This window comes from Stegodyphus dumicola, chromosome 6 (assembly GCF_044657685.1).
Source record: "Stegodyphus dumicola isolate Sdum_Otavi_A_Nest chromosome 6, ASM4465768v1".
Classification (NCBI taxonomy): domain Eukaryota; kingdom Metazoa; phylum Arthropoda; class Arachnida; order Araneae; family Eresidae; genus Stegodyphus; species Stegodyphus dumicola.
Genome location: NC_140773.1, coordinates 63,461,049 through 63,533,137, shown reverse-complemented (window position 1 = coordinate 63,533,137; position 72,089 = coordinate 63,461,049). Strand labels below are relative to the sequence as shown.

The 72,089-nt window shown below is 32.7% G+C and overlaps 2 protein-coding genes across 2 annotated transcripts; both read right to left on the bottom strand.

The window, feature by feature from the left end:
• Nucleotides 1–1,952: 1,952 nt before the first annotated feature.
• On the bottom strand, nucleotides 1,953–16,777 carry LOC146996764 (uncharacterized). The gene has a single exon (XM_085818415.1). The coding sequence runs from the start codon at nucleotides 14,418–14,420 to the stop codon at nucleotides 13,452–13,454; it is 969 nt and encodes a 322-aa protein (XP_085674541.1). The 5' UTR covers nucleotides 14,421–16,777; the 3' UTR covers nucleotides 1,953–13,451.
• A 24,811-nt stretch (nucleotides 16,778–41,588) lies between these two features.
• Nucleotides 41,589–65,213, bottom strand: LOC118181911 (testis-specific serine/threonine-protein kinase 3-like). The gene is made up of 5 exons (XM_035351145.2): nucleotides 65,080–65,213; nucleotides 62,932–63,151; nucleotides 59,968–60,142; nucleotides 52,633–52,883; nucleotides 41,589–42,306 (listed from the first exon to the last, which is right to left on the bottom strand). Exons 1-5 carry the CDS (start codon nucleotides 65,211–65,213, stop codon nucleotides 42,040–42,042), a joined length of 1,047 nt encoding a protein of 348 aa, XP_035207036.1. The 3' UTR covers nucleotides 41,589–42,039.
• Nucleotides 65,214–72,089: the final 6,876 nt, after the last annotated feature.

Sequence of the window (72,089 nt, the reverse complement as noted above, 5' to 3'; positions counted from 1 at the left end):
TGTGTATTTGTATTATGTAATTGCAGCACATTTTTGGATTTATATTTTATATTTGCATAAGTATGCATGTATTATGCACGATGAGTAAGAGCTTCCTAAAAACAGTGCAACTAATATCTTCAAGGGCCTTAAACTGCTGAGTTGGTAACTAATTCTGTATGGATTATGTAATATTCTGGGACCGAAGCCAACTCAGCGGATTTCAATAAACAAAAAATAAAATAGGATGTATTTTTTTAATTCACAACAGCTACTTTGAAAAAAAAAACACTGTTTTAAAAGATAAGAATTCCACATTTAATTTAATGGAGACCGTGGAGCGGCAACGCTGGAGCATATACAGTGTCTCAAAAAAGTGATGGGACACTTGTGCTTTACAAAAGGAAACTGCAATAAAATAAATTTTTAAAAAAATGTAAAATTTTTTGTGGGTGTGTTTCATACTTAAATTTAGTAACAATTATTACATAACATACATTTTCTCAAAATATTAAAATATTAATTTAATAAAAATACAATTGTTTAGAACGGAGCAGAAAATGGCTCACTTAAGTAATGGGACACTACGTGCTATGCAACAAAAATCGTCTGAAGTAAGCAATAAAAATATCTTTTGGGGTATTTATTTTTACTCAAAAGCAATTGCCAATAATTTATAAAATCGTCTGCAGTATTTCTCTCCAGTTTGTTTTGGAATTTTTTTGTTTTTTAGCTCTGTGCAGCCATGAATGTTAAACGAAAAGAAACTTTGCCTGGAATTCGAATATTAGTTATTAATTTGCATATTGAACGTAGAAAATCTATTAGACAAACTACTGAAACAGTTAACTTCAGTCATTAAACAGTTTTCAATATCATTAAACGATATAAAAAGAATCATATGATTCAGGATAAAAGAAGACCTGGCCGACCATCAAAGCTATCCAATGGAATAAAGCGAATTATCGTTCGAAATATTTAAAAAAAATCCAAGAATGAGTGCTCCTAAAGTTGCTGCTGATTTACAAGCATTATATGGAGTAATTGGTTATTCTGAGACTATTAGAAGAGTAATTCGATCTACTGGATATCACGGTAGAGCAGCCAGGAAAAAATTCTTCGTAAGTGAAAAGAATAGAAAACTCAGACTGGCTTTCGCAAAATCCAACATAAATAAGAATTCTGATTACTGAAATGAAGTTACATTTGCTGATGAGAGTAAATTTAATATATTTGGTCTGACGGTAGAATCTTGGTGTGGAGAAAACCCAGGGAAGAATTTCGCAAACAGAACTTGGTGCCAACAGTAAAACATGGTGGAGGAGGAGTTATGGTATAGGGGTGTATGTCGTCCGCTGGAGTCGGTAATCTTGTTTTTATTGACAGTATAATGGATCAGTACAAGTATATTGACATTTTAAATCAAAATTTGAAATCTTCAGCACGAAAATTGAACCTTCATAACGATTTTAAATTCTACCAGGATGACCCCAAGCACAGTGCTTTGAACGTTAGACTCTGGCTGCTGTATAACTGTCCTGAAATAATAAAAACACCCCCACAATCTCCACAATTAAATCCCATAGAGAATATTTGGCAAGAATTGGAATCAAGAATTCGCAAACACACCATTTCTTCAAAACAACAATTAAAATCGGTGCTTCAAGAAGAATGCGGTAAAATCACTCCAGAAATCCCCAAAAAATTAGTCGAATCCATCCCAAGAAGATTAAATCATGTTTTAAAAGTAAAAGGAAATCCAACAAAATATTAAAACCTTTTAAAAAGTAAAATTTTTGGATAAATATTTGATGGAAAAGTAAGTGTCCCATCACTTAAGTGAGCCATTTTCTGCTCCGTTCTAAACAATTGTATTTTTATTAAATTAATATTTTAATATTTTGAGAAAATGTATGTTATGTAATAATTGTTACTAAATTTAAGTATGAAACACACCCACAAAAAATTTTACATGTTTTTTAAATTTATTTTATTGCAGTTTCCTTTTGTAAAGCACAAGTGTCCCATCACTTTTTTGAGACACTGTATCTTTCTGTAGAAAACTGTTTAGAGCGTATTGTCCTACAGCGGTAAAGATCCATTACAAATTACCTTATGTGACGATATGACTTCTCTGCTGGGATATTACGTAATCTCATCACCTAACGGCTATACACAGAAATTATATGAACAATTGGAGAGTTAGCCTTAACAATAGCCTAAATCTCAAACCTGCAAACATATGGAGTTTGAATACATATAACCAATTTCTTAAACAGTTTCCCAAATGCAATTAACACCTTTCTGTACCTTCCACACAGTTACTGCAGGCAACTTTCCTAGGGATTTAACTGAATTTGAAATTAACGGCTAATAAAACTTAACGGATAGTTGTTGCAAATTAAGTACATCATCGCCTCGCCCTTTAGTGGCCGAGATGATAAAATCATTGAATAATGGCAGTTCGATCATGGGATCCTTGGCGATTATTTATTTATTTATCTTTCTGATGTGTAACGTAAAAAGTTTAAAAGTTTTTTAAAAGGCACCCCTTGTTTGGCATATAGTCTCAAGTTTCTGTCTTTAAGACATTAAGTTTCAGTCCTCAAACATGTTCGATAAAGATAAAAAAACAACGTTTCAGAGGAAATTCATTTTTTTAGCAGTACAGATACAAATCTTGGACCGTCTTTTAAATGAAGAAAAGGCATCTCACATTGGAAAAAGTTTCAATTGAAATGAAGAAACAGTCTGGACTATTAAGAAGAATGAAAAAGAAATAAGAAGTCCAGTTGCTGCAGGATCTTCGATATCCTCAAAACGTGCAGTTCGCCCCTGACGGCGCCAATAATTGAGAAGATCGAAAAGGCACTCAGCATTTGGATTGATGATAGCTGTCAAAAAAGAATTTCGTTGGATGGTAATATCATTAAAAAAAGCACTCAAAATTTTCAAGCATCTCAAAGAATATGGAGAACCTTCTGTCGAACCAGATTTTCTGGTAAGTAAATGTTGGTTCGAAAATTTCAAAAAGCGTTTTGTAATTCATAGCATAAGAATTCAATGAGACTCTGCATCGGCTGGTTATGAAGCTGCTAGGATAAAAAATTTCACAATTTTATAGAAGAACATGGATATACACTAGTTCAGGTTTTCGATGCCTACAAAACTGGGCTTTGGTAGAAAAAAATGCCCAGTAGGAACGTTTATATCGAAAAAAGAAAAAACTGCATCATGATTTAAGTTGCCTAAAAATTGTCAAACGCTACTTTTGTGCAGTATGAGTTTTGACTTTATGACAAAACTTTTGTTAGTTTATAGATTTTTAAATCCTCGTGCACTTAAACGCGTAAAAAAAAACACCTTACCAGTATGCTGGAAAGCAAATCCAAGAGCTTGGGTACCTGGGAATATATTTAAAGATTGGTTTTTAAATTGTTTCCTGGGAGACGCTGAACATTAAGGCAGAAAATTCGAGCTTCAAGGCGCTAATTACTATTAGATAATACTGCATATCACCCGCAAGATTTGAATCATCCCCATGTCAAAATACTGTTCCTACCACCTAACACTACTTCGTTACTCCAACCACTGAATCAAGGTATTATTTATACCTTTAAAACATGTTACATAAGAAGAGCATTACAATAGATTTTAGACGTAACCGACTCAAAATCAATTAATGTAATGGAAGCTTGGAAGACATTTTCAATCAAGAACTGAATCGACATCGTATCTTTGTCGCTGAAAGAACTGAAAGTATCAACGTTAAATGCATCTTAGAAGATATAGCCCTCTTCAGTTGAAATAGAAAACGTGAGTGAATCGTCAGAAAATGAAATTGTTGGCATATTAGAACTTGCTAAATCAATCGGAGGCGAAGGTTTCGTGAACATGGGCTATTAAGGACGTTCAAGATTTATTAGCGGAAGAAGAAATTGACGAAGATGGCATCCGAAGCTGTAAATCAAATCGATACTGAGGACACTAACACTGATGAAGATTGTGAAGTTAATAATTTGACATTAAAAAAATTAAAAGAAGGCTACGCTTAGCTGAAAATCTCGAGTTAATTTTCTTGAGTGCAGACTGGCCCACCAGAGGCCGAGCGGTAAAGTCGCTGAACACTAGTAGTTCGGTCTGAGGTTCGAATCCCGCGAACGGGCTGGCTGCATGGGCATTTTTGTGGTTTTCCCCATGTGTAACGTGTATACGAGTCAGTTTCCCTTAAAAAGTCCTCCACGAAGGCATCCCTCCCCTTAGGCAGATAGCCCTAGTGTGCTTTGCCATAATTAAATAAACCAAACCTTGAGTGCAGATTCTTCCGATGAAATAAGCCGAAATTTCAAGAGAAAGTTGCAAAACTGTTTAGCTCTATATCGAGAAATTTAAAATGACCCGGTAAGAACTAGTAAGCAAAGTAAAATTACAGATTTTTTAAAGAAGGAAGAAAATGCCAGAACTTGAAATGAAGAAAGAAATTCTGAAATATCTCATTCCACCGAAAAACGTTCTCTGTTGATATACTGAGAAATGACAACGAAGAAGTTTATCAAATGTGCGTTAAATTAAAATATGTAATATTTTTTGTTTTGTGCTTACATATATGTTTTTAATAAAAATTAAGGTGTTTATGTATAATTAAAAAATTTGTTTTTATTAAGTTTTCGTAACGTAACCCTCCTTTTTATACTGGCTCTGGGTCTCATACAACACGGTTTCACACAACACGACATTTTTTAGGAACCTATCTACCGTGTTATACGAGGGTTACCAGCATTATGAATTTTTATTTATCAAATTAATACACTTTTTCGGACATTTGAAATATTACTTAAGCTATGTATTCAGATTCGTAATGAAAGGAAACATGTCTGGATTGCTAAATGGAAGTAAAGGATTAATTCTTTAGCGTCGTACCAATCGATTAAAACTGTTTTTCACGCATACAACATAATACATGTAAGATGTTATGCGTACTGGCTTATTGCAACGAATACTCAACATATTTTTCTCCTAAAGATTGATTTTTGCTTAATTTTTGTATGTGTATGTTAATTCTCCGAATCTAAAATTTATTGATCAGATTATTTATTGATTCAGATCTAAAATTTATTGAAGCTGGCTCAATCTGGAATGAATTAACTCTTAACAGTGTTTGAATGTAGAGATAATTTGTTATACTCTTCTTTTCTAACAGTTGCCATAATAAAACTTCAGATTGTCTGTATATTTTTATATAAAATGTGCGTTAAGACATAACAGTCGTTATGTTATATAATGTCGCTGTGTTATATAATATGTTAAATAATAATCGTTTAGACATAACAGTCAACTGTAAGAATGGAAGAGTTTTATAAAATAAATTTAACTGTATCTATAGCTTCCGTATAGAAAGAACTTCTATCAGCAATCTATTAAAAATGCATTAATCTATTAAAAAATTCAATTTATTTATATTCAAACTTTGCAACTGTTATTACTTGATCGACTAAGGAAACGTTCGCTAGGGCTATCTGCTTAAACGGAAGAATGTCTTCATGGAGGGCTTTCAAAGAGGCATTGGTGTATATATATGTCATATTTTGGCAGTTGGGCACATGAATGAAGCTTGGCATCAAAATCCGGACATTGTTGCGACTGAGTGACTTACAGCAAAATCACGACACAAAAACATTTAACTTTAATTGAACATCTTTATTCAGTTCAAATGGCAAATCATTATTCTTTTAGATTCTCCAAACTTACATACCGAATAATGATTTAAATTAAAATAAAGTTAAATTTAGGCTTTCGACGTCGTAACATTTCTAACAAAGGGAAGGAGAAGGGACAGAGCAGCGCAAGGTCTTATAGCAGCGATGGCAGGAAGCAATCTGACGAAAAATGGCGCAAACTCTGCATTTATAGTAACAATTACGTAACATGCCAGAATGTTCTTGAAAGTAGTGGAAAAATCCTGAAATTGCGGAAAGTTAATTAGAGGTTGCCTGTTCGCGTAGAGCAAAGCTATCGTATTTTTTATATTTTACATATATGTGTGTGTGTGGTGAAAGCTACATTAGCGGCATACAGCTAACCTCTTCGCACCCATCAAACCTTTGTTAAGTGATAAATTTTTAGCTATTTTAGTGATTTGTGCTAAATCTCTTAAGCTTTTTTTTTTCGTACAGAGTAACCAAACATTTGAGGAGTTTGCATTAATAGAATAGTATTTATTAAAAACTAATGTTCATTTTTCTCAAAAGTCGAATTTCTTGAACTCAGAATTTTCGATGAGTTGTTTCTTTCTTGAATTGTTATAAAATTATTTTATTTACTTTCCTGTCTTAAGTCAAAATCAGGCAATACCTCCATGCGAAGGAGGTCATATTCCTATTGTACTTTGTGAAATTTTGAAATATAAAATGATTTATTCTCCTGTTACCTTTCGCAAGAAACTGCGTGCTTTCTTGTGATGATTCAAAAAACGATTTTTTCATTTCAACGAACGTTTCCGTTGAGGCCCATATAAATACAAAAAAAATCTTTTTGCGAAGTTTGATTTTTAAATATATTCAAAATTGATTTTACAAAAGATTTTGAATAATAAAAAGCATGGTGATGCAAAATAAACTGAATTTTTAAAAAGCATTTATATTAATTCAGCAACATTTTTTATTGAATTAGAATTTATTTCTAATACGCTATATTACTATGCTGCACTCATGTTCTGTAAGCTTCAAAGTTAAATCCTACTTTTCCGAATCTCAAAATCCTTGTGGTGTGCATTGGTTTAACGGTTAAATCCATTTTCAACAATATGAATGCTAAAATGAAACGTATTACGCTTCGATAGTTTTATGTGTAAACAATGCTTTTTCTCCGAAATAACCTACATGTCTAATTAATTCATTAATTTTTTTTTTTAACATGCACAATTCAATTACGAATATGCGTATTTTTAAAGTCCGCAATCTATTGCTAAATTTGCTTGCCTGTTACCCATTTCAAAATGGTGGATTATTTTAAAGCTACTCTAATAGTTGATTGCTTTAAAATAGTTAAGAAACATTTCCAAATAATCTTCAGTAATATTTTCATTTTTTAAATTCGTTTTAAGATGCTCAAAATTTCTAAAATATTTGAAATTTTTTCTTAATCTTCAGATGAAATAATTCAAGAAAGCGACTTAAAAAAAAGAAATGGGTTTTTAACTACGATTAAAAGCGAAATTTCATATTATATTTTCTAATTAAATAATAAAAATTTTTAAATTCCTCTCAAACAGCAATTTATTGTTCTTCAGCGACTTCGGGGGTCAGAAGCGACCTTAATTGGGAATTTGCTGTAGTATTAATTATATATAAGAACATTTTGTAGAGTATTCATTATTGTTAAGATATTAAAACTAATTACAGACAGAATACCTTAGTTTCAAAATTTATATATTATTCACAAATAAAGACATATGCCCTAAATACGTTTTCAGCAACAACAAAATCATCCATGAGAACAAAGTTCTATTGCAAACAGATGGTTGCCATTAAACCTCATAAATAATTTAAGCTTCACTGTTCTCATTTATTGCGTCTTTTCTGATTTTGGAGGCACGTTTAGAAAATAAAGACGACAGAAGGAAACTAACAATTTAAAATTAATCAGTTAAATTAATGATTAAATTAAATTCAGTGGTATGCTCTACGAAACCTGTTTCAACAAATCAGTTGGGAATAAGTATTGTATTCTTTGTGTGTTTCCTCTCTTTCGGTGGCATTAATTTCTTACGTTCTTTCGATAAATATTAAATGAAAGGTCTAAGCAGTAACTTGAGAGGTTAGGCAAATTACAATTGTATTTCACGTTATTTAAAACTGATAATTTTGGCATGATTAGATTAAATAGTTCTGAAAGAAATGATTCATTAAACAAAAAATAAATAAATAAATTCCACATCATTATATTAATTTTTCATTAACTCTTGATTTCTTCTTAAAATGATCAATAAATTTTGTAATTATTTACGTTTAAAAAACACTTTATGTTATGCTTTCTGAAGAAATGAAACAAATAGAATATTATGAAAAAATTATAATTTCATGTTACGTAAACTGATATATAGCACTATCGCAATATAGCAGCATTATTTTTTATCTGCGCTCTATTTTAAACCACGCAACAATCCAAGTAGGAAAAAACAAATTAATATTGCAAAAAATATGTCACCATAAAAATTAGTTTTGATACATGTAACTGTACATACATATACCGTATACATATAACTCATAAAAAATTTCCTATAATTTTAAAATGAGCTCTAAGAAATATAAGAAAAACTTTTTAATCTTAAGTAATAACCATATAAATAATTTTGTCGTTTGTATGTTGCGTTTATTGCTACTTCAGCTTTCGCGATTCATTTACAAAATGTTTTTATTTCTTAAAATTTAAAAGTATCAACAACCGTTTTTTTTTTTCAAAATTAAAGTTACTCGTACTTAAAGGGAAAAAAATTAAATTGAAATGATTATATTTTTAATAAATTTTTACAAGTACCTTTATAAAATATCGAATGTTTCAATTAATTTTTTTGTGAATGCGTATAAGTGCATTTCTTCATCAAGATACTCAATGCAGCTACCTCGCAGTTGTTTCGTTTCTAAATGCATTTATATGTTTTCATTTCTTAAGCATTTAGAGATCACTTAATCACTTAGAATTGTTTAAATTTCTTTAAAAGATTGTAATAAGTTACTTTCTAGATTAAATCAGCTCGAAGAAAATTGCTTCATTACATGAGAAAAATATGCAATACATTTTTCAAAGTTCCTGAAAACTTCTGGATATTTCAACATTTTATTTTCAAATTGTATTTATTTACACGAAAATGCCTTTCCTCTGATACAAATGAATGTCAATGCATTCGTGTGCCCTTGAATTGTTGTTGGGCAATTTTAAAAAATAAACTACCAACCAAAAACAATCGAGCTCGTATGTTACGTGAATGCAGAAAATCAATAATAAACAGAAGTGTGTTATGGCGAAAAGTACTCACCTTTCGTTTCTAAGCTTAGCTGGCAGATAAAAACCACCGTTAAAAGAACTTAATCCAGTTACGTTCTGTTTTATTTATTTAATTTCATTCATTTCTTATTGGTTAAGCTTAACTGCATTTTGCAGACTTCAGTGTAAATGTATAAATTTTAGACTTTTCCTCCAGTTATAGATTATTTATTCAATTTTAATTATAAATTTTTGTCAGATTAATAAGTTGATGATAATAATTGGTCTGGCTTTCTTCTAATATCTTTCACGCAATCATATTAATAAGGCTTAGATATTTTTTTAAATGAAAAAAGAATATAGAAAGAAATTTTAGATTGCTGTCAAATGTAAAAGAGGATGCGAAAAAAATATTGAACCACTATAGAATGAGAATTATTATATTCGGTCATTAGCGAATAATATTCTCGCACAAGTAAAACATGAATTAAAACTCTTTAAAATAATAAACAGAAGGTTTCGTTGAAAATGAAAAAGCAGGGCAAAAGATCAGAAGGTAAAAGTTATCTTAATCAGAAGATTTGTCTTATGATCTTGTGTCAAATAGTCAGTCTTAATCAGTAGGTAAAACTCGAAGCGGGAAGTTTTACCCTTTAAGTTTTTCCTCCTGATTAAAATATTATTCAATACTATTGAATCTGTGGTAGATTATTTTATTGGAAAATGCATCATAATAACCATGTAGAGTGTAAATGGGAGCTTAAGAAAACAAAGCAATAAAATATATTCTAGAATATGTTTGCTATAAAGAGCTACAATATAAGAGGGGGGAACGCAAAAAAGTAAGAAAAATTGTAATTAATTTTTAATAAACTTAAATATTAAAATATACCTAGTATAAATTATACATGGAGTTATAAATTATTCAAATATCTTTAACAAGCCATTAAAGAAGTTCTTACTTCTGTAAGATTTCCCATTAACTTTCTTATATATGAGTACTATATAAATGTATTTTTGCGATTTAAATCAATTTGAGATTTACCCGATACAGATAATCCGGCTGCGATTTGATACGCCCAGTCTAAAAATATCTAAGTTTGTTTATTGCGGGATGATGGAGACGTACTACCTCAAATCATCAACATAAAACAAAATTATATATGGAAAATATGAAAGGTAAAAGAAAATTGAGTGAAATACCAGTTATTTTATAATATATTGTCTTTTAATACCATTTCTAACGAGTGATTTTTTTTTGGGGGGGGGAGTCCAGAATTAACAGTTTTATTTAAAAATCTTTAGGAGGCCATTAAAGACGTTCTTGCTTCTGTGAGATTTCCTATTAACATTCTTAATATTAATTTATTTTACCAGAGTAGCCAAAGGAACTTATTCTCCAGAACAAACTGTTTCAAACTACAACTAAATTGTTAACGATATTTTTCTATTATTTGTAATATAGGTGTTCCCTTTTGCCTGTGTATTTGTAGCTGCTGTTGGTTTATGCGTGGATTTGAGTTAACTACAGATATCGATGCCACAACTTGGTGAATGGGGAGTTGACAGTAATTTAAAAGAACAATAATATAAGAATTCACGCATCAAAGACCTGGGCAATGACTTTACGTGATGAGGAAGATCTGTGAATTTTTGAGCGAAGGATCTTAAGTTGCATTCTCGTTGTGGTCCAAGTGAATGGATCATGGAGAAGAAGATCTAATTTAGAACTCTATAAAATTTACAAACAACCTGATATTGTAAAATTCATCAAACTACAGGGACTTAAATGGCTGGCCACCTGGCTAGAATGAATAAAGATCGTTGCTACAACAAAATCTCTCTGGGAAAGCCCATGGGAAATAGACCTTGGGGCAGACCCCCACTAAGATGGATTGATTTGTCGAAAAAAATATTTTAAAGGTTAAAGGCTGGAAAACAGTTGTCAAAAGTAGAGATGCCTGGAGAAGACTTCTGGAGAAGGACAGGGCCCACCCAGGGTCGTCGAGCCACTGAAGAAGAAGAAGAATTTAAGAAATGCAAACACAACCTATGAGTTTATTAGAAGCATAAGAATATTAATTTTTTTCAAAATAAAAATCTTTCATCTTTAAGCAATAAAAAAGTCTGTACTTTTAATAATAAAATATACAGTAATTTAAAAATTTATAATAAATATATAAGCCTTTTTTTTCTATATTTGTGGCTTTATAAAGCTTTTCTTTGATAAAAAGCTTGATCTTCTTATTATATTGTCTTAAAAGTGTTTTAGAAATGTAAAGAAGTGTATATGTGAAGAATAATTCAGAATGGTTTGAAGTTAGTTCTAACATTGACTCCATAATACGCTTTAATTTAGAGCTTCAGATGCTTTATTTCCAAAATAAATTCGTTTTCTTAAATTAACGTCTACATATATCATTTAAAACCTTTATCAATAAAGATGAAATTCTCTTTACTTAATGACTAAAGTCATGCTATGATTTTCATATCAGTCCTGTTATAAAGTGCTTGAAGCATATTCAGGCTTAGAGCCAGAAACACCTGACCTATTTTGTTAAATGATGGATCTTTATTAAAATGCATAACAGAGCACATGCATTGAAAATGGGTTAAAAATGTGCAATTTATAACCAAATTCCTTATATATTATGAATTTAAGTTAAGTATGAGTCTCAAAGAGACCTTTATACCACGGACAATGCATTATGCTAGAGGGAAAATTCATAATCTTATAGGTGAAATCTGATACATTAAACTGAATTTAAGTATTTAGAGTTGACCTTTTGAACCTTTGACACTTGGATGTTTAAAGTAAGTGCTTGTCCAATTTACTTCCTAAGGACTACAATTGGCTTGCTAGATATGCTAACGCGCCCTATCTGCTATTAATTAAGATATAAAAACAATTCGAGGTTTATAAACAAAAATGGAATGAGGAAAAAAAAAAGGAAAAAAAGCCGAGGAATAAGGAACTTGGAATTGGGTCTAATGAGGAAATGCAAATAACTGTTGAAATAATTTAATTTTTCCCAATACTTAGAAGACTCTGAAAACTTGCTTTTAGGCGATAAAAGACATAAAATACAAAGTAAGCTAAGGTATGCATAAAATACAGATAAAGATGCAAACCTAAAATTAGACATTATAAATTTACGTACTGTAATTAAATATACAATATGTAAATTCTTTCTTTTTTATTATTTAAATAAATAATACTCTTTGAAAATTAATAAATTCCTGTGATTTCAAAGGGAATCAGACAGAAGTCCTTCATCTTCAGGAGCAAAATTTTTGTGCTAAACGATTTTTGCTTCTGAAGAAGAAGAATCTGTATTTGATTTCGAAATTAATAGTCTACGCCAGTGCTCGGTAACATTTGACTCGAGGTCTTCGAGTGATCCATTTAATAATTGTAAATGACCCACTTGAGTTCCGAAAATGTAATATATAACAGAATAAGTATAATATATGAAGTATAATGCATGAAACGTATAACATATAAAACTAAATTATAAAACTAATTACGAAACGAAATGTTGAAGAATACATAAAAAAATAAACTGAAAATAAATAATATCAGTAATATTTTAGCTTCATTACAAAGTTGCGGTAACGAACATGCATTTTTATTTATAAAAAAATATAAGTTTTAATTTTATTTCAAGGAGAAATCGATAAAGTTGCCAGTACCGATCCATAACCTATAACTGCACACACAAAAAAAAGGGAAAAAAAAGCTTTGCCATTTTGTTGGCATTTAGTTCCAATTATAAATGCGAACAAATATTTTCACACATGAAATTTATTTTAAGAACAGCAGCAGCTTTACTAACGAAAGTTCAGATGTTTATATTCGTCTTAAGACGACTAACTATAAGCCATACGAATATATTGATGTCGCAAGTTTAGCATCAAAGGTCCCACTGATATCAAAGGGAAAAATAAAGCTGATTAAGTTATGTAATTTTATAATAATCATAATTTTAATTTTAATCTTTAAAGTTTAAAACGTATTACAGTTTAGTTTCTCAATAAAATTAAATCTTATTATTGATCTAAAAAGATTTTTTAAATGAAAATACCACTGATCCGAAACGTCATATTAATACGCACATTTTAGTTGATTTTTTACACACAGCCAAAAAATGTTATCGATGCCAGATCTACGCCAAACTAAAACTCTTTTATGGCCTAACTTTAAATTTTCAATTTACAATTAAAACATTGATATATTTAAAATATATTAGAATTAAGTGTTCTTTCTGAAAATAGAATTGAATATTTTCTTACTTAAACAGCATCTACTTAAAAGCAAGTATATTTACAAAACTATATTTACACTATTTCAAAATATATATTTTCTAAACAGCAAGTATATTTACAAAATGATATTTACACTATTTCAATATATATTTTCTAAACAGCAAGTATATTTACAAATTGATATTTACACTATTTCAAAATATATATTTTCTAATCACTGATCGTTATTCAGAATCGCATTCGTCTAATGATTGTAAATACAAAAGTGTTTTATCATCTATACCTGCTTCTTTCAGAGACATAGTCAAATCCTTGAAAATCCTCTTAGGTACATCTGTTGTTACCAAAGCACATTTTTGTGGTCGTTGTTGCTCCATTTTTTGCAAAGCAAACTCACACACAATGTCAAGAGTGTCTTTACAATCAAAACGCCCCGCTACTCGTGATCCATCTGGCAAACGAACAGCAACACTAAGGAATGGTCCTCTAACCTCTGGTCTTTCCTTTTCTATCGTGAAGGTTGCTGATCGAATGAGTGGCCTTCTTGGTTTACTTTCAGCATCTTCATTATCAGAGTTTTCCGGACATGTGCGCTCAGACTCTTCTTCAAAATCTGAATCTGTCTCTGAATCGAGTGTTAGAGAAAATACGGGTCGTGGATTATTTTCTGTAGGTTCGGAAGTGTTATCGTTCTCATTAACATCACTTAAAGACAGCGTTTCGATGTTATCGATATCCAGTGGACCCATAAAGCACTGTCTTCGGACAGGAACGGGTCGCTCAAAATCGTATATCTTTTGCTGTTGTGCGCCAATGGCAGGTAGCGGAGCATATCGTGACAAGGAACATCTTGCAGAACATCCCTCCCAAACATGGACGGTATTAGGACGCACTATATCTTCATCGTCGATTTCAGGGGATACTACTTTTCTCGTAGGGGCTGTGTGTCGCCTTCCGTAGTTATCTCTCCAGAAATCAGGAGAAGAATATCTTCGGTTATTGAAATCTTCCAAAGATCCTGCTCCACTGTCAGTTGACAACCTACTGTAGGAAGAATGCTTACTATCCTGAGTGCTAGGACGACTCAGCGATGACAATGATACTTCATGGAATTCATCTTCTTCATCCGCTTTTGTGGACAAACTTCGTCTTTGTTTTCGTGAACGACTTCTTGACAGCTTTGAACTATGCATTTTGTCTTTAATGTATTGTAAGAGCAGAAATTTTCGTTTGAATTATTTGCATCTTGTTGATAACAGTTTCAATCCAACACGAAAAATGTCATATCAGTAAATTTTATGGATATCTACAATATTGTCCCCAGTACTTTAAAATGCAACTTTAATTAGACAAGTTCCGGTTTAATTTATAATTTTAAGGATTACAGCAGAAAATTATTTCATCTTTCAAATTCATTTAAAACACTGCATTGTTTACTCTTTATGTATCATAAATCATGCTTCATAAACCGGTTACATTAAATAATTTTAGTCTGAGGCCTTAAACCTAAATTATATATCTGGACCTGAAGATGTGTTTTTACACATATTTTAAATTAGCCTTTATTTTATGCTCCTAGTAATTTTACAGATGAGATTGAAATTATTCTTTGATTCAATTTCTGATCACGTATCAAATTTGGGAACATTATGTTTTGGTTTCATAATTAATGATTCGACATATAAAATATTTTCGTTGATGAATATATTTTCACGATCTCTATATGACACATATGATCTTCATTTCATAAAATAAATTTTCCACTTTGTAATCTTGTAATCTTTATATTCCAAAATCATTTTTCTTGTTCCTGATTTACAAATTTAAATGTCTTTTAGTGCAAACTTTAAATTGTTTAGTGTTTTTACCATATAGTGCTTACCGTATTGTTTCGTGCAGCAGTTCTTTGCTGCGTCAAATCTCAAGTAAGTTTTTGAATTCGTCAAATGAATTTTTTAATTATTTCATTCTCTTCATTCGAAGTGATACGTTCATGTTACGAAAATTATCTTTCATTAAGTTACAAAAATGATGTCACTCTAAATTAAAATAAAAAAAGTCTTATGAGATATTATCAGGGAAAAATTCATAAGCAATCCATACTTTAAAATTAAAAAATATGATGCAATTTAATTCAAGCTTGAAGAAACATTCTTAATTGTAAGCACTATAAATAGTATGTGTTACAGAATGTATAATTTTCAATTTTAAAATAAGATCTTGATGAGCATTGTATTAAGCTTTAATTCTCTAATAATGTTTTATTAAATTAATGTATTCATAGTATGGAATTAAAAGCTGAATTAACACCAAGTAGAAAGTCACACAAATAAGTAAATGTTTCTAAAGACATGAAATTCAGCTATTGTTGAAATTTGCTTTCTAATGCTGTATCATTATCAAATATGCTTACAGTTACTTTAATGAATTATTAATTTTAAATAAAATTCAAAGATGAATTTGCAACTTACTTGAGATAAGCGTCACGTACCAATGAGCGGCCAAAGATTTTGCTGCAGACATCCGTTTGCGATTCTCAAGTTGGTTGCTTAATATTTTAGAAATGCCTTAAAGATGTTTAACAATTATAGGTTTAGATTTTACGTTCGATTAGAATTTCACAAAGGAAAATATTCGGTAAATTTCTTTAAGGTCTTTAAAAACCATAATGTTTTCTACAAAAATACTTCCAATGCACTAATAAATTTTTAAGCAAATAAATAAATAAATAAATAAATAAAACTCGTCTTTAACAATCTTCAGAATCATGCATTGGCTCCGAACCCTGAATTTCATTTAACATAAAAGTTTAATGATGTAACTAAGAACAACAAAATTTTGCTCGGCGTAACCGGCTAGCGATTTTACACTTCTAACTGGTTATTACAAGAAGCATGTACACGACATCTTTTCCATGTTACATATAAAAAATACATAAACGTCTTAGGCTTCGGTGACCTTGGTTAGCAAAACATTGCTCTTATACCTCTTCACCATCAAAAATGTAAAAATAGTTCTTCAATTCATAAACTGACTTTGAAGAAAATTCTTCATATTATACTTCTGCGAAAGACATTACTTATTTCACAATACATCAAGTGCTTCCGAAATCTACGAGGTTTAAAAATTAAATATTGCTACTGAGTCGGAGATTAGAAATCTTTATGCAATACTACGTTTCAAACGAGTTCTAACTTCATCTCCGTATTCTCATAAGCAGTTCACTAATGAATAACGAACACGTTCTCTTGACTTATCCATACGATAGTTCTAAGCTATGAGGCCGATTCCGGTTGACCACACACTACGCGCGTCAACACCAACATCTAAAATACAACAGAGCAAGTTCATTTCAACCGCTGGACTTTTCACCAAACCACGAAAGCGTGCGACAGTTGGAGGACAGGTCATGCACCTGTAGCGTCAAAAACTCGGAAGAGTGGATGCTTAAGACGCTGGTAAGAAACCGACTGAGACAGTGTCACCGACACTGGCACGAGACGACCGCGACAACTGTTGTCACACGGAGGGATATGTGGGCCAACTAACGCGGCGCAGAAATAAAAATTGATCGTCGATGATATAGGAAACAGATTTCGTCGTCTTGGTTACCTGCCCTTGTGAGAAAGACTGCTAGTACAGCGGCACCTTTTTTTGTTTTTTTAACTTCGTTCTTTCTGTCCGTTTGCACGTCACGGCAAAGATTTTTGTTTTTACTCCCTTTCTCTCTCGAGTTTCCTTTTACCATTTTCCCCAAATCGGTGGAAAAGAAATGGATTTCGTTAATATTTATGTGTCACACTTGACAGTTAAGGTGCATCCGTAATGTAGCTTTTACCAGTCACGCACACATTAAATACCGCAAAAGACAGTTATGCAACCATGCACTGACTTTAATTTTTTTCTATAGGTAAAAACTGCGGGCTTTAAACGGATAATTGACTCAAAACACTGACATGTTCATTACTTTATTTTCTTACCATTACCACTTATTAGTGTCATTATATAAGGATAGTTAAAAGTGATGTTTAACGGATAAGAGATATAAAATTTGTATGTCAATAAAAATTGTTCCTTTAAGACGGGAAATTGGAAGAGAAACATGTTAGTCTAGCAGCTGTTCAAAATTAACATAGAATCGGCCGGATATATTTTACATTGATAATTTTCTTCAGGTGAATTTCGAAGATAGATAATGGATACATGAAATCAATCAATTTTTAATACCACTTTCTGCGTATATGCATGGGTTTCATTTATTGAAAACGACGTAACCACTAGTCTTCTATTTTTTCACTTGTTATTTTTTCTGTATATTATTACTGGAAATACGAATTTATTTGAGGAAATATTCAGTAGGAAGGAAACTTTTTTGTGAAAGAATAAAACATGCAGTTATGTATTAGGTTGGTAATAAATGGCATTAGAAACACATTTTTACTAATTACAATCTGAAAATATTCATAAATATTAACAGTTTTGCATTACAATTTATATTAATTAGATAAATTAATAAAAATAAAATAAATATTGAAATAAGTAACTTTCTTCGTTTTAAACAGTTCAGTTTGTTAAGCAATTATCTATTGATCAAGTTTGAAAAATAAATTAAAGATAATATGCTGTGCGGCATATGAACGAACGGCAGTAATTTGAGAGCTACCTAAGCAAGAAAATGCAGGAAGGAAAAGTTATTTTTAATGCAAATCCAACACTTAGCAAAGAGCAAGGATGATAAATTCATGGTAGCGTAACGTAATATAACATAACGATAAAAAATTTTGGAAAATCTCCGGTAAAAGAACGATATGTAAAACAGCAACATCTGGACACTAAGTTAAAATTTCTACTACAGAAAACTACATGATTTTACCATTTAATGATATATTCATCTGTTGTTGGGATGCCTTATAAAAATACTTCTTAATATTTTAAACCATATTAATTCTCTTACCTCGATTGCCTTTTAGTACAAAATTTTCCCAAAATAATTATCTTCCCTTATAAAGTATTTCTCCCGCCTCTTTCGCATGCCTTCGTGGTGTGGTGATCTGCTCTCTCAGCGCGTAATTGAGAGGTCCGTGGTTTGACTCCCGGCGTTGCAAATTTTTCATTTCTCCTGCTTCCAAAAAAATTCTAATGTCACTACACCCTCTGCAAAAGTTCAAACTAGTAATCATTTGAGGAATAATTCTTTCATTTAAAGCAAGGAATTAGTAGGTTGAGTAAGTAAAATCTAAGCACATGTAATACATATTACGTAGATCTTCTAATTTCGTACATAAAGCTTAATGTGTATCTGATCCCATAAATTACACAAAAGCAATGCAATGAAGAGTTGCTAATTCCAGATCTCTCCTTTCAGCCTTTTACATATAATAATCAGTTTTTTCAAAACTATTGTTTCAGATGAAAGATATGTGTATTTGAACACATAAAATGCCCTTTTGAACCGATCAATGGTAGTTTAAAAACCATTTTTTCGTAGTATATAGTTTAATAACTTTATTACCCAATTTGGCATTCTAGAAGAAGACATTGCTTGTTTTGAGAGAGCAAAATGTTAGACAAGTCGATAAGCAGCAGTACAATATTCCCGAAATATGTAGCATGGGTGCATGGTTTGTTTGGTGATAGAAGCGTCTGAACACGTCAAAATGTTTATCCTCCCGCCCCCCAATACCTAATTTATCAACACTCTTAATTTTTTACTTTCCTATACGAAATAAAGAAATATTGTAAATGAAAAAATATCGAGGTTATATTTCAACGAAAATATCAATTTTGGCCGTTTCCGATTCCATTTGGACGGCTTTGCGTGACGTCTGTGCATACGGACAGAATGAAGGACTCTTTTTTTTCCCTAAAACGATTGTAAAATGAATTTAAAATGAATTCAAAATTTCTTGACGACTATACTTGCATACGTATAGACGTCAAGGACGTACGTACCTCGCATTACTCAAAAACGATCAGCCCTAGAACGTTGAAATTTTGTATATGTAACGTCCAGTTATGCACTTCCCTTTTATTGCAATCGGCAGTACCAAACGTATATATAGTATATAAATGATTTTAACAAAAAATGTCTATTCGTATGAAGCTAATTTAAAGTTAATTTAAACTTAAAATTTAATTATGAAATTTTACTTTCAAATATAAAAGTTTAATTATTGCTGCGAGCTAATTTACAATATCATTTAAATTCTAAGAGCATATGTAAATTAAGTGCACGTATCTAAAACTATGAAAAAAATAATTTTCCAAACAATTAATTGTAAAAATATTTTAAAGAATTTTTAAGACCAAATTAATTTACATAAGTGAATAATTGTTGAACAGGCAGGAGACAGAACTTATCAAGGGAAAGTTGCCTCCAAACCTAACTGTTCAATTGCTCAATTCGCGTTTCGTCAAGGCAAGGGTATAGTAATATTCAAAACCAAAAGTAAATCCAAATGTTGGGAATTACTTAAAAAGAAAATTAAACTAGTAGGAATTTTAAGAAATTTAGCTAGGAATTAAAAGATTAATTAAAATATTAATTAAATGTAAATTGCCTATATAATAAGAGTAGCAAACCAAATTTTTTAGAAAACCTAAGTAATTTAGTCTTGTCTATTGAAACTCTTGTCTATCCCCTACACGAATTATGAATGTAAACCAAAAATAAACTATATGCAATCTATCAAAATACATAAATATAAAAATAATTCTGAAAAGGCTAGTAAATAGCAAGTTTTAATTTAACTTAGTAACTATACATTTGTATTTCTAAGAGTGTATTAGCATTTACTAAACTAAGTGAGGTTGAGTAGGTTGTTTCTGCTAACTATATAAATAGAGGGCGCTAATACAATGTAAATTTTAGTGTTAAGCTACTACCTGTGTGAGCTATTGTCTAAACCTATGTTGTGAATTTTTAAGTAATGTAAAATGCAAAATTCTTGTCTTGTGTGCAGAAATGTTGCTAACTGTGAGGCATTGTAAAAATCGTAAAAAATGCTAACTGCTAGGGTTTGTGAAAATAGATGTTGCAAACTGCTAAGGATTGTAAAAATTCGACAAAATGTTTTTGAAATAAAGTTCGGAAAAAAAACTTTTGAAGTAAAAATTAAAAGTTCAAAAAAACATTTTAATTCAATTAATTTAATTTAATTTTAAGTTTGAAAAAAAAATTAATTAAAATGTTTTAAAATTTTTAATTATGAAATTACAAATTAAAATAAATAGAGAAAGATTATAGTAAGAAAATTTTTTGTAATAGACTGCATTATTTAAAACTGAAGTTCTACAAGTTTAATTCAAACTTTAACTAAATACTGGACAAAGGTAAGGAAAATTAGAAAAAGATAGATAAAAACCTTCATTCAGTTCGGGCTATACTTGAGTCTTTTGAAAAGAGTTGGCCCTTCATTAGTAAAAAGAAAGAACCCAGTATTGACTAACTATACATTTTTACAAATTAATTAATTAATAATTAATTAATATTTACAAGCATAATTCATTAACTCTTCAAAATCCTCCATTACCTTCCAGTTAATGTTTAAGGTAATAGTATCATACCATAAATCGCAAAAAAATTAAAAAGAAAAGTTCATGCCTGCCTTTTTAATATAGAAATTAATAAATTGTGTTGGGACCTGGTTATTAACTTGATATATATATTGTGAGTATATACATATATATATATGTGTGTGTGCAGTGAGTATGGGATATATATGGGATATATATATGTAATGATATTTTTAAATCAATTGATTAAATTAAATTCTATTAATATTGCTTAATAATGTGTTGGCGATTCTCTACCTAAATTGCCTCCCTGTTCCTAAATTTTGGCGAAATCCTTTCTTTAGTATAAAATATATTAACCTGTTGGCGCCCGCCAAATCGCCAAACTCATAAATCTGTCATATTACATAAAGTACTTAAGAACACTCCTGATGAGAAGATAGCGTCACCTCGTGATTTCAATTAATATCGCTGATTGGAGGAGCTTCGTGACGTACACATATGTATAAGTAGGGCTTCTGCTGAAGGTACGAAGAGAACGCTTACGAGATGGATGCTAAAATAAACCTACCACTTTATATTCCAAAATTTGTCTCATTTCTGTTGCCCCGGCTGCACAAAACAAATAATGTATGAGAAATTACATTTCAGAAAGCCGGTAGGATACCACCTTCAAAGGGATTATCTAAAAAAGTAAATACCCCAAGGATTATACGGATAAAATGTTACGCACTTAAGATGAATTTGCCGCTGTGCGACTTCTAAGTTTCTACATTTTTCTGTAGGCGTTCTTGCTTCAAGAGAATCATCTTTCTGCTACCTGTATTCTGGTATTCTGCAGATTATTTTACGTCCAGAGAAGCATCCTTCTGCCCCCTGTGATGTGTGATTTGTGTTTCCGTCGAAAGTTCGTCGTTCATCAAATGTGCTCTTACCGTTGACTTACTTTTGAGGATGGAAATCTTTCCCTACGTCTACGCCGTTCTGTGTTGCTCTCGAGAGCTTTGTGCTTGTGTGGTGATTGATCGTGTTTTGCGAAAATCTAAACAAGAGTGCACAAAAATGTGTATTTTCGTGTCGATTTCATCACTCGTATTCTCGTCACAACAAGTCAAACAGAAGCAATTAGTAAAAAGATTGGCGATGCAAATGATATTATTGCTATTGAGTTATAATTACTGATTTAATAATAGTGTTTTTATTTTGAAAATTTTAAAAAGTATTATTTTGGTATAAATGTATTTTAAATTTGGTATTTAAAGGATGTTTTGGTTTTAATATTGTTTTGGGAAAATTTAAAGAGTATTATTTTTGAATTAGTTTTATTTATGAAAGTATTATTAGTTTTATTTATAAAGTATTATTAGTTTTTTTTATGAAAGTATTATTAAAAGAATAATGGCTAATGAAAACCTCTCTGATCCTGATGATTCATTAAGGGCAACTAGCGCTGAACCTGAAACAAGTATAATTCCCTTTGACGCGCAGAAATGATATGGATATAAATTCATGGCTTGAGTACTTTAACAAAACTCATTTAGATAAAGATGAAACGCGGAAGCTTAATAATGTAGCTCGATATCTAAAAGGTAATGCACTTAGCGTATATGTCAAAAACTGCCATAAAATTACTAAATATGTGGAATTAGTCCAAATTTTAAAGGAAAATTTTTTCGACCCCACTTTAACTACGTTTGGTGATTTTGCCAATTACAAGTACAATCATAAAGAGGACATAACGCAATATTTTCGCAAAAAATTAGATATTGGTAAAAAATTAAATCTAACTCATGAAATGATCTTGGAGGGTCTGACGGATGGCCTTCCTACAGAATTAAAATCCTTAATGACGATCAACGCACCCTCTGACCCCATCTCTTGGCTTACTCATGTCCATAAGCTTATTAAGATTAGCGAAAATCAACAAATCAAAAGTGCACCTCCCAGATTTGTTACTCCGATTGGGAACAGTCCCCAAGATTACAATCGATTTAATAGAAGTAGAATTTCAGCTACTGTGAGACAAGATTCTCCTAGACCCAACAATTTCCAACGTTTTCAGAGACCAAGTAATTTTTATAATCGATTCAGTGGTCCAAGATTTACAAGCCATCATAATTATAATTCTTAGAATAGATTGTTGCCACCCAGTCCCTGTAGACTTTGCACCTGTAACGGAATCCCAAATGCTTTTCACTGGTTTCAGGTTTGTCCTTTCAGAAGGGAGAGATCTGATACACCTAATGTTACGCCCCTTGCAATAGAACCAACCCCAGAAACCCCTCACAGTAGTTGACTATTAAAGGTGTCGGGATATTTGCCCAATAAGAAACGTCTAGAGTGTGTTGTAGACAGTGGTGCCACCATATCAATAATTTCTTCCAAAACAGCTAGACATTTACGTTTAAAAGTACAAAGAGTTAGATCATTTTCAGTAACCCAAACTAAAGGAAAAATAATCTTCAACAAAATATGTTGTATACAAATGAAAATTGGACGGATTAGTAAACAAATTACCTTGTTTGTTCTTGATAATAATTTGAATTATGTAATTTTAGGACTTTATGAATGCAAATTATTTGAGTTGAGTACTGATTGTACTAATTTAAAAATTAAACAGAGAGCTATTGTACTTAATGATGACTGCCATTTTGACAGCCGACCCATATCTCTACACCTCCAACTTCAAGGTGGTACAACAAATGTTTATCCATGTGTTAATAATAATGATGATGATGTAAGAAATTTTCCAACCTGTAAATCTCGGACTACAAATCCAAAGGAATTAGTTTCTCAGTCTAACATTTATGTGAAAAATGCTGTTTCTAATACTGTCGATAACAAAGGATATAACTTGGAAAAATTGTTAAATGATTATTCATCTGTGTTTTCTAAAAATAAGTATGATGTAGGAAAAATTAATATTGAACCTCAACGAATTAATTTAAATTCTGATTTGCCTGTATCATTAAGACCTTATAGAACATCCCCTATGGAAGAAGAGGAAATTAAGACCCAAATTGATCAATTATTACAAGCAGGTATAATTAAAGAAAGTTGTAGCCCATATTCATCCCCCGTGACTTTAGTACTTAAACGTGAGGAAGGTAAGAAAACTAGATTATGTATAGATTATCGAAAATTGAATTCCCTGGCTAAAACAGATACAAACCCTCTTCCTCGCATTGACGCTTTGTTAGACAAATTAAGTAAAGCAAAAGTATTTTCTACAATTGATTTGAGATCTGGTTTCTGGCATATCCCGATTCACCCTGCAGATACCGAGAAATTAGCTTTTTGCACGAATTTTGGATTATTCGAATGGTTAAGACTCCCTTTTGGTTTCAAAAATGCTACTGCAATTTTAACAGAACAATTAGACGAATATTAACAAAAAATAAAATTAATTTCGCTTGCAGTTACTTTGATGATATAATCGTTTACTCTTCCTCTGAGAAGGAACATTTAGAACATTTAAAAATTTTATTTGAGGTGTTTAAAGAGGAGCATATTAAATTGAATCGAAACAAATGTGTGTTCGCCCGAGATCAGATCACATTTCTTGGCTATGAAATAAAAAATGGTAGAATAATTCCCGATAATCATAATATAGAAGTTATTAAGAAACTTAAAAACCCCACTAACACCAAAGAGTTACAAAGAGTTTTGGGAAGTGTGAATGTGTATCATAGATTCATTCCGAATTATGCAACTATTAGAGCTCCATTAAACAGACTCTTGAAAAAAGATGTCAAGTGGGAATGGGATGACCAATGTCAAAAAGCTTTCGACGAAATGAAAAGAATACTGATTTCCAAACCTGTTTTACAATTGTATGATTCCAGTAGGCCATGTCATATTTTTGTTGACGCTTCTCAAACTGCTGTTGGAGCTGTTTTGAAACAACCAGATGAAAATGATGTCCTTCACCCTGTATCATATCATTTCCGAACTTTAAGAAATTATGAGAAAAATTATACGATTACTGAGTTAGAATGTTTGGCCATAGTAGATGCCCTAGACAAATTCTATTACTATCTGCATGGACAAAAATTTGTTATACATACGGACCATGCGGCCCTCGTTTGGCTCAAAAATGTTAAAAATTTAAAAGGTAGACTCTTCCGTTGGTCACTCAAACTAAGTATGTTCAATTATGAAGTAAAGTATCAGAAGGGCTCTACCAATATTGAAGCTGACATGCTTTCTAGACATCCTGTTTCACAGCACCTCCAACATTATGTACATTTACTTGATAGAAATGAAATAATCCAACAACAAAAAACTGATAATGTCTGCGGAAAAAATTACCGAGAGATAAATGATATGATGGTAATTAAGAAAAAGAATTTTTATAAAATTGTAGTACCTAAATCTTTAAGATTAAAATTGTTGAATAAAACCCATGAAAATTTTGGTCACCCGGGAGTTCAAATTATGCTTAACTTAATCACCCCTCAATATTATTGGCCTCATATTAGCGAAGATATTGGAAATTTTGTTAAACATTGTCATACTTGTCAACTTAATAAAAAGAAAAAACAGAAAAAATTTGGTCTTATGCAAGACGTACCCCCAACCGACAAACCTTTCGAATGTCTCTCTATTGACACTGTGGGAGGATTTAATTATTATAATTCTACAAAAAAATATTTGCATATAGTTATTGACCATGCAACAAGATATGTCTGGGCTTTTCCTTCTAAAAGTGTAACTTCAGAAACCTATGCCAATTGTCTAAAACAAATATTTCAAGTACAAGTCCCCGAAAAAATTCTGAGTGACAGGAATGCAGCCTTCACTTCCTCTAGATTCAAAAAATTTCTTAAAAGCATAATGTTAAACAACTTTTAACTTCATCTCACCATCCCCAGACAAATGATAAAGTAGAAAGAGTAAATCAATCAATAGTAAGTCGACTAAAATGTAAAGTAAATTCTTCTTCTAAAAAAGTACCATGGACTAAAGTGCTAGAGCAAGTTGTTATCGAATATAACAACTCCCCTCATACGGTAACTAAGTTCACCCCAGCATACTTACTATTTGGTAACCTCCCTTTTGAATCTCCAATTGATCAAAATAAATACCCTTCCTTAAATGAAGCAAGGGCTTTAGCAAAGAAAAGAACTATCGAATACCACCGAAAGAATAAAACTAGATATGACATCAGATTTGTAGAATCTAAATTTCAACCTGGAGATTTTGTCCTTTACGAGGAATTTGAATACCCAAATACTAGAAAATTGACTTCACCCTATTCAGGCCCTTATCGGATTATGAATAAATTATCTGAAGTTAATTATGAAATCGACAGGGAAAATTTTCACACGAAGAAACCAACTGAGATTGTACATGCGTCAAAATTAAGGTTCTATTATCTACCCGAGAACTTTAAATTACAAAATGAATAAATCAAAATTTATAAATCAATAAACTATCCATAACCCTTCTTTTAGTTTTCATCCTGTTGTCCCCCTTAATAATTGATTTATCTCTCAGTGTCTGAAAAGTTTGTCTGCTCTTTTCTTTTACTGGGCTCCTTCAAACTTGAGTTTCAGGTTCAATGCACTTTCCGTGTGGGAAACACTCAATTGAGGCTATACTACAAGTAGAGTACTATACCCTCACATTTCCTTGAGATCATGCTTTCCTATGTTTGTGTTATAAATTGTAGTAACAGTTGAAAAAGTTAAATTTCAGTTGTTGAAATTTCTGAATTTCATTTTATGTTTTTGCAGCATCGTATACAAAAAACTGGTATGGATGTTGGAAGTTAAATTTTGTTTTGTTATCATTAATAAGAGAAAAATAGAGTGACAAAATATGTTAAAAACCTAGCAAAATGTGTATTTTCAACAAGAGTATAAGAGCTCTAGTATCGTGACATAAAAACTCAAATGTTTTCAGTGCCAATGCTGATCCATAATTCTAGCGCTAATTAAATGATCCGGAGATCTCCAAAGACCAGTAAAAGACTGAAGATGAGCCTGAATGACAACTCTAATGATTGTACGGACTCATACACAAACTGTGAATGGCATGCCCTAAGATATAAACTTACAAATTCAGTTACTTCCTATATTTCCTATTGCCGCGTAGCTAACCAGCAATATTATTAGTGCTTTATTTGTTCTGCACTTAGTTACTATATTATAATTTCATTAATCATTTATTATATTTTATATACTGTATTAATTATATTCAAATATTTTATGTCATATTTTATGTAAACATTTTGTGTGCCTTGAGGTAAATCCAATCAGTTTTCCTACTCACTTAATTTCCTAATAACTAAATTTTCTGCTCTCACTATCTGGACTGTCTTGGGTCGACGGCCGCGACTGCAAGCCTTTTCAGATGGGGGGGATAATCTGTAATGATATTTTTAAATCAATTGATTAAATTAAATTCTATTAATATTGCTTAATAATGTGTTGGCGATTCTCTACCTAAATTGCCTCCCTGTTCCTAAATTTTGGCGAAATCCTTTCTTTAGTATAAAATATATTAACCTGTTGGCGCCCGCCAAATCGCCAAACTCATAAATCTGTCATATTACATAAAGTACTTAAGAACACTCCTGATGAGAAGATAGCGTCACCTCGTGATTTCAATTAATATCGCTGATTGGAGGAGCTTCGTGACGTACACATATGTATAAGTAGGGCTTCTGCTGAAGGTACGAAGAGAACGCTTACGAGATGGATGCTAAAATAAACCTACCACTTTATATTCCAAAATTTGTCTCATTTCTGTTGCCCCGGCTGTGTGTTGTATTTTATATGTGTTGGGTACTGCTCAGTTATGATTACAAGTTGTACACAAACATCGTTTATTCTACATTACTCATCAACTATTCTATATTACAGTTATAGTTAAGATAATAATAGATACAGTTACAGTTACATATATAACATCTCCCTTTTTTATAAAAAATAATAATAGTAGTAAAATTAAACATATTCTTTTAAATAATAAGGTTTCTTAACAGTCCTACCAGATCAAGTGACGTAGTTATGTCCATTTGAAAAATTTGATGATACTATACTTCTTTTGCTATTTGGTGACACAACACTTCTGTTAGATTTTGAAGGACTTACAGGCACATCTAAATTTGAAGTGCTCCTACTATTTTCATGTATCTCGGGCTCATCTATAACTTCATTCTCATAGTTGTTTTGTATTGCAAACTCTTCCTGATTAGTTCCTTTAAGAAGGTCTCTTCTGTTCCTTTCTACAATTCTTCCGTCTGTTCTTATAATCCTATATGAACGTGGTCTTTCTGCTTCTTCTATAATTTTCCCTCTTTCATTTAGTTTTTTCCCTTTCTCTTTTATGTAAACATGATCTCCTGTTTTCAGTCGTTTTAATGGTCTTGCATTCCTATCATAATAACTTTTTTGTAAGATTTGTCTCTTCAGTAAATGTTGTTTATGGTCTTCATATCGTTTAGCTTGGACAAAATTCTCTTTTATAGGCATCAATCCATTTACGTTTCTTCCAAACATCAATTCTGAAGGTGACTTAATTTCATCTGAAATAGGAGAGTTACGATATTCCAGTAAAACTAAATATGGATCCTTGTTGTCAACTACAGCTTTTTCTAACATTCGCTTGACAGTTTGAATATGTCTTTCAACCATTCCATTAGACTGTGGGTATTTTGGACTTGAAGTTCTGGTTTCAAAATTCCATCTTCTTGCAAAATCTTTATATTTCCTGCAATTATATTGTGGACCATTATCCGAATATACTATTTTCGGAATACCATGTCTTGAAAAAATTGATTTCAATTGCTTTATCACTGCTACACTTGACAAATCTTCCAAATGTCCAATTTCAACATATTTGCTAAAATAATCTATAACTATTAGATAATCCCTTCCTTGAAAGTAAAAGAGGTCTGTTCCCAATACTTCCCATGGACCATTAGGTATTTCTTTAGATATCATTGGTTCTTTAGTATTAGCTTTTTGTAAACTTAAACATGTTTGACAATTCAGTACCAAATCTTCAATTTCTTTGGACATTCCTGGCCAATATAATATTTCTCTTGCTTTGATCTTGCATTTTACTACTCCTAAATGACCATAATGAATTCTGCTTAACATATCTTTTCGTAAACTTCTTGGTACAACAACACAGGAATTTTTAAATATTAATCCATTTGCTTCTGATAGTTCTTCTCTGAAGTTAAAATATGGTTTTGCCAGTTCTGGAACCATACATTTTTCATCTGGCCATCCAGTTTTAATTAATTTTCTTAAAACTTGTAGTTCTTCATCTTTTTCTGTTTCCAGTTGAAAAACTTCCATTTTACCATTAGACATTGGTATACATTCTACAACTAATCCAACATGAGCTTCTATTTCTCCTTCAAAGAAATCAGATCCTTTATCAGTGAATGATCTTGATAATGCATCCGCTATAAAAAGTTCTTTTCCTGGTTTATATTTTATCTCAAACTGATATGGCTGTAATCTTATACGCATTCTTTGTAGTCTTACAGGGCATTTATTTAATGGCTTTTTAAAAATTGATTCCAGTGGTTTATGATCACTTTCCACAGTAATATTTTTTCCAAATATATACTGGTGAAATTTCTCACACGCAAATACAATAGCTAAAGTTTCTTTTTCAATTTGAGCATAATTCTTCTGTGTATCTGTTAATGCCTTAGATGCATATGCCACTGGTAAATTATTCTGCAGTAAGACTGCTCCTAGTCCTTCTTGAGATGCATCTACAGATAAAACTACTGGCATGTTTATATCATAATACTGTAAAACTGGTTTATTTACCAAGACATCTTTTAATGCTTTTTCATGTGTTGCATTCCAGTTCCAGATAACTTGTTTTTTCAACAAATCTCTTAAACATGATGTCAATTCTGATACATTAGGTATAAATCTAGAAACATATGTAATCATTCCTAGGAAAGTTTCTAATTTTTTCACATTTTTTGATGGTTTTATATCTAGAATAGCCTTAATTTTGTCTTCATCTGGTTTTAAACCATCTTTAGAAAATATATGTCCCATATATTTCACTTCATTCAGCCCAAATTTACATTTATTTAAATTAAATTTAACATTCTTTTCTCTGGCTCTGTCCAACAACTTCTTTAATCTTGAATCATGTTCTTTTTTATCTTTACCCCAAACTAATAAGTCATCTATATATATTTGAACTCCTTCTAAATCACTAAAAATTTCAGAAAAACTTCTGTTGAAAACTTCTGGTGATGAACTCAGTCCATATGGCAACCTTAAAAAACAATATCTACCAAACGGAGTGTTAAATGTAGTAAATTCACAACTTGAATCTGACAGTTTAATTTGCCAAAATGCTTTGTTTGCATCTAAAATACTAAAGACCTTTGCATTTGTCATTTGAGATGAAATTTCTTCAAAGGTTGGTATGTGATAATGTTCTCTCAGTATATTTTGGTTAAGGTGCTGAGGATCTAAACACACTCTTAAATTTCCATCCTTTTTCCTTACTACCACTAATGAATTCACGAATTCTGTTGGTTGGTTAACTTTCTTTATAATACCATCTTTTTCCATTCTTGCTAATTCCTTTTTTAATGGATTTAATAAGCTAAGTGGAATTTTCCTACAGGGTTCTATTTTACCAACAGCTCCTGGTTTTAATTTAATATGATATGTATATCCAGTTAAATTCCCAGTTCCTTTAAACAAATCTTGATATCCTTTTAAAAGTTCTGGTAACTTTTCATTAGAATCAGGATTTACTGTACAAATCCTTTGTATTAGGTTTAATTTTTGCAATGTAGGTAACCCTAAAATAGCTGGAACATTTTTATCACATGCTACGACTTGAAATTCTATTTCATCCTTGTTCCCTTTTGATGTTTCACATAATAATTTACATTTTCCAACTACATCAATTGTAGTACCATTGTAATTATTTAAAGTGACTTTTGATTTAGTCAAACATTTCTCTCTTAAATTTAATTGTTTAAATTTAGGCAATGGTAGCACATTACACTGAGCTCCAGTATCCAACTTAACAAATAAATATTTAGATATGTTTACTTTTAGTTTTTCAAACCATTCGGTTTTATTTTTAGAAAATGGATTTATATCTTCTACTGACCCTAAAATATATTCATTACCATTATTATGTAACTCATGCTCTAAATTATTCTGTACAACATTAACATTTTTAAAAGTGCACATTTTAGAAAAGTGATTTTTCTTTTTACAGTACAAGCAAATCTTATTATAAGCAGGACAGTTGTATAACTTATGAAAAGTTCCACATTTTCTACATGGTTTTGGATTATTGTACTTATTTCCTTGATAGTTTGAAGAAGATTTAGTACTTTGTTTTACATGATAGTCTTTCTTACAAGGCTGACTTTTTTCTTCTGAAGGTCGAAATTTATTACGTTTGATAGCTTCTATTTTATTTTCTTCAGTTAAAGTTTTCAGCTGAAGTTCTGCTAATTCAGAAGCTTTACACATTTTAATACATTTTTCCAATGTTAACTGATCTTCCCTTAATAATCTGTCTTTGAGATTTTTATTTAGAATTCCACTTACTATTCTATCCCTTATTAAACTATCTTTTAATTCTGCAAATCCACAGTTGCTACTTAATTTCTTTAAATCGGTTAAGAAATCATCAAACGATTCACCTACATGTTGTGTTCGACAGAAAAATATATGTCTATCAACACTTTCGTTTGCTTTCGGTATGCAAAAATTTTCGAAAGCTTCAATTACTTTGTCAACATCCTTCTTATCTTCTTCACTTAAATTAAAAGTATTAAATTTTTCAAGTGCTTCTTCACCAATTATATGCAATAAAATAGCTACTTTAATTTCAGGTGATTTAGTAATACCACCAGACGCTAACATATAAATTTGGAATTTTTGTTTCCATTTCTTCCAATTTTCGCTTAAATTTCCTTCGAAACTTAGATTACTTGGTGGCTTTAATCCATCCATATTTAATTTAGGACATTAAATAGTTTATATATACGTATTTTTAGCCACTTCCAATAAAAATAAACAACTCACTTACCAGCGATATAAGTTTCGATTTCACAGTAAACAACTTCCCATGATGTTTTTGTTTAGAACATCTTTACCGAGGCTGCATGGTTCTTGAAAAAAGATTTTCTTTTTTTTAATCAACCACGGGCTGCGCCATGTGTTGTATTTTATATGTGTTGGGTACTGCTCAGTTATGATTACAAGTTGTACACAAACATCGTTTATTCTACATTACTCATCAACTATTCTATATTACAGTTATAGTTAAGATAATAATAGATACAGTTACAGTTACATATATAACAGGCTGCACAAAACAAATAATGTATGAGAAATTACATTTCATATATATATATATATCTCATACTCACTGCCTTACTCGGCTTAAAAGCCTCTTTTCGGCCTTTATTTTCGCATTCGTTAGCTGTTGTCATTACTTCCACTTATGGAAGTGTTTGAAATGGCAAAAATATTAATATTTTGAAATATATTAATATTATATTTCAATAAAAATTAGCTTTTGACAACTAACGAAATCTAACTTTTAATGCGATCTCCTGCTTTCTAAACTTTTATTTGGGAATGTTTTATACTCATTATAAAAAATAAAACTGTAAGAAGTTTGACTCTCGAAAGACAAAAATTGACCAGGATATTTAATTTCAAAATTTGCAATTTTTGTTGTAATTTTCAAGTTGCCTTGAGGGGTCGTTAAATTAAGTTAGACTAATTGGAGGAAAAAGGTTTAAATGAATTACATCAAAAATGCATAATTTAATAGGCCGTGAAAGGAAGTCGTGTGGTTTCTACATCAAATTTTCTTCTGGAGTCATCTTAAATATTTTTATACGGACAGAATACACGCAATGCAGAAACTCTGAAATGATACTTAGCAAGCGAGATTATTTCTACCGACTCTTCTACGTAGAAGAGATTCAGCATGCTGGACTTGTATTTGCCTTGAAGTTAAAGATAAATACTTTGAATACCTGTTGTTAAACGTGTGTGTTATTGATTATTTTATTCCTGTTTCTTACTGAACATACAATATGATTTGTATTTGACTTGTTTCTTATGTTGCTGACATGGCACGTTAAGCATTATGCCAGTCACCAGTCAGGACACTATATTTTCCGTTCGGGCTGCGTTAGTCACCGGTGACTGGCAGTATGCATTTAAGGCGCACATATATAATGTGTCACTATTAACTGATATGTTACAGTTTAAAAAATATTACTTTAACAATTCTAATCTTCGAAATCGGATATTATAGCTTAAACGGAAAGGATGTCAAAACAGGTTAGGTCTTAAGATGTTAAACACAGGATGAAGATGGGTTGCGTGATAAATTATTCAGCTGGTATGAACACTTTCAAGGTTGAGTGAATAATATCGCTGATCTATCAGATTTTGACTGCACATAACATTGAGAGTTGAGTCAGTGTAGAAAATGTTAAGGTGATAGAATCGAATTTACAATGAAATGATCATCTCTTAACTATTATTCAAAATTCTTAAAATAATATTTCGAATGAAATATCTATCATGAGATTCGATCTCTGAATGTTCTAATACGAACTAACATACTACGATAAAACAAGGGGAAAGTTTTGCAGATGATCATATGTAGTCGCTTTATATATACATATATATATATACACACACACCGCTAGTAAATGTTTGTGGAGGGGGGAGAAAAAACACATTTTTAGGAGGTTTTTGCGATAACTACCTGTAAAACGGGTTGTGCTGAGTTAATTTCTGATGCGTTACTAACCAAAATCCTAAATGCGCACGCGCTTTTACTGCCCAGAACTGTAAATGCCGTGTACATTAATTACCAAACAGTAATCAAATGGCTAAAGACTTGGAACATTAACAGTTTACGACAGCTGAACAATCATGGAGTTTTTATGGATAGAATTTCAGAAATTATTCCACAAAACGTAATCCTTATAAGCATGTCATGTTTTGATGTAAGAATCAAATTAGCAGCTAACCAAATACACAAAAATTTTCAAAACATGTTTCATCTGTTTTTGAATGCTTTTGGAATACATTCGAATCATATTAGAAATACAAAACTATTCAAACAAATGAATTTGTAAATCACTTCCAATGACAACTTTCAGTCAGTATGGTGACTAGCGGGAACCTCTCTCATGCCACTGGTATAAGGTTCGAATCGAGATGCATGGTATCATTTTTACGCTGAGTAGGGACAGGACCCACAGGAATAAAATTTTTCTTATGATGATGGCTGAAGATGACGGGTATAACATTCTCAGATATCATCATCCTCTGCGATGTCTGTATCCAATAGTGGGATGATTTGGGGAAAAGATGTCTTACCTACTCTACTGGTACCTAAAGGTCTGGGGAAAATATCAAATACACACATTTTGTTTTCCATTGTGCTACATAAAATATGATAGCCATTATCAAAATGTTGCCAATAAAACTAAATTTTCATCTCCATTCTAGCTGTTCCCTAAATACAGAATATGAGATTTTTTTTTTTTTTTAGAACTACGTTTTTCTTTACTGCATATTTATACCGTATTTCCTCGGTATTTTTTCCCGTAGATTTTTAATGTAGATTATGTTCTGAAAATTAAAAAAAAATATTCGCATATTTTCTCCCTTCCTCTACTGTTACATAGTTTCTGCGTCTGACGGCTAGTTTATTCATAAATTATATTCCTTTGATTATTTTTATTTTTATTCAGTGCATTCAATTTGTACTTGCATTTTGAATTATCATTTTATCCATTTTATTTTCCTTTGCATTTATTATTTGTAATGTATTTTGTGCAGATTCTTTCGTTAAGCTACTCGGACGTGACAGGTATTCTCACACTTAAGAAACTTTCCAAACATGTGATTTCACCTTACTTCTATTATTTACGTTCCAGCTCTTTGCAGGCTTATTTACAGCTGATATGTTCTCTCTTTCGAAATCCGGGGCTTTTGTTCTCCCTCTTCCTTCTTCGTTCCTCGGATACTTCTCTTGAAATCTGTGGTCAAGACTCTTTCATGTGAAGTGCCTCTGAAGCATTATAAGGTAACTGAGCCGAAGGGTTCATTTACTGTCAGATATTGGCTCAATATCCTTCAAATATTGTAATGTTAATATTACTGTGTATTCTCATTGGAATGAAGGTTTCTTTCAAAGCAACAGTATTGTGATAGTTGCAAGTAGTTTATTCATGACTACTTTTAATTTGTCACCTTCTTACTGTAACCATGTTCTTTGGAAATTAAATTATTCGCATAATTTCGCTGTGCCAAATCTCGGACGATAAAATTTGTTCAACAAAGGTGAAAATACGCTAGGAAATGCGGCGTATATATATATATACTTCGGTGTATATATATATATATATTCGGTGTATATATATATATATATATATATATATACACCACAGTAATACATACAATATATACACCGCAGTAATCACAGATAAATATATATATATATATATATATACATTTAACTGTGATCAGAAATTAATTTATGATTAACAATGGATTGCTATTAGTAATGTAAGTTATTTATTACAATTTCATTATTAAGCAATATCTTCCTAGAAACATCCTTCCTTCTCTTTTTTTTTTTCTTTTTAAAGAAAAACTTTATGCGTGTGGATCAAGATAAAACGCAATCATACATGTAAAAGGTTTGGAAACCACTGCTGCGTTCTGTAAATACAGAGCTTGAAATGTAATCAGAATTTTCTGTCACATAAAAATATATGAAGTACAATCATTTATAAGGTGTTTCTCCCGCCTTCTTGGCGTGCCTTCGTGGTGTAGTGGTTCTGCACTCTGGGCCGGTATTCCAGAGGTCCTTGGTTCAATTTCCGGAGAAACCGTTTGCCATTTTTCATCCCTCTTGCTTTCAAAAAAATCCTAATGTCTCTACAGTGGCGCCCGAACTAAAAGGGTGTTGGAAAAGGTTTTTTCACATCCAGGATTTAACGATTGGGTCCCCTAAAAACCCCAGTCACCCTTCAAAAGGGGGAGTATATAAGGATTTTTCCCGCCTTCTTGGCGTGCCTTCGTGGTGTAGTGGTTCTGTACGCTGAGCCGGGATTCCAGAGGTCCGGGGTTCGGTTCCCGGCGAAGGTGTTTGCCATTTTTCATCTCTCTTGCTTCCAAAAAAATCCTAATGTCTCTACAGATTGTTTATATAATTAAAAATCTCTTGAATGGTTGGTCATAGAAGTATGATTTTGGGTGGGTTCAGTTTAGTAAAGAAATCGAACAAGATAATTTCAGAGTGTGGTAATTAAGCCGACACCTTTGAATACATGCATATATAAAATTTATATTTTTATACGAACTCCAGGAAGAAGAATTCAGTGAGAAATTAACTTTTAATCATCCAATTAGTTATAAAAACACCTTATGCAATAAAAATTACCTTAAATATCATTAGTTAAAACTTTAGGAGATCATTGAATAAGCTTACTAAACATAACTACTTAAAGCGTTTTACGTAAACGTGTAAGGTAGCGTTACTTAAACGTTATCTTAGAGAGACTTCTAAAATATACATTTTATATCAAAGAAACATAAATATGTAAGTATAGGTTTCAAATTCTCATCAATGAAAATGGCATAACTCGTAATGTTTTTATTAACATGAACATGATGCTTTCGTTCTTCTTTCCATTCTTTAAACACTATGTTCTTCATCAGAAGAGGATAAATCGGCTTTCTTGATAATTTCCCCGGTTCAGTTTTATATATTTCAAAATTGAGTTATTTTAAAAAGACCTTAAGTAAAATATGAAATATATTTATAATAAAATATTAATCAGAAACTTCCTTGAAAGAAATTTATAAAAATCTAAATTTCGTACACTTTTAGGCAACCTGCGGCCGAGCGGAAAGAACATTGAACACTGGTAGTTAGATTGAACTTTAAATCCCAGCACACAGGCTGCCTCCATAGGAATTTTTGTGGTTTACTCTGTGTGCAGCGTCAGTGCAAGCCAGTTCCCCCCAGAAAGTTATTTTATACTAACAGGTGTAATGGAACAAAAACATTGCATTCCGAAAGCTAATATTATTTCAGTCATTTCTCAAATTATAAATAGTCTTCGATCAACCGTTCAAGATATATTTTTTAGAATCGTTAGGTTTTTTGATGCCCTCACCGAGATTTGAAATCCGGAGCTCTCAAATACGCGTCGAGCGTGTTTCCAGTTAGACCGCGAAGGTATGCGGAAAGAAAGGAGAAAATTCCTTATATATTCCCCCTTTTAAAGGACGACTGGAGATGAGGGGACCCAGTAGCCAAATCCCGGTGGTGACGAATTAATCTTTTAAATCGGGAGTCACTATAGAGTCTTTTTTATGCTGGAGAAGTGAATAATGTACAATGCTCTCGCCAGGATTCGAACTCCAAGCCTCCCGAATATGCGTCGAGTGAGGTTCAAGTTACACTATGTAGGCATGCGGAAAGGAAGTAGAAAATACTTATAATTTCTTTGTGCAATCTTTTTGTGTAATATTAATAAAATTATTAAGCAATATGGCGAATATAAAACAACATTTAAACAAAGATGTACTTCTCTTATTTCATCAGAACTGCTTTGTCAGTTATAATCCATTACCATTTTTATAGGCAGATAGAGCAAACGTGTTCATAACTCTTTGTTAACGTGCAAACAAGACTTGCTAATTAATGCAAAAAAGAAGATTTATCATCGATTCTGCCTCCTATAAATACTTAAGTTTATGGGAGGGTGGTAAGATAACTGGCAGAGCGCCATGCATGCAGATGACTATATCCTTTCATTAACTTTCTAACCATTTGCGTGCAGAGTTTTGCATGTTTTCCCTCCGTGCAAGATCCCTTAGCACCAAGAAGGTTAATGACTGTTCTTTTTTATACTACGTAGTTTTGAGAATACCTGGAAGACTAACCATGCAGTGAAGAAACAATTTCTATTTAATACTATATTTCTAGATTCAGTTAGTTTTAATTTCATTTTCGAGGAATAATGAAAGTTTTCATCATCAAGAATTTGAATGAAACACGTGCTGTGGAAGTTCCAAAATCTAGCATGGGAGTATTTAAGGTATTTTACAGACACATTTGTATGCTAACAGCTTTCCTCGTGAAAATAAGGATTAAAAAAATATCGTACACAATGGAAAAGCATATAAAATAAACTCTGAATTGCATGGCAGATTTTATGAACTCGTAAAGACCTTGAAAGCACAAACAGTCCTCGCATCCGCAGACTCAGTATGCATGGTTCAGTTATCCTTGGTTCACAATGGAGGAAAAGTGTCCTTTGAATTTTAAAATATAATAAACAGGTTGTGGCCAAATGTGAAATACAAGCGCAGAAGCAAGCTAATCACTCTGTTACCACAATATTCGCGACCATATAAATATGCATAAATTTTCCTAACGGGGATGTAACTAAACGAGAAAAGGGTGAAAATGGTCATCTTCATGTACCTCATGTACAAGTTGTAAAATATACACTCTGTCCTAAAAAAAAAAAAAAAAAAAAAAAAAAAAAAAAAAAAAAAATGGACCCAGAAGAAATCGAGCCACAATAACGAATCTCAGCATGAATGCAGTCTGGTAATAGATATGCAACGTTATACAAGATACATATATATATACGAATAGATGTCACGAAAAAAATCTCTTCTGAATCCATTTTTAAATCCATTTTTTAATCCGTTTTGGGAAAAAGAGACCTTTCTTTTTCTGTCCGTACATACAGACATCACGCAAAAATATCGTTCAGATGAATTCGAGAGCAGTCAAAATGGATATGTTCTTTAAAATATGATACCCGAAAATTTTCGCAATTTAATACTTCCTTTACTTCGTACAAGAAAGTAAAAAGACCTTCTTTACTTCTTTTCAGGAAAGAACCACATGCCAAAACCCGAGAAAACATATTCTGCTGTGTTAAAGTATGGGATACCCATACATCTTGTGGCAGCGTACTCAACAAATCTTCTTCAAATCACATGTACTACACTTTTTAGTGTATTTAGACTCTCTGATAGTTCCTGAACTACATACCGTGGATTTTCAGCGGCTGTACATTTTTAATAGGTCCTTGTTTGCACTGGACGGATATCATCTTCGAGCGGTAAAATGGTATCATCTTCGAAGCTGAAATTGCAACGCTTAATTTTCTCAAACCGCTTTCAGACTGTTTCATCAAAAACAGCACTTTGTCTATATGTAGCCCAAATTTTAGAAGTCAGATAATTTTATACGTTTTATAACAGTCTGATTGGCCTTTTTCCTTTCTTTAAAATAAAACATCATAACATGATGAAAATTAACTTCTGGGTTCTTCATTCTTAGCACTATGTTGGGGAAAAAATTACACAAGAATTAAGCAGCATGAGCAGAGAAGGCCATATCAAATACTTGCATCAGCAGAGAAGGCCATATTAAATACTTGCTTCAATCATGATCACTCCTTATCAGCAGTAACTGAAAATCAGAAGAGAATTCGCTTTGATTTGAGAAACCGCAGAACTCCCCCGGTTGACCCAGTATTTCCTCTAGAGGAATCTGCGTATATAGGAAAACGTGAGGCGCAGATCATTAGATCTTTAATGCCTGTTAACATCTGAATTCCATATAACGACCTTAGCTAACAGCGAGCTCGCTTTCAAAATGTATCTGATTAATACTGCATATCTGATAGCAAAAATGCACTCACTTCCAAACGTTAAGCACGAAGATGTAAAATGCAAAAAAAAATCAACAAATACTGCTTTGACTGACACAACATTCGGCAGGAAAGTAGCATATATATTTATGCATAAAACAAAATCAATAATTATATACAGAAATGAAAACAATATTAAATTTTTGTAAGTTATCAGATAATGACATACTGGAGGCTTAAACAGAATTACGTATAAAGTGAAAATAAACAGCATAAAATGGAAAAAAGGACATTAATAGAGTATGTGATCCCCCCTCATCTGTATACAAAGTTTACACCTTGTGACCACACTTTCAATTAGTTGGTCAACCACCGCAGAATTAAGCAATCGCCATTCTTCTTGTAGAGCAGTTTCTAGCTCAATAAAAGTGGCAGGAGGTGAGGTGGGCAACGTGAAGACACAGCACGGCCGAGAGCATCCCAAAGATTTTCAATGGGATTAAGGTTCGGGCGAATATGCTGGCCACGCCATACGCGCAATCCCTTCACTCTCCAGGTAGTCAACGACGATATCAGCTCTATGGGGACGTGCGTTATCGTCCATTGAAACAAAAGTAGGGCCAACTGCTGCAGCGTACAATCTCATAATGGGTTCTAGGACTTCATCTCGATACCAGACAGCCGTCAAGAACCCCGTTTAAAGATGTGTAGGTCGGTGTGGTATCCTAGTGAAATCTCTGCCCACACCATAATGCTTCCGCCTCGGAATGCGTGATGTTAGGTGATGTTTTGGGACTGATTGCGGCGTGTTCGTTGTTCACGCCATGTCCTTATACGCTTGTCATCTGGCTCCAGAGCAAATCTTGACTCATCAGTAAACATGATATTGCCCCAGTCAGATAAATTCCAATTGACATGTTCGCGACACCACCGCAATCGTGCCCCTCTTGATTGGACGGATAGAGGGACACAAACTCGAGGTACCCGGGCGTGCAGTCCACTCATATGTAATCTTCGGCGTTCAGTAGCTAGATATAACCTTACCAATGGACGCTGTAACCATAGATGTCACACATGTGGAGGTCGCTCTGCGATTCCGCTTGGCTACAATAGCAATATGTCGATCTTCCGAAGGGGTTGTAACCCTTGGGCTACAGGCCACGAGCCTTCGGACAACACAACTGTGTGGTTTGGAATTGTTTCCATAAATGTGAAATTACAGAATGATGAACGCCGAAGAAAAGAGCAACATCTGTGATCGACTGTCCTGCTTCAATACGCCCCACAGCACGCCAGCGCTCAGAATCTTCCATTCGTCTTCTGGAAGTCATAGAAATACGTAATGAAAAGAAAATGAAAAGAATAATATAAATGAATGAAAACGTATAATGAAAAGAAAATTTACGAAAGTTTTAAACACCTTCTATCAGCACTTACAATCAACTTCTGTAACCCTTCATAAAGCTGGCTTCTTATAGGACTGCCTTTTTTGCATACTTCTTGACATGAACGCGCGATTGGCTGTTACCTAACATATTTGTATACTTTCATCTACCTCTGCAGCGAAGTGCATCCTCTTCAATTCTGATTGGCTTCTGGAAATTAGCATTTTCCTCTCCGTGCTTAACTTTTGGAAGTGAATGTAAATAGTATCATCACAAAATTAGCAAGATATGGGACAGAACTATGTCAAGTTTCACTGTTAAAGAATTTTTCCCAACTATTAATGAACTCTGTGACCGAGATTAATAAACTTATTAATTGTATTAAGAAAATGAATACTCTCTGTATAATATATATGCAGTACATTGCCTAAATGTAAATGGTACTGGTTAATGGAGCGTGATAACTGATGGAAAGTCTAACAGGCCTATATAAACTCAGTTAGTTCAATCTGGTACGCTTATCCTCTTATAATGTATTATTTATATTATTATCGTCTTCTAATGCCCTTATATTATATTGTAATGTATTTATATTATTCTTATAATGTATAATGTATATATATTTATATTATTCTTATAATGTATTTATATAACTCTTATAATGTATTTATATCATTCAGCTATGTAAAATATCAAGATTTTAATTCCTGGGATGCACATGATGGGTTGCTAAAAGATAGCGAGGTGATTCTGTGGCGTGGGCCAAACACAGCTTTAAGTCGGAAGGGTTGTAATTCAGTCGTCTAACTTTTAAATAGGTTTTTAAAGAAGGCAAGTAAGTGGGAACAATGACTGAGGATTTATTATGACTTTGTGGTTTCCTCGTAATCTTACGTAGATCTGTGTTTCATCATAAATAAGTATAAACTATTTTGCGTATAAAAATGACTTACAGTTTTATTAGTTTCAATACAATGCGTAAGCCTTCTCGCTGTTGAAATTAAATACATGCAATATGAATGAAAACTCCTTCTTTTATTACTATTGCTTTCTTTACTTGAACTAAAATAATTTTTGACATGTTTAGTAATATTACAACATTTTTCATTCACAAATCTCATTCAAGTGCAATTCTAGTCTCCTTCATGCTTAAACGAAGGTATTCTATCATCCTTACTGAATTGATTAAGTGATCTCCAAAGCTGTAGATATGAATTATTAACCTTTTTTCATTCTCCAAATATCGCTCATCCGAAATTTACTCGGTATGAAAGAATATGAAGTCTGTGTTCCTTTACTGGCAGCGCTCTTATGCTTTGCAGAGGTTTTAGTTTTTTTGTGCTGAATTTTCATTATAGTAGATGAAGATGTTGATGGCTGAAAATCTTCTTCGTTTTCCTCATCTCTCAACCAAGAACAGTGACTAATTTGCTCCATAGTTGCTCTGCGTGTAACGTCTGGTTCCAGCATTCGGCTGATCAAATCCTGAGAAACATTCAAAAATCCTGTTTATATCCAACAAGCATAATACACCATATTCATAAAGTTCTTATGCGGCCTTTAATTTCATAACCATTAGTCGTACACATACACTCTCAGTTAAAATGTTTTAAATGATGCAAATATTCATGTTGTGGCATTTTAAAGTTTAAAAAAAAGCGTTATGAAAACCATAACATTTATATTCTATACGGGTCTCTGGTCTCTATAATTATTAAGACTTTATAATAATTCTAAAAAGTAAAACATAAAATATTTTACGCTTATGTGACAAAAATTGATGCAGATAATTAATTTTAAAATTTCTCAGGGATTGTACACAAAATAAAGAGCGAAAGTTAGGTTAGGTTATTTGAAAATGGCAAAGCACACGAGGGCTATCTGCATAAAGGAAAGGAGGCCCTTCGTTGAGGTCGTTATAAGAAAAACTGATTTGCATTCACAAAGAAAACCACAAGAACGAACCCAGCCAGTGTTAAAAAATTATAGCTAAATTTTGCATTACAAAACGCTTGAGATTTCTAAAGTTTAAAATTCAAAAATTCTAAAGTTCAAAATTTAGAAAAAGTTTCACTTACCCTTTTTCCTTCCAACGAATCGAAATTCTGGGAGAAACTTAAGAGGTAGAAAATCATCAAACAATACCTGAAGACTAATTTTTGTACACTTTTATTTTCACAATTCTGACGATGAACACAAAACCAAACGTAGATACACAAACACACCATATGTAGACCAAATCACAGACGATACTAAAAGAATTTCAACCGATGTCAAATGTCTTTTTTTTTTAAACTGTACTACTGTTGCCAATGTTAGAAACAAAATTGTCTATTCCTTTGTGTTGAGGCCATTTTCGACAGCTAACGCGTTCGCCTGGATATCTTATTTCCAGAATGTTACAGAATTCGCGTTCAACAAGATATTTCAACTTCTGGGTATATAGCTAATTCAGATCATTATTTGCGTAAATTACAATAAATATATTTCTATTTAACAAGCTTTTTGCATGACTGTTAGATTATGATTCTAGAGTAATGAAACTACATAAGAATATTAAAATATCATATTTTTAGCATTTGAAAACTTCTAAATTATTTGTGTGACATTTTTCTGCAAATAACAAGGCAACAAATTTAAAAATTAAAGAATGTTAGGCCAGTAAATCACAAAAAAATCATAGCATGAGATTTAAGGGGGGGGGGAGAAGATCAACTATAGAATTTTTCTAATTTAATTTTTAGCCGATTTTTCAAGGCAAATTAAAAAAAAAGGGTAAAAATTCAAAATTTTAAATTAAAATTTCAGTTATTTTTTGTCGGATGAGAATCAAAGTTTTGTAATTCATTTTTCTAAAGTAAAAAATTTTGGTTAGCTTAGATTTAAGGGTGCATCCCGTTTATAGCTAAGTTGTTTCATTTATCTCCAAGTTGTTGCTTTATTTATGGTAACTTGAGTAGTTGAATGTTATGGAAACGCTATTATGACGTAATTGGTTACGTTATTGCGGTGAATTTGAAAATGGGAAAAGACTTGGAAAGTGTTGTCGAATTTTGAATAAGAAGTACGCTCTTATTTTGTGGTTTACAAGGTAAAATGGCTGAATGTGGTAAGATTAATTTGAAGTTTCTGTACGATTTGGAACGAAAGGGAAAAAAAAGCATTAATTGGCTGGTGTGTAAATGAAGGTTTACTATTATTAAGTGTTCTGTTTGTAGGAAGGAAATGCCGTATGGGCGAACGTCGGACGATAGCGACACTACGGAGGATATTTTTGTGAATTTATGGGGCGACGACAGTATACAGATTCTAGTTCAGATAATTTTAGGAAGTTTTTGGAGGCTGTTAAGGAATTTTGTTTGACTGAAGACGTAAATTCGTAAATAAGGTAAGTGGATATTTCCTTTGCGTAATGCTAAGGTGAATTTCCTTTTTTATGTTATTTCGTTGTTTGATTTAAAATGTGGTTTATTGAGATTATATATTTTTTGTTGGCTTCTCCTTTGGCTTTTTATGTGAATATAGATCGATGTGTACATGGACAAAGTCAAGGGAGTGCGCAATGCCTAGTTTGTGCAATTCTCTGGTGTTTTTTAAGTGAAATTAGGTCGAGGTGTACATGGGTACCGAGTTTGTGCAATTCTTTGACTTGTTTTGTGTAACGGCGATTTTTGGTAACGGCGATTTTTGCACCAAAAATCGCCGCTACACTAAGCCAAAATAACAAGTCAAAGAATTGCACAAACTCGGTGTCCATGTACCGCTAATTATCGCCAAGGAGCACTCGTAAATATATTTTTACCCAAATTTTTACTAAACGTAACTACACTAACCAGGAAACCGTATAAAGGACAAAATTTAGTAATTATTATAAAACTGATCTTTAGAATTTTAAACATACCAAAATATGAATATCTGTGTCATTGTAAATATATCTGTAACTGTAAGTATATAGTATTTGAGACCAAAGGTTGCGAAAATAAAGGTCGCGTAAGGACTTTTATAGATGCAGGGCACAGAAGAAAATTCAATGTATTGTTGCATATAATTCGAAAATTAAAAAGATCTGTGTAAATTATAGAAGGCTTATTATTTTCAATGCGTGATTTACGTGTCCTCAGAAAATAAAAAATACTATCTGGCCACAAATATTTGTTACAAGCCTTGTGCGTAAGCGTTTCAATGAAATAAATAAACAGCTAAGTCTTTAATAGTCAAGTCTTCGCTCTGTTAAATAAGAGCACAAAACTTACGATGTAATAATAGCATAAGTAATTATTTCCATCATTTGGCATTGCCATTTTCAGCAGGTCATTTAGCATGCAAGATTTGTTTTGTTATATATCTTAAATTTCTATGAAATGAATTCTTAAGCTAGTAAGTAAATTAGTAACTGCTTAGCTCAAAACTGTTTCAGGTGTTAAATTTAAAACATTTTTTGATAAAAGGAAATACAAATTTAACTTAAATTTGAATGGTGAACTCTTTGAGGTTTAGACTATAATTTGAAGTTTTCAGATTGCACTTTACTTTTATCTTGATCTTAAAAACCATACATTTTTTATATTTTCGCTCACCATTCTTTGTCCGAACAAAAATTATGTAGTAAAAAAGTTATTAGCACCTTGAAAGAAATCTTCTCGAGATGTTTATTTTATCAATATGCGAATTTTATGTTAAAAAAAAAGCATGCTACTTAAGATAAATAATTATTGCCGCCCAGGCGATCGAGTGAAATAAATGTGGGAACACATTATTTTAATTGATTTAAAACTTTTATCAAGTGAGCTTTTACATGGCATTAATTTAAGATGAAATGTCTCAGCAGTTTTTCCTACAGCTTTTGACATTACTATATTGAATAGCTCATTTTAATGTAAACTTTTATGCTCTAAGCTGTAATTTTTTAGGAACTAATTCTTAAAGTAGTAAGCTTATCGCAACTGCTTAGTTTTTTGGGTAATAATTAATATTTCGGGTATTAAGTTAAATTTGAAAAACGACGTCCGACTGCAATTTCTTTTTAATCTCAGGACTTTTGTATTTTTTTAAAACTTCTTATATTTATTAAATTTTGCGGGCAGACTCTTCGAAGTGATAGATTGTCATCCAAAATTATCAGATCGCAGTTTTAATTTTCTTTACATCTTCTCAAACCATATAAATTTTTATATGGTTGCTGAGTTCTGTGTGTTTGCTTTAATGGGATAGACACTACTTATAGTAACTGAAAATTCAAATAAAACGGGAGGTCGCGACTATTATAAGTAAAGACATTTTGCCAATTTATTAGGTACATTAATTTTCTGAAACATCTAAATGTTTCACGAAAAGAAAGGAAAATATGCATTCACATTCTTTGTATGGTATTTCATTTATATTGCAACTAACATTGCAATGTTTGCTTCAAGACACTAATCACATTTTTAGGTTGAATCTGTTCTATTTCCTTTAGCAAAATATGCAAAATCAGCATACTTTTCTTAAGAAGACCAAACAGGCAGATACAAATAAAACTAAAGCGTTAACTGTAACAGATTTAATTTCTGTTTCTACCATTAGCTCTAATTTTCTGAGTTCAAGTCCTGGTTACGCTCTAAGTGACGTTATATTAAACTGAAAAAAAGAGCTTGTGGCAAATGAGGAATTTATAACTTATCACTACTTTTTACGAATAAAGATTAGTTCGAATTGACACCTCAGAACTGACTAAAATTCGATAAGCAAATGAAAACCAGTATCCTTTCTTACACCATTACCTTATGCCAAACTGCTTAGTGCAAGTAACAATTCAAACTGTTACCGAAGGCGTTCCTACCCAAGCAAATCTTAGTTTCGATAAATTTCGACCTGCTTAAATTTATTGTGAGTCATAAAAAACCTGCCAGGAGAACAGTTTTGTGTTTTTTGTTGTGCTATAAGGTATAGTTCAACTAAATGCAAGTAAACTAAACTATAACGAAACATCAACAAATTATTAGCTCATAAATCAAAGGAAACGAATAAACAGATACACTTGCAAAAGAAAACGTAGAATACATAGCAAAAACAAATAGCGACATACTATATATGCGGCACGACCAAGAAGTCATTCTCGCTGCAAATCTTTAACAAAAAAGCAATAGCAGCAATAGCAAGGGCGTACTGGAATTTGTTGCACTGTTTTCTCAAGGTCTTTTCGCACTATTTTTCTCAAGATTCTTACACACATAAAATATGTTTAAGTCATTAGCTTCCATGTCACAAGTTTCCCTTAAACTAACTTATAAGCCAAGTAATCTCCATGGTGGCTTATCACAAGCATTATGTTGTCAAAAATGTGAAGGCCGAGTGTATATAAATTATCTGTTTTCAAAAATATGCTTATGCATTAATGCTGTACAGTAAGTAAACTCTCACTAAAAGATATATTTACAGAAAACAGTAGTTGATGAACAATATCTGTTGATTCCATGGAAAAACACTGGTACTTTTGTTAGCTCTCAACTGTCAACTCTAAACTATAGTTAATAAAAACTGTATTTATTTTGAACTGGTTTGTGTTTATTTTGTGCACAGGGTCTAAGTAATTTAAAAAGTGATAACTGGCCAACATTGAGGAAAAGTGTAATATAATAAATCGCTAGGAATGAGATTTAACGGTTTGGCTTAAGGAAACTGCTAAAAATACGGAAAATAGTTTTAAAAATTTATTAACAAAATATTGTTATCATAATAGCTCATCTCACGCTGAAGCCGGAAGGATAAACGTCAATAAAAACAAACCATTTTGTATTTCTAAAGTGTGCCTTTCAGATTTTTTATCTGGAATTTTTCGTTTCTTTCCTCCTCAGTTTCATTGTATAACAGTAGCAGTGCTGCCTTCCTGCAGCTGAATGTGAAAAATATTAATTTGATGGTATTTAGATTACCTGCTCGAAAATCTTGCGTGATGAACACGGTAATCCAAACAAAGCTTTTATAAGTCATTAGGAAAGTAGCACGTTGTCTTTGACGATTTGCCTCAGATATATTGCGGTATCTCAAATTAATCAGAATTCGGGCACTATAGAGGTTCTATTGTGTGAAATCGAGAAAGCCCAAATATTTCTGGGCCAAATACAGAGATTTTAATCTTATTAATTCACAGCTAAATGTAAAAGCAAACAGGAAATAACTTTTGCATGACTTTAAAGCGTAATATCACTTTCTTCTTGGAGTATTTTTTTTAAATATATTTTTCTTTTATCTGCAAGCCATCTTTCCTGTTCTCAGGGTTTTGACTGAACAGGAGATTCTAATGCAATTAAATGTGTATGAATATTTTCGCACTGTTTCATAAAGATTGCGAAATAATATAATTATTTATTAATGTTTCATATCAGATTCAATTAAACAATTAAAATTTTAATTGTGCTTTTTACTCTTTCAATTCTTAAGATACGAGTGCCATATTGATAAATTTCAAATATAGTATATTAAGAACATAGAATAGAGTGGGTTATTTTGATTCTTTCAAAGACATCAAAGGTGATCGACTTAAGGGGAGGGATGCTTTCGTAGAATACGGTGTAAGGGAAAAGAGTTAGGCTTGATTGTCATTAAAATATTAGCAGTGCTTCTCTAATCCCATTTCTGTGGATTACTGTTGAACATTATGTATAGGAATTGGATATTTACGTATTAGCGCAACCACCTTAGTAGAAGACCCCATATTTTAAGAATGAGCTAAATTCTGTCAACCCTGCTCATAACAATTCTCCAGTTTTGTCATACAACGTCATCATTCTTATAGGTGTTCTTTTTGCCATAGTCCAGTTTCCAGAGATTTTTGAATTTTTTTGCCTTAAACACGATTTTAAAGCATGCATTTGGGGATCTGCCCATAATGAGAGAAACTTCAGTAAAATTTCTGCATGAATTCAGTATTTTGTGGCAGAATCGTTAAATGAAATTAATTGCTTTAAATCTATTCTTAAAGATGTCACCGCGAAAGTTTGACTGAAACAAAACAAAACAAAAAAGCGTTTGTAAGCAGGTTTATTGATTGATTTGGAGATTTGATATCCACTGAAACTTAAAATATATATGTAATGATGTGTATGTATGTAATAAATAATTCTTTGCGGTTGTAAATCAACATATCCTTTCTTCCATAAAAAATCGATAATAACCTTCAAGGTGGTTGCGGTAATACGTAAATACCAGGGATAGGGATTGATCAAGAAAAAATTCTCTTTCGTATCAAGAAAAAAGTACAAATTCAAACTAACTAGCAAGATTCAAACTAACAAATCTTGCTGAAATTTGCCGTATCTTTTGCTCTTTTCCAACTCAGTGGAAAAATACAAATTAGTGATTTTCTAAGAAAGAGAAGCTCAGTGTAAGATGTTTCGAACTCTTCAGAACTTTGAAGATCCGAGTTTGCACCATAAGTTTCACTTATTATATAGTGAATTTCTTATATTATATAGTGAATTTATTATATAGTGAAGTTAAACTTCGGCTGTAAACATGTTAATCTTTTTATTAGTAACACCAAGACATGATAACAACTTTTTGTTTAAGTTCAGTCAGCCGATTTGATTCAAGTCTGGGCACATTAATAGCAGTTAAAACTGAATTAAGCAATTTGTGCCTGCGAAGATCAGAACTTTTAAATTGTTATGCAATATTGGTTATTATCTATAAGCTGCGGTGTTAAATAAATTTAAAATCAAGTCTGGGCGATAAATCACCGACGATGGAAAACTCTGTCCAGCTTCTTAAATGAGGCTAATGAAAATAGTTTATTTAATTGACTACAGTATAAAGTCTTAAAGAGAGGGAAACAGAGAATTAGATTAAAACTTTTTAAATGCAATGAAACCTCAGTTCATGACCTTAATTCGTTCCCTGAAGACCATTCGTAATCCGAAATATTCGTAAACCGAAACTGTTTTCTCCATAAGAAGAAATGAAAAATAATAATCCTCTCCTGGACCCCAGATGATTGCTTATTTAAAATTTACAACAATACTTTGTACACTTGTGAGCAAGTTCATGATACAAAGCAAACGGCAACAATATAATCTAAAGAAACAAATGTAAAAACAATATTAAGGAGATAAAATAGACGAAAATTTGATTTAATTTTACCGTACTCCCCCTAATGGATGGCATAAATGGAAAGTGATGACGAAGGTAAAAGGAAGAGACTTTACAGTTTGGATGGGAAATTCTCTTTCATAAAAGCATCAGGTACCTTTTTTCTAAAGCAGCTTCTTTTATCTTATATTTATAGTGCCATTTGACTCTACCTTCAAGATCACTAGGCCTCCGTTTCAATCAGAGTTTATCTAGTGTGATTTGTTGTTGTCTACATTTTAATATATTTCTTAAAGAAGACATGAAATTTCCATTGAAAATGCTTTGCTGTATCCTACTTCTGTTTTATAAGGGTGATATCCTTATAAGAAGCATTGTATATTACCCCATTTTGCATAAATTTTGTAGATCACAGAAATAGGTTGATCTTCTCTTCCTTCCTCTTCCTCTAATAATATTTCTTTCTTCCTCTTCCTCTAATAATTTTCTTTTGTAACACTGCTTCTGTTATTGTTCCAGTATGTTTTATGCAGATAATTTGTTCATGAAGAGAGAGGCATTCGTGATCTGAGGTTCCACTGTACTAGAAAAAGTTAGAATAGTAACGAATACCACCAATATAATGAAGTAAGCTACATGTATCAGGATGTCAGTCGTTGAGAACAAAATTACATGCAAAGCTCTTACCATTTGATAGTAATCCATAAGAAGAGAGATCCACATGCACGTACAAAATAACGCATTTATTACGATAAGAAAAGGCAAGAGCTCATAGCTACTATATTGACAGGTTAAATGGTTAAATAACATAAACGCGATGAATTTCGAAAAGCTAGTGTGTGAACCCAGTTGCATTACAAGGATGAAAGGTGCATTAGTCACTTAAACAAGCAGTTAATATATATAGTACACATGAGTTGATTAATACAACAAATAATCACTGATAGTTGCTATCACTGCAAGTATTTCTGTGAATCCTGAATGACAAAGTGCGAAGTTTTAATTCTTATGCAATTAATTTAGTTTTCATAAAGGGAGATTCGGAATTATAGGTAATAATTACAAATCTAGGCTTGTAATAATCATAAAACTATAAAAACTGCCAGAGTAAGGTAGAAAGTAATAAAGTTGGAAATGCATTATATTGAAATTAAAGATACAGTAGAAAGTGTACAGTAAATGATTCATCAAATTTTAATCTGATCCTCAAAACACAGCAGGAAACATAATTGTGCCTGCTTTATATAATATTATGTACAATCCAAAAACGACAAAATACACGAAAAACCCGTGATTTTCATCAAAGCACAACATGAGTAATAAAAATCGATCTAAACTTTACGTTTGTATTTCGCTAACTGTGATTTAGCGAAATCACATGATATCAAAAGACCAAGAAAAGAAAATCACTATTACAAGTAGAGGAAAATTTTGAAGTGAATCAAAGAACGACCAATACAAATAAAGCTCTTGAAAATTATTTGCTACATCTCAGGCAAGGAAAGAAGCAAACCACCACCATTATCAAATATTGTCTTGGAACAAACAAGGGTTAGGTGGATGATTTCTTAATAAAATACTAAATTCTCTTAAGTACATCTTCGGAGAAAAACCTTAAAGAAAGCATTTCAGTTTTTTCTAAAAATAAGTTTAGTATTTTTCTATTAGTTCAACCTATTTCAAAGCAAGTTTTAGTTTTCCTAAAGACTAATTTATTATTTTGCATTATTCGGACACTTGTAAGATTACTATTTCGGTAATTTGAGTTACGGCAAAGTGCAGGAGGCTATATGCCTCATGGGAGGTATGCCTTTGTAGATTATTTGTTAAAAGAGGCTCATTATACATAGGTAAAACCGCAAAGCCCCCGTGCATCTCAGGGCTTTCGTCAGAATTTGCATCTAGGTCGAACTACTAGTAAGAAGAGCTGTAGGGAAAATAACTCTTTGCCTCCCAGAGGAGGTATGTCTTCGTATAGGATCTTTTAAGGGCGACTCATTATACATGAGTAAACGAAGAAAACTCCATGTATCTCACAGCTTTCATCGGAATTATAAGCCAGGTCGAACTACTAATAAGATCATATGTATGATTTAAGGAAATATTTTACTTTTCTCGACAGGAAGCAGAGAAAAAATACCTTTGTTTATAGTCATATCTTCAATAACCAACGAAGATTTTTTATTTCAGTCTATTAACATTTCAGGTAATTCTGAAAAATATTGAGCTAGGGAAACATATCTTTCTTCTTTCCTTGTACCAGTAAACTTCGGCTGATTGGCATCAGATTTCGTATGGGTTTTCGCGTCTCTGAAGAATTTATTGCATTCAGGAAAATTAATGACTTGAGTCTATAAATAATCTGAGGCAGCGTGCTTTATTTTCTTGAGTTTGCAGGTGATGGTGAAGTGAAGGTGGCTAAATTTTAAACACCTCGGATCATTTAAAACAACCAAGTTCCCCATAAACGAATCATTCAAGTTGAAATACTGCATCGGTGTGGCGTCGAAAGGGGTTAATATGGCGATATTTTTTTTAATATTTTCAGTATGCAAAGACTTCCTGCAATAGATTCGTTAACAAGTTACAAAATGCAACATTTTTTGTCAAGTCATTTGAGAGGAAAAGGACACTATAAATAAAACATTTTCCAATAACATTACACAGAATTATAAATACAACTTCTAAACAAATATTTTAAAAGATTTACTTTAATTTAAAATAGCATCAACATACTTTCCTTACCTTAATACATTGGTTAACATTAGAACTCGTAGGATACTTAATATGTCTTCTGAGTTGATAAGACACCATCTTTCTTACGTTGCTGTCGTCAAATGGCATTGTGCCAGTGACCATGATAAACAGAACACATCCCAGACTCCATACATCATACATCATAGGATTGTAAGGTGTGCCTTGCAATACCTCGGGTGCAGCATAAGCAGTACTCCCGCAATACGTTTGACTCAGTTCTCTGCGCCCTTTATCATTCACTGGAAATATATACATCTATAGTTAGAATACCGTTTCGCATCAATGCATGCACATATGTCTCTCTCTGTATATATAATATACAGAGAGAGGCATATGTGCAACATGCCTTTTTAACAGCCGAATGGCTGCAGCAAATAGTCGTAAAAGTGCTGTCTAGGTATAATAAAATGGCTATGCGCTGCTAGATGAGACCACTTACAGCGCCACCTGGTGAAAAACGGCGGAGCTAGCATTCCTATCTCGAAAACGGTACGAGATAGGAGCAAAATGTGAATTACAAGAGCATCATCGATGTAGAGCATCATCGATTTAGTATAAAGAGATAACTTGTGGACTTGTGTGTGGCTAAAAACAAACGCTGAAAATGCACTTTTGTTTCTTTGCGATATCCAAAACTTTGATGTCACGAAACTTGAACGAAAAGAGAAAAGATTATATTTCGGACGCAAAACAAGCCCGCGTCTCGGCATAGTATTATCAGTTGTAATTCACAGCGTTACCACTATGCCGTGGCCGGAAAATTCCGTATAGAAGGCTGGCTTCTTTATTCATTACACATGAAAATTTTTGCTAGATTTTAATGTATCCAATTTCGGTTTGGATGTATATTGAAAGAAAAGGAATCAAGGTACAAAGTGAGAGAGTAGTCTTTTAATTAAAGTCAAGAAAATACCACTTATTCATGACATTTTGAAGAACTTTGAAATTTCAGTGCTAAACCCGTAACGCTCAGAGGGTTAACCCCCGTGGGATGCGTCTTTGTACTGATTGTCTTTACAAACAGAATAGGCATCATGCAGATTGTGCACAATCATGTTGCAAAATGTTCAACTCAATGGAACTTGGGCCTGGTGTGCGACATTTGTGCATTATGCAAATAGTATGAAAAGTCACCTGTTCATTTGAGACAGCTATAAAAGACAGGTTTCCTCGGTGTTGTATGTCGAAACTCAGGGTCATGGAGCGATTTTCGAAAAAAAAAAAAAAAAAAAAAAAAAAGATAATTGTGATAAGTTCTACTTTACGGTGAAACTGGGCGCAAAGCATGATTATCGACAATTTTTTCCTGCAGCCCCGCATCCTTCACGCAAAATCATCCTACAGGTTGTGAAACGTTTAAGGGAGATAGACTACGAGACTAGCCAACTTCCATCCGGCAGACCAGCTAAGGTAGGGCGGAAGGTACAACCGGAAGATGTATTATCATACGCCCTCACATAGCCAAACAGCAACACAAAAGAGATGAAACTGTGGCCTCTCAAAAATTCGGGTTTGTAAAATCTCAAACGAATTAGGTGCTCATCCATACCGGCCAGCACCTAATTATACTGGTCGGAGATGCTGAGAGACGTTTCGCATGGTGCAACTTCGCCATGGTGCAGAAGAGGTCCAGTCAGCCTTCTTGGCAGATATATTGTGGACGGACGATGCATGCTTTTCTAGAAATAAAGTGTGCAAGAGCCAGAACATACATTACTGGGCACTGGAAAATCCATCACGTTTTGCCGTTTTCGGTATCAAGTACGGTTTTCGATTAATAGTTAGTGTGCAGTTTATAATAACAGGTTAATAGGCCCATTAGTTTACCAGGATATGTTAATAGCCTCACGATATTTACAATTTCTAAGAGATGTAGTATCAGATTTTGTCGAGATCCTGCCGGTACTTCAACTTCGGAAGGGATAGTTTCAACATGATGATGCGTCTATGCATAAAGCATCACCCACGAAGCAGTACCTGATGGAGGAATTCCGAAGAAAAATAATCGGCTATGATGGTTTCGAAGACTAGCCTCCATGTTCACCTAACCTGATTGCAATGGTTTTTTTTCCTGTGGGGATACCTCAAACAGCGGATGATTGCAACCTCTCCGCAAACAGGGCAGGACCTTCAATGACGTATTGCAGATGCTTGTGCAAACGTGTCACCCGCTGCGCTATAACGTCTGCAACGTGAAGTTTTAACAAGGGTCCAAATGTGCATTTCAGCAAGCGGGGAGATATTTGAATGTCGGAAATAAAAGTATCATGCGATAATTAGTTGTTTTTTGTTTCTTTCTAAGATCGTTTCGTCGTGTCACGGCGTAGGAAATCACGAGCAAACAAATGCGCGTTTAAAACATTCCATTCTTAACATTTATATCTACAAGGTGTCTTTTCCTACTAAATCGATAATGCTCTACAACTTCGTAATTCACTTTTTCTAACCCATCTCGTTTCTTTTTTGAGATAGGAATGTTAACTCCACCGTTTTCCACCAGGTGGCGCTGTAAGCGGTCCCATTTAATAGCGCATAGCTACTTTATTATACCTAGACACCATTTTTATGACTGTAGCTGCAGCCGTTCGGCAGTTAAACGGGTGGTACCAGACTTTCGTAAGCACCCTGTATATTATATATATATACCTAACAAATATATATCGTTGTTTATTTTACCTTGGATTTTCAAAAGTAGTAAAATTTGAAAAAGTGTGTAAGATCTTTTTTTTTTTTTTTTTTTTTTTTTTTTTAAACTGAATGAATGAATAAAGATAAATCGAATCTTGTTTATAGTGATTCTTGCTGCAATATGAATGAAAAGGTGTTTTTTCTATTTTAAATAATTGTGAAATGGAGCATTTATCCACTTATTCAATGAATAGCAATTGCCCTTACTCCACAAAATGGGGTAACACTGTGTTATTCGTTTCTCTAACTGAACAAAAATAACTCATTATCTGCGAGATAAATCCATAATTACCATATATTTATATATCTATAGCTGTATCTAACTAGCTATTTATGTCTTTTTCTCTGTTTATATATACTAAATATGCGATGTTGTAGTTTAGAGATTCACAGTACCGGTTAGTTTCACTTTTCAGTCATGGTCGAAGTGGTAATAGATGCCGTGAACTCTTAGAAAAACCATAGAATCTTTCTTTGGATAAGAACAACATACTTAAGTGGATCCAAAAAAAAAAAAAAAAAAAAAAAAAAAGGTTACAAACATCAATATTTCAAAAGTAATTATTATGCAGGGAATACTTTATCCCCAAATGTAGACAGATGGTACTAGGTTGTCTAGCAGACGCGTCAGAGCGCTGATGTCAGACGCGTCAGACACGATTGAAATGGCAAGACGTTTAGAAAGGTAGTCTCTTTAGGAGGTGTTAGCAGTGATTTGTTATCCTGATCACGCATCTGGAACGTAGCCATATCATTACTGCCGATCGTTATTGTGATGCTTTGACAAGATAACATGAAACCATCCGACGCAAGTGCCCTGGTATGTTGTTTGATGGTGTCATCTTCCTGCATGCTAATGCCTGGCCCCATGCTGCTCACCAGACTCAAGAATTGCTATACAAGTTTAAGTGGGAAGTCTAAATTCTCTCCCCAATATAGCCCAGGTTTAGCACCCAATAACTACTATTTTCTTTTTCAGATTTTGAAAGAACATTTATCTGGAAGGAGGTTCCCTTCAAACAATGATGATCCCTTCAAACAGCCATCGAAAACTGGGTCAGTGGTCCAGGACGTGATTTCTACAAAACTGGTTTAAATAAGTTGGTTCTGCGTTCAGATAAATGCCTAAAGAGATTTAGTGAAATAATAGACAAGTATGCCTCTTAATTACCTTTTGTATTTTATGTCTATGGATAATAAATAATATTTTATTACCCTTGTAATCTTTTTTAGGATCCAGCCTAGTATCTTTATTACTTGAAGCCTAGTATCTTTATTACTTGAAGCCTAGTATCTTTATTACTTGAAGCCTAGTATCTTTATTACTTGAAGCCTAGTATCTTTATTACTTGAAGCCTAGTATCTTTATTACTTGAAGCTTTATTACCTGAGTACCACATCATAATATGGGCAGTGTGCTCTCAAAAAGTTTTAAATACGCATTCGCATTTTTTTAGACAGCGCAAAAAGAAACGAAGCGAGAGGCGTGGTTTGTTCAAACAGCAGTGGGCGAGGAAAAGTAACATGCTTTGATGCTTTGGTGTCTTATTCTGGTGTATAGCAGGAAATTACCCTGCTCTTAAAAGATCAATCGATGAATTACACTAGAGGCCTCCCTGTTAAAGTTACAACTGTATCGCCATAAAAGATGAGAGCAAATGGCTTGATACGCGAGGCACATTGCCTGTGAGGTCTTACTGCCGAGTGAGAGAACAGAAAACTAACTATCGAAGTCCGTGTCAAATCCAGAGCTTCTTTATGATCACGAAACGTCAGTAGAGCTGTAATTTTACAGGTACGTTCAGTAAACTATGTAAAATATTTAGAGTTAAAATAAATAAAAAGCGATAAATCAAAATAATTCAAAAATATATATAATTTCGCTGAAATCTCAAATTCACAATCAATCGTGCTCAAGACACAGTAAAAGAAATCCAAATGACCTATCAATTTGATGAGGAAATTAAATGCACTTTACTAAAATCAGAGGTCATTGAGATATAACAGTTCATCGAAGCGCAGTATGAAATTTGGTTGCTGATGGCTGCCGGCTCATGTTATATCTTGCGACTGTTAGTTTGCATTTTTTAAGTAGTATACTACGAAGGGCCTGATGTTCTTATCTTCCTCTAAGATCTCTTAGGCAAGAACTTTTGAAAGTTCCTCAGAATTATTATGTGAGGCATTTTCGTAGAACTTTTGATTAGTTCGATGAAGATGAAGATAATCTGCAGTCTGCTAAATTTTCCAATCTACGTGGATACTTTTCGTTCTTACATAGTAAAAGGCTCCTGTTATTATCCTTAGGATCTTGTTTTGCAGCTTCAGAATGTATTTTTTAGTGGCGTTTACCCAAGTTAGCGATGCATATGTGAAGATTGGTTTAATGGCTGACATGTAGACTTGACTTTTCCGATTTAAAGCTACAAGCTGATCTTAAAAAGTGGGCATAATCGTATAGTGACTCCTAGTGCCTTGCTGCGAACTCCAGGTGAAAGAACCATTTAAAGTAACTGTCAGGTGTAGTTTACCTTAGAGACTTGCTACCCGAAGAGAGTGAAAAGTAATGTGTACTAACTTCAGTCGTATTTATAGCTGGATAACCTGTGCTTCAATCCTAAGCAATTATTGGGCACTAGTTTACAGCAATGGGGATAGTTTAGCGAAAGAGTGATATAAAATGTTGCATGATGAAAAATGTCGCAAAGCGTATCCTTTGAAGCGGAGATGTGTTTAATTAAAATTTATGAATCTGTAGGTCTATTGTCAGTTGGCTCCAATTATATATATATATATGTATGTATGTGTGTGTTTCTGGTATGTATATGCAAAAATAGAAAATATGTGTAATATGCAAATATATTAAAAATATATATGCACAAAATAGAAAATAAATTTAAAAAAAACTAAAACGTTTCAGATTTTAAAAGTCGCCGAAAATGGTTTGTTAAAGTTTCTTACGCTCTCAGCTTTCTCAGCTCGCACTCTATCAGCCTACGCTTGCAATTATTCCTGCAATACATTTTTAGCCCAAAGGACAATTTGCTCAGAAGGGCTATTAATTTTTGGCATTTTGCGTTGATTCAAGAATCTGCATAAATGTATGTATGTTTCTCGCATTGTGATAAAACAACTGTACCTAGAGCCATCAAATTTTGAATAACGTAATTCTTCACCCGAATATCGGCATCTGCATGCCCTAATTTGAAATTTGGAATTTATTTTATTATCTATTTTATATTTTGTAAAACTTACACAAATTTTTGATTAACATGCACAGCGATTTCAAAGCGGGCAATGGCAACACTGTACGGAAAGAAAAAAACATTTTAATCTTCAGCACGCGAGACTGTGTATCGAAAATTCTAAAGATAGTATGCTCTTTTTAAATTATTTTGTAATACTGTTGAATTGAATTTTATGGTTTAATTGCGAAGGACATGATATTTAATAAATAAAGGTAACACACAAAACGTTAAAAAAAGTCCCCTTTAAGGGTAATAGAAAATCTAAAAGCTTTCAGATTTTTAATTTTTAAATTTTCTCTTTCCAGTAAAATTGCGAAACGATATTCATTTCTTTATTTTTTATCTAATATACTTTACGGAAACTGCGAAGATGAAAATGAAAACTTGGACAGAGATAAATGAATTATTCTTATCAGTAATGCTCGGCTGAATTGCTTCAACTAATTTCCTCTATTAAAACCCTTTGAAACTTGATTTGGTGACATTGTTTCCTTTTGTAAATACTGAGGTCTTAAAGTAGATTTTGTATGTATCTCTTTTACATGTGCCTTTCATTTATGAAAAAGTAGTGGTCTTTTCTCGTTGTGGGTATACCTTGGATAAGTCTTCTAAATTATTTTGACCTATTCTAAAATTCCCATTCCACATTTATATTGAGATTAACTAATACCATTTTGTCCAGTTTGATTTTTTATATTGTTCTTCATCCTTTTGTTTTTGTTTTGTTATATTCATTACAAAATTCAAGTAAGACGGTTTCCTCAGATTTTACAACAATAAAGATGCTGATGTGAACTGAAACAGATATGCATGTTATAGTTCAATAACATAGAAATTGACCTGCGAAAAACTGTTTCCAGTGCTGTTCCACATATTAGGATTAGGGCTGTGAATTCCGAATGAGCTAGTTTAGGTTAAATTCAGCTTCGATCGCAATTAAAGAAGTATTCTTGGTTATTCATTGAATCATTTGGAATAAAAGGATCCAAATTATTGTTTTGCAAATAAAATAGTTGATGTTTATTTCAAAAGATTGTTTTTTAAAACCTCGAAATCATTAATCATGTAAATCATTGTCTGAGATAAATTTATATCTTTCTAGATCCCTTTTCGCTACGCCATCAAAATTAGATTACATTTTGCCTTGAATTAATTCGTATGTGTAGGCGTGTTTTACGGAAAGTCTATTTAAACATTTGATGTAAAATCAAATTATTAAACTTCACGTTCAGATAATTATTTTCGGTAACTAGATATGGAGATTATTATGTTGATTATTAAACTTTTGAATACGAGATATCTAGGGGAAAAGAAGATGCATGATATAGTGCAAAATTAAAACCAGATCTCATTTAAAAAAAGATTTGAATCAATAACATTAAAATACCTGCGCATCGGCAAAATCCAAAATCGATTATCTTTATCTCATCCCGGTTATTGATCATTATATTCTCGCATTTAAGGTCCCTGTGGGCTATTTCAATGCTGTGCAAGTACTTTAAGGCACTAACCATTTGGCTGAAATAGTGGCGAGCTTCTTTCTCCAGCAGCTTGCCTCGAGTCTTTGAAAAAAGAAGTAAACATTTAAATTATGAGGGCAGATTATTTCGCTATTATATAGATTGACGTTTTTATATTGAAATTAAATAAAAATTAACTCCAAAACTTGCTTTCTATTCACAGATAGCATATAAATAATCATTTTTACGAGTTTTGTTTCTTAACAAGAGTTACCCGTGCTTTTTTAATATATTGTTGTGATATTTGTTATTCCGCAAAACTTTTACTTTTAATATCTATGTATATTATTTTCAGATCGTCTGCGCTTTTAAATTTATTTACTGAAATAGCGTTAAATTTAAGAAAAAAAATATTGAGTGTTTTATTTCTTCTAGAGGAAAATAATGTCATAAATAAATGTAATTATGTACGTAACTGCCAGAAAGAACTAGACTATCCGTAAGCGCTACGGATTTAGAATACTGCCAACCAACCTGTAATGCATACGGAACAAAAGCATTACGAAAATTTCTGCAGTATACTGATAGGCAAAAATATGCAGATGAAAATCTAAAAGTGCACATGAATTGTAAACGCTTGATATTACACGAGCCTAAACATCAATATCACGATTTCTACGAATCACACATGTAAAAGAATGGCATGAAGTTAAATGAAAACAAATGATATAAAAGTATATAAATAAAGTAATATAAATAAGTATGAATGCAAGCATATGCCTTATAAATAAGTATGAATATATAAATAGCTAAATTCTGCAAACAGAATTATGCTACAAAATTATGTCTCGGAAAATAGCTAATTCGTGGTCTTTACAACGAACTATGTCGAAACTTCACGTGACGGTACATGTTATTGATCAATTATGACTTATTCATAAATTGGAAGAAACGAAGTTTACAGATTCAGTAAATTAAAAATATTCTTAACGCGTCAAAATTGATTGCGAAACAACACCAACTGTCTGATTTATTACCAGCATTCTGAGTCTTGCGATGGTTACCACTTGGAATACATAAACTTCTTTACATTCTTTCTCACAAGACCAAGAAGTGTTTTGCTTTGAAGAACTGGATACACATCACATTGGACTATCCCAAGATATTCATCTAGTATAAGTAAATTCCTTTTTCAAACACTCTTGCACAATTTTTTTTTTTTAAATATGCGAGTACTTTAAATAATTTTAGATGATACTTGTAATGATAATGATACTTGTGTAATTGGGTAGGTGGTATAATGCAGTATAAAACAATTTTTCAAAGAAATTTATTTTCATTCGTCAGGCCCTAATTGAATAAATACAAGGTAGAGAAGTGCATTTATTTATACGAATAGTAAATGTCTAACTATACGCATTAGTAAAATTTTACTGGCTGCATGGCCGTTTTTTGCGGTTTCTTTCTATGTTTAACATGGATATGATCCAGTTTCCCTGATAAAGAGACATCTCTAACCTTAGGCAGATAGCTCACTCGTGTTTCTCCATAATTAAAACAAAACTATTAAACTGATTATTTTTCAAAAGAAATAATAGCTTTATTTTTTGTAATTTCACCTTTAGAAAGTAGCTACTAAATTCTTGCTTCACAGTTAGACGGAGCATTTAAGAATTGATATGGAATACTAAAAATTTTACATTTTAAGGACACCCCTCTTCTTAATTGCTTTTTTTAACTCCAGAAGAAATTTTAAGGCTGTGTTGTAAAGTTGTCACATATTTGGTTGACCTATGGCATATGGCAACCTTCTTGCGGTGGGAAAACGAGCCTCCCACATTGTTCGCTTGATTAACTCCCTTCCCCCTCATTCCTAGAAATTACATTTTTTAATGCTTAATTTTTAATTTTACTGAAAATGGCCAACCAAAAGCTATACAGGCCTGTTTCAGAAAGTTCTTCCTAAACCCTTAGATTTTCCTTAGATAGCTCTTGCGTACTTTTCCTTACTCAGTTAATCAACAGCCAGTGTCAGAACATATTTTAGTTTCACCAGTATCCAAATTTAAAAGCACTGAATGCTGGTAATTTTAACCCAATACTGGTAGTTTGCTCAGATGCACGCTACCAGTATTCAGTGGCTAATGAGGCCGGTACATGACTGAGGCTAACGGGCTCCTGCATGAAGGATTTTTCCCCCATGTAAAGTGAATACGAGTCGGTTTCTGTTAGAAAGCCCTCCATGAAGATATTCCTCCCCTTAAGCAGATAACTTTCGTTTGGTTTCCATTATTAATTAACTTAATCTAACCTGAGAATGTTTTTCTTGACTTCATTATGACTATGATGCCTCGGTAATATTTTGATATCGGTGCCTGTGAATAGTTGGATTTCTTGAATACTGGACTGGTCAGCATGAACCCACTGTATCCTTTCAATATGAGCTGATCTATTTCTCTAGACTTTTGACTGTGGGACCAAGAATATTAATAATCTCTCTGATAGGAACCCTCCAAGCCTATCATAACTTTTCAGTTTGCTTTACTTTGAATCCATGAAGACTGTTTGGGGGTTTGGAAAAACCAAAGATATTAATAAAAAAACACTTCAGGAAATGGATAGATCATTATCTCCTCAATGAATGAAGGTAGCGATAACCTAGTTTGAGTACTGAATATTTCAGAAAATTCTAGTTTTTGCATTGCAATCCCCTTTTCTCATTTAAAAAATACTGAGCAAATTTTAAAATGGCGCTTGTGAGGCTCATAACACTCAACAAGTAGAGCTTCTTTACGCATTACCCATACCCAGCATTTAAATTTTATTCCTGCAATGTTTTATGTAACAGAATGGTCTTTCTAGACTTGAATTCTCTTTGTATTAGATCTTACCTTTATATAGGAAAGCAGGTCTCCTCTTTCTACAAGTTCCATGAATATGTAAACTCTGCGTGAGTAATTGAAGATTTTAAAAATGTGTATTATATTCTTATGCTTGATTTGGCTAAGAGCTTTTATTTCTCGAGGTAAAAATCGAGATGAGAAGTCCACTGACAATTTATCTCTTGTGATGATCTTCACTGCGATCTCCCTGCCTTTGTATGTAGCAGATCTAAAACATAAAACTGATACTATAGTTAAAATAGTTGGTGTTAAGACTTATCGTAGTGTTAAAACTGTACTTATTTAGGAATGAAAGTTATTTAATGAATAACTTATCTAACACTACTGCGAAAAAATTGTAAACTGCATGGTTCACATTATCTAACACATTAAAGAATCACCAATATTACCACTGCTTTCAACATTTATTACTACTACCAATATGCATCACCATTATTAGCATTCATCCATAACTTCATTTAAAGTTTTGGCGGTTTTACCGTTTGTTAATCGAGTATTTTTCTGTTAACGTGGGCCAGTGGCCGAGCGGTAACATCGCTAAACACTGGTAGTTCGGTCCGAGGTTCGAATCACGCGAACGGGCTGGCTGCATGGGTGTTTTCGTGGTTTTTCCCATGTGTAACGTGTATACGAGCCAGTTTCCTTTAAAAAGTCCTCCACGAAGGCATCCCTCCCTTAAAGCAGATAGCCCTCGAGTGCTTTGCTGTAATCTAATAAACCAAACCAAACCAAAACTGTTAACATGGGTCAGTCGTCAAATGTGTGACAAAGCTCCAAATGTAGTAGTTTGTTTATAGCTGGTTATGAATAAGCTATCGTTGAGAATATGTGGGGAAGAACGAACAGCTGTTCAGGAATTTTTCTCCTAGATTTTCAGTTTCTTTAAGTGGATGAAATCGGAGATCTGCATAGATGCGGCATCACGCCCATCGGCTATCTGTCAACGCATCTTATCCTTATCCTGTTTAGAGATTTTACGTGTATTAGAGATTTGTCTGTGTCTCCTTGTTCTGTTTAGAGAAATTCTCTGTTCTTGAAGAAACATTACCACAATTTCTTCCACCTTTGGCAAATTCCCCAAGCGTATATTTTAAAATTAAGGCATAAAATATCACGATTTGTTTATAAGCTTTGGAATTCATCAAAAAGAACGCATGCGAAAATAGCGAAGTTGCTTGACAGAAGGACTGTTATGAGCATGGTTGCCTGAAAACTTTTTATGCTCCTGGTTGCCAGAGTTTGGCACATTCCAAAAATTTAGCGATTTCTACGAAAGTGGTTATGATAATACGTGAATACTCTCAAAATAATTTAAAGACCTTCGTGTTGAGATAAATGAACATTGATACGATGAATTCAGGAAGTGATATAAAAAGACAGGAAAAATTAATACATTATAATAAAAGGTGTGGTGTGGTGGTGTATTTAATTATGGCAAAGCACACTAGAGCTCTCTGCCTAAGGGCAGGGATGCCTTAGTGGAGGACTTTCTAAGGGAACTGGTTCGTATACACGTTACACATGGGGAAAACCACGAAAACGCCCATGCAGCCAGCCCGTTCGCGGGATTCGAACCTCGGACCGAACTAACAGTGTTCAGCGACTTTACCGCTTAGCCGCTGGTGGGCTTGTAATAAAGGGAAAACGTGAAAATAAACACAGAGTATTGCTAAAGAAATGAATACACATACGAAGAAATTAACATAAGCAAAATTGTTCTCTGTTTTTTTCCATAAATGATGTGAATGAAACGAACTCGTTAAGTTAAGAAGAGGCATGTAATATATTCATTCTAACATTATTAACTTAAAAATTACTAAAATGATTAACCTTTTGATGGCAATGAATCTTGTTTTACATTTTTACCTTAAGATTAGCAACTGGAAGTACAAAAGTTACTAAAACGTTAATCATGTAATAAAATCACGACATAGAGAAATATATTGAACATTAATGCTCTGCTATAGAAACTGCAATTTGTGCGTAACATGTACTGTGTTTCTAAGTTTATGAGGATTCGTTTTGTAGCACTTTTCAATTTGATAATAACACCTTAATTCTGACTGTAAATGTTAACATTTTTAACAAATTAATATTGTTTGACTTAGATAATTAAAAAACAGCGTAAATATTTACCTTACTTTACAGTAAGAACCTTCGCCTATTAATCGGCCGATCCGAAAACCATACTGTAATAAATCTTCCGAAGAGGTTCGTTTCGCTATGTTATTTTCATGTGAAAAATCTTCTAGAATATTCGAAGAAAGCATGGAGTCACTATGAGCGGAATAATTAGTATAACCGTTTGTCTCTCCGAAATGTATGTTTGACATCTTCCTTTCTTCTTATTTTCAAGCTGTTTGTTTAATTTGATGTTAAGACATCAAAATGTAACTCTGGAGTTCTATTTACTGAAGTTAACTATCTAACTAGAATTTAGGTATCGAACATTTTACAGAAAACTTAGATTTATGTTTTAAAACCATTTCTTGCTTGAGGTGAATTTCGATCTGGCTGAATTTAATTTGGGCAAGTAATATAAATGTTTCTTCTCTTTAAAATTTAGAAAATTGCAACAAAGATATCTTTGACACATTTGAATTCAACAATGTTGGCGTTGTTGTTGGAAATTGGTGAATTTATTTTGATCAATTTTTGCCCAGATTTCATTGTTAACAATAAAAGAACAGCAAAAAAGCGATAACAGACGAATCCATTATTTATTTATCATTTTAATTTTGACTGAAAGCTATTTTTCCCCAAAAAAGAATAATAATTTTTGCAATGCCGAATTTTTGCAATTATGTCATGTTTTTTAAGCAAAAACAGATCATCATGTGCATGAGGAGACGAAAGTGTGCGCAGTGGCAATTTTACGTGATGCCGAGTTTGTAAATTCTCTGATGTTTTAGAAGCTACGACAGATCCCTGTGTACATCGTATGAAAAGGGAAAAAAAATTAAGTACTTTAGCTAGTAGTAGAATGCTAGTAGTAAAATTTAGTAGTAAAATTTAAGTAGTAGAATGCTTCTTGCGCTTTTAATCTTGCTAATTAGTTGCTGTTTATGTAATTCTTATTTCGCGGCCATTTTTGAAAGTGGCTGTTGCCTCTCGCGTCTTAGCTTCGTGAAAAACTCATTGCCAACACTTGGCGACTTTTCAAGAGGGCGGTTGCGGATAATCGGAAAATACCGATTATTTAAACCATTAACACACAGATAAATACTAAATATGGAATGTTATTTTTCTTCAAAAAATTAAGATAGGGGCATTTGGAAATACCGCGAAATAATATTGGTTGCCTAAGCTGAAATTACAGCAGTAGCTTTTTTAATATACAATAAATGCTTCTACAGAATATCAATGAAATTGATCATTTCAAATTTTCAGTTAACACGTTTAATAGAATTTTAGGTTGGTATTCGGAATGATGGAAAAAACGCGAATCTTCGAATTTTCAAAGTCCCCCCCTCCTGTTATAGTATATTATAGTTATACTAATATTTCGCAATTTACTTTCATTAACACATTTTATCATTAGTCCTGTTAACACATCAAATACTGGCTTACAGAGCTATCGAAACTTACGCATGTCTAAAACATCTTAATGCTTTGTGCTCCCCTTTCTCTTTTAGAGATACGCCAGAAACCGCCAAGCGTAGAAATCATTGAACACTGCTGTAGTTGGACTCAGGTTCAAATAATATATATTGACATTTGTGATAAAAGGTACATTAAATTATAGGTTGATCACACTATTATCGCAGATGATGATTGTGCAAAAGCTCTTACTCCAGGTTACTTTTTTTAAATTTTTAAACTTATTAAAGAGATCGTTGACCCGGAACTTCTATAAAAACCTGAAAATAAGTCCTAGATAAGCATGATTTCACAACACACTTGTCTCCCTTGTTAGTCTATGTTACAACTTTTGCTTTATTGTTTTACAAATATAAAATCCTTAAAAAATGTAATTGATAAGTGTCAGGATTAAAAAGGCTGTAAGCTCGATACGTAATAACATAAGCTCTGGAACCGTCTTTTTCTTAATATAATATTGTTACAAATACTTATCAAATAAATATTTTTCACGAAAAATTAATATTCGTTTCCCATCTAGAATAAAATTATAGCACGCAAACCACATTCCTTACAGCAAATAATATCTTAATAATCTTGCTGTCTTTAAAGAATACAATTGTTTTTATTATTCTAAATTACAAAGCATACATTGTATTATCATAAAATGGGAAATTTCGTGTTCGGTGAGCCAGCTACCTTTAGAAAGTTCTCCATGAAGACATCTCTTAGGCAACTAGCCCTGACGTGCTTTGTCATAATCAAGTCAACCAAAAACCGAACTAAAAATTCATAGGAAAATTCTTCAATATTCAGTACGCTCAACCCGTCTAGTTTTATCCTACATGCTATGATATTATTGCTTAGCTCCTTTGCTAATATTTTTCAGTACTGTTTCAGATTTTGCCAGATTTCATTGCATAGGTAGAGAGAGAAAAGGAATTTGACCACCTGAACTGCTGTTTTGAGTTTAACGGGGCTTTCGAGATTATTTGAAATAAACTTAATGCCCCACGAAAGGAGTGACAAGGTTTGAGACCAAGAGAATATGGCTGCCAAGCATTTTCCATTTCAGTAGCCTCTGGGTAGCTCAAAGCTAGAAATACGCTTTCCAAAGTGTTCTTCCAGGACTTCAAACACTCGGTCCAGTGGGATGGGTCGTGTTTCATCCTTCATGAATCGCATCTTTTTTAAACTTGGGTCACTTTTGATAAGAGAGATGACATCATTTCCTAAAATTTTGCTTTAACATTCAGCAGTCACAGTGCTTGCGCTGAATATCACATCAATTATTATGAGACTTGACTCTGCACACCAACCCGTTTGGTGTATAGAGACTTCTCGATCGCGAAATCGGGATTTTCATTCCCCTAAATGCAGCAATTCTGCTTATTGACATACCCATCCAAATGAAACTAAACTTCGTCTCTAAACCAAACCATATTCGCATTAAGTTATTGTTTGTCAGTCATAGCGACAATAGTGTTGGCGAAACACAAACGCTATTTCAATGGGAAGTGGTGTTCAGTGGGCATTTTGTACGGAACGAGCTGCAGATCTTGAACAACAATTTGTTGCAAAGTCTCCCGGTTGATTCCATCTTGTCGTGAAGCTCGTTTGATCGATGTCCTTTGGGCTGTTTTGAAACACAGTTCATGTTTTCCCGATATTTTCAACCGTTTCCATACTTGCTCGACGACCAACATTGTCAACACTTTTATCACAAACGTTACCAATTCTCTCGAACTTTTTAATCGGATATTTGATTAGTATAACACTTGGAGCGTTGTTTTCAGCTTGTTACTCGGTCGGTACTTTCCTTTAAGCCACAATCGGGCTGTTATTGCTTGAATAGTTTGTTTTCATATATCCTAATAATTATCACATTATATTTATATCTATTTATATGGATCGTTACAGAATGATTACTTTATCCTTTACCATCGAATTCTTCAATTAAAAAAAATCTGAAAGGTTCCAGATTTTAAATTATGCCCAAAGAAGCATGTTTTTTTTTTTTTTTTTTTTTTTTTTCCCATTTTGTGTGTTACTTTTATTTATTCAATATCACGTTCTTCGCACTTAAACCATAAAATTCAGTTCAACAGCAATATCGCAAAACAGTTTTAAAATGAGCATATCTTTAGAATTTTTATACAGAAGCTCGCGCGCTGGAGATAAAAATGTTTTTTCTGTACAACGTTGCCATTGATCGCTTTGAAATCGCCACGAAGGCATCCCTCCTCTTAGGCAGATAGCCATAGTGAGCTTTGCCATAATTAAAATAAACCAAACCAAATACTACTAATAATAAGGATAATGATTGAAATCAAATGCAAAGGAGGCCTGTATAAAAGGAAAATTTAAATTTAATACCATTGTTTAACATATAAAAACTGTCATTTTCAGGTTTCAGTTAATGTAATTTACGCTTTTCGCCCATTTACCGTTACGTTACAAATTTTCAATTTTTATTAACCAAACCATGAGTCAGCATCTTATACTTAAATGGTACTTATACTTAAATTACATCTTATACTTATATTTTAAAAAAAAAAGGTAAAACGTCAAGAGAAAAATATTGCGTTAATTCTAATCAACATATTTTCTATCACTATCAAATAAAAGAGCATTATCAAATCATTATTTAAAAGAACACTATGTAAATATGCAATTTGTCATTTTTTTTTCAATCTGCAATTTCCAAGTTTTTTAAAATGTCTGAAGCTGTAATTTATAACCATAATATTGCTGCTGCCGTTTATGGAGAATGTTGGAAACTAAATTCATAAAAGCTGCAACTACAACGTAACCCCCCGTTTTTTTGGGGGGGTTATGAAATTCTTGTTGTCATTTATGAGGAAAAAAGTACTAAGTAAAATCAGAAATTAATTGAAGGAGGTGTACAAAAGCATTTTTTCCCCGTTATCAGATTTAAATATCATTCAAAATGCGCGAGTTTTTTTGCTCTAAGTAATAATTAAGCCCGTATTATTTACCAATAAAATGACAATAATAAAATTTGGCTTAGTGAAGAATTATAAATTTAAACATTTTACTACAGGAGTAACATAACCATTAACATATTTTACTACAGAAGTAACGTAAGCATAAAGAACAAACCTAACATTCTATAGGAGAGGCATATAGAATAAGTGGGCATTAGAAACGTCTTTCATAAGCTATAATAAAAGCATTATATATAATTTTAAACTTATTACAAGTACCGCAGTGTTATAATTTACACTAACTAAAATTAATATCATTAATAATAATCGGAACCAGGAAATAATGGAACAATAATCGTATATCATACCACACTGAATGGCAATGTCTTGCAGAACTCATCGTATTATTAAATTAAACGATGGATAGTAATCTCCTTAGTTATAAGCAAAAGGTATAAATTCTAGGTTATAGTATTTCTAATGTTCAAAAACTTTTGATAACAAAATAAACTCCCGCTTTTAAAGATCGTTTCAATATAAAATAGATTCAACAATAAAAGGTATAACATGCTTTTCAATTCCTCCAAAAAAGGAGGCAGGGAAAAAAATGTTAAAGGAATTATAGAATTCTTTTGAATAGTGTAATGATGGGATAACAGAACACAGTTGATCTCTTATCTGGTTTTGGGAAATTTGATTACCATCCAACATCAGGTCAGTTATTTCATCACAAGGCCAATTTGATTACCATATGAACTCTCATGTGAACATTAATTAGATAAATTTAAATAATTAAAACTTATATGCCTTCTTTTTAAAATTATCACATAAATACATGACAAAAACGTTAGTTGACTAACATGTTGTATTAGTACTACGAACATAATTCTCAATTCTGCTAATAGATGGCAGCATCAGCTATTAGAAAAGATTTTGCTTTTAATTTCGTAGTTTGTACTGTTTGTAGACAAAGGATTTTGATGCTTTAAATCCAGTTTTATAATTTCATTATTGTAATCAGACGGGAGGAATATAAAATAAAATGGTAGTTAATGAATGGTATTTTAATGTTGCGTAATAATAGAGCATAAAATCTAATGTATTTTTAATTGATATATTCTATGGAACAAAGTGTGAGCTATATTCTTTCCCTTTAATTTATCAGTTGTGATTTTTTTTAATTTAAAGATAGGTTAAAAAAAATGTTTTTGCAGTTTGATAATGTGTAAGTCACTAAACAAATAAAAAGTCCTGAAATGTGAAAACATTCTAATATCATGAAGAAGAAGATATAAAAATTAAAATTAATTAATTAATTAAAAAAATTAATTAATTAATTAAAAAAATACTAAAAGCATTAAGAAGTGTGAAACATCATTTCAATTAAAAAATAATGATATTGTAGCAGTTACGTAATACGTGGCATTGAAAACGCATTTCAATTAATTGCAAAGATGCGCATGCTGATACAAATTCCCAGTATGTACTAAACGAATTTTAATTTCCATCAGTTAGATACATTATTAAAAAAATAAAACTTCAAAAAAATTAAGAAAATATTTATCGCAATGAAATCTCTCACTTTGGGCAATTAAGTAATTTAATTCGGAAGATGAATTAAATATCATATGATTTGCCGAATCGCAACTTACTGAGAATCAGCTATTCCTAAGGACGGAGTGGAAGATACACTGCTCGACATTGAAAATGCAATACCAAGTGGTCAAAAAATGATTAAATTTGGAAAAAGACAGAGTCAGCAAGCAGCAATAAGTGATCTTTTTTTCAAAATGATAGTCAGAACACAGAGCGAGAACGGCGTCGCCTCAGTAGGATGTAGGACCACCGCGGACAGCGATGCACGAAGAAACACGTCTAGGCACACAGTCAGTAAGAGTGCGGATGGTGTCCTGAGGGATAACTCTCCATTCCCTTTCAACCATTTGCCACAGTTCGTCTTCAAAACGAGGCAGGGGCCGAGTCTGTAAACGGCGTCCAATCACATGTCACACATGCTCGATTGGTGACAGGTCAGGAGAGTACGGTGGCCAGGGAAGCATCTGTATACTTTGCAGAGCATGTTGGCAGATGCGAGCACTGTGTGGTTGGGCGTTATCCTGCTGAAAAATTGCATTAGGCAGCCCCTGAAAGTAGGGAATTACTACCAGGCGCAGTACATTATCCAAGTATCGTTGGGCCGTCATAGTGCGCTGAATACGAACTAGAGTTGACCTGGAATCGTAGGCAATAGCACCTCAAACCATTATGCCACGTTGTCGCGCGGTAGGGCGTTCCACAGTTAGTGCCAAATTGGACCTGTCTCCACGTCGACGCTACACACGTATGCGGCCACTGTCACTGGATAAACAGAAGTGTGACTCATCTGAGAACACGATGTTTCACCATTCTGTCATCCCGATCGCTCCAGTCCGGCACCGTTCTAAACGTAGGCGTCTATACTGTGGGGTCAATGGCAGTCTTCTTAACCGACGACGTGAGTGCAGGCCACGTTCAATCAATCGACGGAAAATGGTTCTGGTCGACACGGGAACAGCCAGGGTATCCTGCACATGCTGCAGAATCGCGGTAAAGTGACTTGCGGGACCGCCACAACTTGTC

Bases quoted from the DNA above. Each gene is read 5' to 3' on its own strand.
- LOC146996764 (XM_085818415.1), bottom strand. From the start codon at position 14,420: ATGCATAGTTCAAAGCTGTCAAGAAGTCGTTCACGAAAACAAAGACGA.
- LOC118181911 (XM_035351145.2), bottom strand. From the start codon at position 65,213: ATGCTTTCTTCGAATATTCTAGAAGATTTTTCACATGAAAATAACATA. The intron at 63,152-65,079 runs GTAAATATTTAC...TTTATGTTTTAG, and splicing joins GGTTCTTACTGTAAAGTAAG to ATCTGCTACATACAAAGGCA. The intron at 52,884-59,967 runs GTATTTTAATGT...ATATATTTCCAG, and splicing joins TGGATTTTGCCGATGCGCAG to TGAATGATAAAGGGCGCAGA.